At 48.0% G+C, this 72,089-nt stretch overlaps 2 protein-coding genes across 2 annotated transcripts; both read left to right on the plus strand.

Moving 5' to 3' along the window:
• The first annotated feature begins 28,350 nt into the window (after nucleotides 1–28,350).
• On the plus strand, nucleotides 28,351–28,959 carry LOC141027077 (uncharacterized). Its single transcript, XM_073503999.1, has one exon. It carries the CDS (start codon nucleotides 28,351–28,353, stop codon nucleotides 28,957–28,959), a length of 609 nt encoding a protein of 202 aa, XP_073360100.1.
• A 27-nt stretch (nucleotides 28,960–28,986) lies between these two features.
• On the plus strand, nucleotides 28,987–29,823 carry LOC141027078 (uncharacterized). The gene has a single exon (XM_073504000.1). It carries the CDS (start codon nucleotides 28,987–28,989, stop codon nucleotides 29,821–29,823), a length of 837 nt encoding a protein of 278 aa, XP_073360101.1.
• The last annotated feature ends 42,266 nt before the right edge of the window (nucleotides 29,824–72,089 follow it).

Consider the following 72,089-nt stretch of genomic DNA (forward strand, 5'->3'; position numbering starts at 1 on the left):
CCTCCTGGCTGCCCACTCTCTTCTCCACTAAGGCCCATAAGGCTCAATAGCTTCCCCCCCCCGGGGGGGGGGGGGTTCCGGTAACCCCCGGCACTCCAGTATATGTCCGAAACCTCTCGGAACCTTTCCGGTGTCTGAACATAGTCGTCCAATATATCGATCTTTACGTCTCGACCATTTTGAGACCCCTCGTCATGTCCGTGATCACATCCGGGACTCCGAACTACCTTTGGTACATCAAAACACAAAAACTAATAATACCGATCATCACAGAACTTTAAGCATGCGGACCCTACGGGTTCGAGAACTATGTAGACATGACCGAGACTCGTCTCCGGTCAATAACCAATAGCGGAACCTGGATGCTCATATTGGTTCCTACATATTCTACGAAGATCTTTGTCGGTCAAACCGCATAACAACATACGTTGTTCTCTTTGTCATCGGTACGTACTTGCCCGAGATTCGATCGTCGGTATCTCAATACCTAGCTCAATCTCGTTACCGGCAAGTCTCTTTACTTGTTCCGTAATGCATCATCCCACAACTAACTCATTAGTCACATTGCTTGCAAGGCTTATAGTGATGTGCATTACCGAGAGGGCCCAGAGATACCTCTCCGACAATCGGAGTGACAAATCCTAATCTCGATCTGTGCCAACTCAACAAGTACCATCGGAGACACATGTATTGCAACTTTATAATCACCCAGTTACGTTGTGACGTTTGGTAGCACACAAAGTGTTCCTCCGGTAATCGGGAGTTGCATAATATCATAGTCATAGGAACATGTATAAGTCATGAAGAAAGCAATAGCAGTAAACTAAACGATCAAGTGCTAAGCTAACGGAATGGGTCAAGTCAATCACATCATTCTCCTAATGATGTGATCCCATTAATCAAATGACAACTCATGTCTATGGCTAGGAAACTCAACCATCTTTGATCAACGAGCTAGTCAAGTAGAGGCATACTAGTGACACTATGTTTGTTTATGTATTCACACATGTATTATGTTTCCGGTTAATACAATTCTAGCATGAATAATAAACATTTATCATGATATGAGGAAATAAATAATAACTTTATTATTGCCTCTAGGGCATATTTCCTTCAGTCTCCCACTTGCACTAGAGTCAATAATCTAGATTACACAGTAATGATTCTAACACCCATGGAGTCTTGGTGCTGATCATGTTTTGTTTGTGGAAGAGGCTTAGTCAACGGGTCTGCAACATTCAGATCTGTATGTATCTTGCAAATCTCTATGTGTCCCACCTGGACTTGATCCCGGATGGAATTGAAGCGTATCTTGATGTGCTTGGTTCTCTTGTGAAATCTGGATTCCTTTGCCAAGGCAATTGCACCAGTATTGTCACAAAAGATTTTCATTGGACCCGATGCACTAGGTATTACACCTAGATCGGATATGAACTCCTTCATCCAGACTCCTTCATTTGCTGCTTCTGAAGCAGCTATGTACTCCGCTTCACACGTAGATCGCGCCACGACGCTTTGTTTAGAACTGCACCAACTGACAGCTCCACCGTTCAATGTAAACACATATCCGGTTTGCGATTTAGAATCGTCCGGATCAGTGTCAAAGTTTGCATCGACGTAACCATTTATGACGAGCTCTTTGTCAGCTCCATAAACGAGAAACATATCCTTAGTCCTTTTCAGGTATCTCAGGATGTTCTTGACCGCTGTCCAGTGATCCACTCATGGATTACTTTGGTACCTCCCTGCTAAGCTAATATCAAGGCACACATCAGGTCTGGTACACAGCATTGCATACATGATAGAGCCTATTGCTGAAGCATAGGGAACACTTTTCATTTTGTCTCTATCTTCTGCAGTGGTCGGGCATTGAGTCTGACTCAACTTCACACCTTGTAACTCAGGCAAGAACCCTTTCTTTGCTTGATCCATTTTGAACTTCTTCAAAACTTTGTCAAGGTATGTGCTTTGTGAAAGTCCAATTAAGCGTCTTGATCTATCTCTATAGATCTTGATGCCCAATATATAAGCAGCTTCACCGAGGTCTTTCATTGAAAAACACTTATGCAAGTATCCTTTTATGCTATCCAGAAATTCTATATCATTTCCAATTAGCAATATGTCATCCACATATAATATTAGAAATGCTACAGAGCTCCCACTCACTTTCTTGTAAATACAAGCTTCTCCAAAAGTCTGTATAAAACCATATGCTTTGATCACACTATCAAAACGTTTATTCCAACTCCGAGAGGCTTGCACCAGTCCATAAATGGATCGCTGGAGCTTGCACACTTTGTTAGCTCCCTTTGGATCGACAAAACCTTCTGGTTGCATCATATACAACTCTTCTTCCAGAAATCCATTCAGGAATGCAATTTTGACGTCCATTTGCCAAATTTCATAATCATAAAATGCGGCAATTGCTAACATGATTCGGACAGACTTAAGCATCGCTACGGGTGAGAAAGTCTCATCGTAGTCAACTCCTTGAACTTGTCGAAAACCTTTCGCAACAAGTCGAGCTTTGTAGACACTAACATTACCGTCAGCGTCAGTCTTCTTCTTAAAGATCCATTTATTCTCTGTGGCTTGCCGATAATCGGGCAAGTCAACCAAAGTCCACACTTTGTTCTCATACATGGATCCCATCTCAGATTTCATGGCCGCAAGCCATTTTGCGGAATCTGGGCTCACCATCGCTTCTTCATAGTTCGTAGGTTCGCCTTGGTCAAGTAACATGACCTCCAGAATAGGATTACCGTACCGCTCTGGTGCGGCTCTTACTCTGGTTGACCTACGAGGTTTGGTAGTAACTTGATCTGAAGCTTCATGATCAACATCATTAGCTTCCTCACTAATTGGTGTAGTTGTCACAGGAACCGGTTTCTGTGATGAACTACTTTCCAGTAAGGGAGCAGGTACAGTTACCTCATCAAGTTCTTCTTTCCTCCCACTCACTTCTTTCGAGAGAAACTCCTTCTCTAGAAAGGATCCATTCCTAGCAACGAATGTCTTGCCTTCAGATCTGTGATAGAAGGTGTACCCAATAGTTTCCTTTGGGTATCCTATGAAGACACATTTCTCCGATTTGGGTTTGAGCTTATCAGGTTGAAGCTTTTTCACATAAGGATCGCAGCCCCAAACTTTAAGAAACGACAACTTTGGTTTCTTGCCAAACCATAGTTCATAAGGCGTCGTCTCAACGGATTTCGATGGTGTCCTATTTAACATGAATGCAGCCGTCTCTAAAGCATAACCCCAAAACGATAGCGGTAAATCAGTAAGAGACATCATAGATCGCACCATATCTAGTAAAGTACGATTACGACGTTCAGACACACCATTACGCTGTGGTGTTCCGGGTGGCGTGAGTTGTGAAACTATTCCATATTGTTTCAAATGTAGACCAAACTCGTAACTCAAATATTCTCCTCCACGATCAGATTGTAGAAACTTTATTTTCTTGTTACGATGATTTTCCACTTCACTCTAAAATTCTTTTAACTTTTCAAATGTCTCAGACTTATGTTTCATTAAGTAGATATACCCATATCTGCTCAAATCATCTGTGAAGGTGAGAAAATAACGATATTCGCCGAGAGCCTCAATATTCATCGGACCACATACATGAGTATGTATGATCTCCAACAAATCTGTTGCTCGCTCCATTGTTCCGGAGAACGGCGTTTTAGTCATCTTGCCCATGAGGCATGGTTCGCAAGTACCAAGTGATTCATAATCAAGTGATTCCAAAAGTCCATCAGTATGGAGTTTCTTCATGCGCTTTACACCAATATGACCTAAACGGCAGTGCCACAAATAAGTTGCACTATCATTATCAACTCTACATCTTTTGGCTTCAATATTATGAATATGTGTATCACTACTATCGAGATTTAATAAAAATAGACCACTCTTCAAGGGTGCATGACCATAAAAGATATTACTCATATAAATAGAACAACCATTATTCTTTGATTTAAATGAATAACCGTCTCGCATCAAACTAGATCCAGATATAATGTTCATGCTTAACGCTGGCACCAAATAACAATTATTCAGGTCTAAAACTAATCCTGAAAGTAGATGTAGAGGTAGCGTGCCGACCGCGATCACATCGACTTTGGAACCATTTCCCACGCGCATCGTCACCTCATCCTTAGCCAATCTTCGCTTAATCCGTAGTCCCTATTTCGAGTTGCAAATATTAGGAACAGAACCAGTATCAAATACCCAGGTGCTACTGCGAGCATTAGTAAGGTACACATCAATAACATGTATATCACATATACCTTTGTTCACCTTGCCATCCTTCTTATCTTCCAAATACTTGGGGCAGTTCCGCTTCTAGTGACCAGTCTGTTTGCAGTAGAAGCACTCAGTCTCAGGCTTAGGTCCAGACTTGGGTTTCTTCTCCTGAGCAGCAACTTGTTTGCCGTTCTTCTTGAAGTTCCGCTTTTTCTTCCCTTTACCCTTTTTCTTGAAACTGGTGGTCTTGTTGACCATCAACACTTGATGCTCCTTCTTGATTTCTACCTCCGCATCCTTTAGCATTGCGAAGAGCTCGGGAATTGTCTTATCCATCCCTTGCATATTATAGTTCATCACGAAGCTCTTGTAGCTTGGTGGCAGTGATTGAAGAATTCTGTCAAGGACACTATCATCCGGAAGATTAACTCCCAGTTGAATCAAGTGATTGTTATACCCAGACATTTTGAGTATATGTTCACTGACAGAACTATTCTCCTCCATCTTGCAGCAGTAGAACTTATTGGAGACTTCATATCTCTCAATCCGGGCATTTGCTTGAAATATTAACTTCAACTCCTGGAACATCTCATATGCTCCATGACGTTCAAAACGTCGTTGAAGTCCCGGTTCTAAGCCGTAAAGCATGGCACACTGAACTATTGAGTAGTCATCAGCTTTGCTCTGCCAGACGTTCTTAACATCGTCAGTTGCATCTGCAGCAGGCCTGGCACCCAGCAGTGTTTCCAGGACGTAATTCTTCTGTGCAGCAATGAGGATAATCCTCAAGTTACGGACCCAGTCCGTGTAATTGCTACCATCATCTTTCAACTTTGCTTTCTCAAGGAACGCATTAAAATTCAACGGAACAACAGCACGGGCCATCTATCTACAACAACATAGACAAGCAAAATACTACCAGGTACTAAGTTCATGATAAATTAAAGTTCAATTAATCATATTACTTAAGAACTCCCACTTAGATAGACATCCCTCGAATCATCTAAGTGATCACGTGATCCATTTCGACTAAACCATGTCCGATCATCACGTGAGATGGAGTAGTTTTCAATGGTGAACATCACTATGTTGATCATATCTACTATATGATTCACGCTCGACCTTTCGGTCTCAGTGTTCCGAGGCCATATCTGCATATGCTAGGCTCGTCAAGTTTAACCTGAATATTCTGCGTGTGTAAAACTGGCTTACACCCGTTGTATTTGAACGTAGAGCTTATCACACCCGATCAACAGTGGTGTCTCGGCACGACAAACTTTCACAACGGTGCATACTCAGGGAGAACACTTATACCTTGAAATTTAGTGAGAGATCATCTTATAATGCTATCGTCAATCAAAGCAGAATAAGATGCATAAAGGATAAACATCACATGCAATCAATATAAGTGATATGATATGGCCATCATCATCTTGTGCCTTTGATCCCCATCTCCAAAGCACCGTCATGATCACCATCATCACCGGCGCGACACCTTGATCTCCATCGTAGCATCGTTGTCGTCTCGCCAACTATTGCTTCTATGACTATCGCTACCGCTTAGTGATAAAGTAAAGCAATTACAGGGCGATTGCATTGCATACAATAAAGCGACAACCATATGGCTCCTGCCAGTTGCCGATAACTCCATTACAAAACATGATCATCTCATACAATAAAATATAGCATCATGTCTTGACCATATCACATCACCACATGCCCTGCAAAAACAAGTTAGACGTCCTCTACTTTGTTGTTGCAAGTTTTACATGGCTGCTACGGGCTGAGCAAGAACCGTTCTTACCTACGCATCAAAACCACAACGATAGTTCATCAAGTTAGTGCTGATTTAACCTTCTCAAGGACCGGGCGTAGCCACACTCAGTTCAACTAAAGTTGGAGAAACTGACTCTCGCCAGCCACCTGTGTGCAAAGCACGTCGGTGGAACCAGTCTTGCGTAAGTGTACGCGTAATGTCGGTCCGGGCCGCTTCATCCAACAATACCGCCGAACCAAAGTGTGACATGTTGGTAAGCAGTATGACTTCTATCACCCACAACTCACTTGTGTTCTACTCGTGCATATAACATCTACGCATAAACCTGGCTCGGATGCCACTGTTGGGGAACGCAGTAATTTCAAAAAAATTTCCTACGCACACGCAAGATCATGGTGATGCATAGCAACGAGAGGGGAGAGTGTCGTCCACGTACCCTCGTAGACCATTAAGCGGAAGTGTTATGACAACGCGGTTGATGTAGTCGTACGTCTTCACGATCGACCGATCCTCAGTACCGAACGTACGGCACCTCCGTGTTCAGCACACGTTCAGCTCGCTAACGTCCCGCGAACTCACGATCCAGTAGAGCTCGAGGGAGAGTTTCGTCAGCACGACGGCATGGTGACGATGTTGATGAAACCACCGTCGCAGGGCTTTGCATAAGCACTGCTACGATATGACCGGGGTGGATTATGGCGGAGGGTGGCACCGCACACGGCTAAAAGATCAATGATCAATTGTTGTGTCCTTGGGGTGCCCCCTGCCCCCATATATAAAGGAGCTACGGGGAGGCGGCCGGCCAAGGAGGAGGGCGCGCCAAGGGGGGAGTCCTACTCCCACCGGGAGTAGGACTCCTCCTTTCCTAGTAGGAGTAGGAGAAGGGGGGAAGGAGGAGGTGGAGAGAAGGAAGGAGAGGGGGGCCGCCGCCCCTTCCCCTTGTCCAATTCGGATTGGGGCAAGGGGGGCCGCACGCCACCTCCTGGCTGCCCACTCTCTTCTCCACTAAGGCCCATAAGGACCAATAGCTTCCTGGGGGGTTCCGGTAACCCCCGGTACTCCGGTATATGTCCGAAACCTCCCGGAACCTTTCCGGTGTCCGAACATAGTCGTCCAATATATTGATCTTTACGTCTCGACCATTTTGAGACTCCTCGTCATGTCCGTGATCACATCCGGGACTCTGAACTGCCTTCGGTACATCAAAACACAAAAACTCATAATACCGATCGTCACAGAACTTGAAGCGTGCGGACCCTACGGGTTCGAGAACTATGTAGACATGACCGAGACTCGTCTCTGGTCAATAACCAATAGCGGAACCTGGATGCTCATATTGGTTCCTACATATTCTACGAAGATCTTTATCGGTCAAACCGCATAACAACATACGTTGTTCTCTTTGTCATCGGTACGTACTTGCCCGAGATTCGATCGTCGGTATCTCAATACCTAGCTCAATCTCGTTACCGGCAAGTCTCTTTACTTGTTCCGTAATGCATCATCCCACAACTAACTCATTAGTCACATTGCTTGCAAGGCTTATAGTGATGTGCATTACCGAGAGGGCCCAGAGATACCTCTCCGACAATCGGAGTGACAAATCCTAATCTCGATCTGTGCCAACTCAACAAGTACCATCAGAGACACATGTATTGCAACTTTATAATCACCCAGTTACGTTGTGACGTTTGGTAGCACACAAAGTGTTCCTCCGGTAATCGGGAGTTGCATAATATCATAGTCATAGGAACATGTATAAGTCATGAAGAAAGCAATAGCAGTAAACTAAACGATCAAGTGCTAAGCTAACGGAATGGGTCAAGTCAATCACATCATTCTCCTAATGATGTGATCCCGTTAATCAAATGACAACTCATGTCTATGGCTAGGAAACTCAACCATCTTTGATCAACGAGCTAGTCAAGTAGAGGCATACTAGTGACACTATGTTTGTCTATGTATTCACACATTTATTATGTTTCCGGTTAATACAATTCTAGCATGAATAATAAACATTTATCATGATATGAGGAAATAAATAATAACTTTATTATTGCCTCTAGGGCATATTTCCTTCACGGATATCCAAGGATGGCATTGTACGGCAGGCGGATGTGGGCGACGTCGAAGTCGATGAGCTCGGTGCGGTAGTTGTCGCGCTATCCGAAGGTGACAGGGAGGCGGACCTGCCCTATCGGGGTGGTGGAGCCGTCGGTCACTCCTGAGAAGGGCTTGGTAGGCTAAAGCTGATCGTATGGCACTTGAAGGTTGTCGAACGTCTCGATGGACAGGACGTTAAGCCCTGCGCCGCCGTCGATGAGGGTCTTGGTGACTTGTACGTTGCTGATGACGGGTGAGCAAAGCATCGAGAGGGCGCCAGCGGTGGCCGCACACTTGAGCTGATCTGCCGAGCTGAAGGTGATGGCGCACTTGGACCACCTAAGCGGGCGTGTGGCCTCGAGCCTGGGGAGGACTGCGTTCACCTCGCGAGCAAACTGCTTGAAGATACGCTGAGATGCTGGGGCCTGAGCTCCGCCCAAGATGCAGGCGATAGCACGCGGCTCCTGGAAGCCCCCAGCCCCCTCGTCCTGATGGTGTTCGTCGTTTTTCCTGGGTGGTGGAGGCAGCGGAGGAAGACCAGCGTTTCCCTGAGGGTGGTCCTCGCGAGGCTAGTTCCTCCAGGCGCCCTCATGAGGCTGGTCCTGCCAGCGGTCCTCCCGAGGCCGGTCGCGCCACTCCTGGCGGGGGCCACGGTCGTCCCAGCGTCCTCCGCCTCGTCCTCCTCCTTGGTCGTAGCCCCGGTCGTTATGCTCGGGGCGTCGACCGAAGCGTCATCTCGAATGGCCCTGAGCTCTTGATAGTCATTGGTGTTGTGGCTGTGTACGTTGTGGAAGGCGCAGAACGGTCGGCTGCTCTTAGACGACTCGGGGTGGTCCCGACCATGCTTCGTGTCAGGCTCCGCTGCGAGCACGGCTGCTCCCTTGTGCTTCACGTCCTTGGCCTTGTCTTTCTTCTCCTCCGGGTCTGTAGCAGGGAGCTCGAGGAGGGAAAGGCGCCCTTCCTCAGCTCTTGCGCACTTGGTTGCCAAGTTGAATAGCTCCAGAGCCGTGCATACTCCTTGTGGATGGCGAGCTCCTCCTTCATCATGACGCCGCAGACGCCATTAGAAAACGCTGAAATGATGGCCTTGTCCGTCACCTTGGTGATCTTGAGACGAATGTTGTTGAAGCGCTGGATGTACTTTTGCAAGGTCTCTCCTGGCTGTTGCTTGACGCGGCGCAGGTCACCCGCGGCCGGAGGGTGGTCATGAGTGCCCTGGAAGTTGGCGATGAAGCGGTCGCGCATCTCATCCCAGGAGGAGATCGAGCCCGGAGGCAGGTTCAGGAGCCACGAGCGGGCACCATCCTTGAGAGCCATGGGGAACCAGTCCGCCATGACTTTTTCGTCGCCGTTGGCCGCCTCGATGCTCTGCTCGTAGAGCTGCAAGAACTCCGCGGGGTCGGGGGTGCCGTCGTAGCGAGGAGGCAGGTCCGGCTTGAACTTGCCCGGCCAAGCGACGCTACGCAGCTCAGGGGTGAAGGCACGACAACCTGCTGTAGCCACCGGGGCCCTTTGCTGGTGCGGAGCCTGCCCTTGATGCCCGCGCACCGCCACTGCTGGCGGCACGTGGTCCTGTTGTGGTGGCGCTGGGAGCGCGGGGGCGTTCTCTTGCGGCCGGGGAACTTCTTGGCAGCTTCCTTCTTCTCACGCGGGCGCCCGACGCGGTGGGTCTCGCCGGGGGGCCGCACGCCTTGGCGCCAGGACGCCGTCTTGGTGCGTAGGTGGTGGAGGTGCTCTGTGAACTACGTCGCCCGCAGCTGGCGGAGGGCGAGGCAGCGAGAGGGGCGGTGCGGTGGAGCCCCCTGCGGCGCTGACGAGCTTGGCGATGCGGGCCAGCCAGTCCCTCTCACTGGGGACACTGTGCCGCAGGAGGACACTGTGCGCGCTGGCGCCCGCCTGGTCTTGGTCGTCATGGCTTACGTCACGGGAACCTTGCGAGGTTCCCCTTGCCTTGATCTCTCCGCCCCTCGCGAGCCAGCCTGGTGAGGCTGCCCCCGAGGAGGTCTTGTGTCGTCCGCCTCACGAGGGTCTTGAGTGTTTGCTGGTGAAGATGGGCCGTACAGGGCCGCTACTGGAGCCACGCCGTCGGCCGCACGCAGGCAAGTCTGGGGACCCCCGTTCCCAGAACACCGACAACTGATGCTTTGAGCCGGTTAGGGTCCCAGTGTAAGCCGGTGCCATCTAATGTTTTCCTTGATATCCTGCATAACCCTTCAGTCAAATTGCCTACAGAGGAAGACCTTGCTATTCCTGACTCGGAGGCACACTTGGTAGCAGCTCTTCATGCTGTTCCTGATTGGACAGTTCCATATTTGGCTTATATGACCTGGGGCGAGTTACCTGAAGATGAAACTTTGGCCAGACAGATAACCCGACGGTCTAAGTCAATGACTATTGTCAATGGAGAGCTGCAGCGTTGCAGTGTCACAGGGGTGTTTCGACGTTGTGTTTCTCCAGAGGAGGGGCGTGAGATTCTAGGAGAGATTGATGAAGGATATTGTGGTCATCATGCCGGCTCTAAGTCTCTCGTAGCTAAGGCTTTCGTCATGGATTTTATTGGCTGAGGGCTCATGCCGATCTGGAGGATTTGGTCAGTAAATGTGATGGTTGTCAGAAATTCTCAAGACGAGCTCACGTGCCGGCTCAAGAATTGAGGATTATCCCAATTGTTTGGCCGTTTGCGGTCTGGGGGCTTGATATGGTTGGACCTTTCAAAAGGTCCAAGGATAAAAAGACCCACCTTCTGGTGGCGGTTGACAAATTTACAAAATGGGTTGAGGCAAAGCCGGTCAGTAAGTGTGACGCGGCAACAACAGTTCAATTCATCAAAAAGGTGATTTTCCATTTTGGCTATCCCCACAGTGTTATAACTGATAATGGCACTAATCTGTCCAAGGGTGCTATGAAAGAGTTTTGTCAATGAGATCATATTCGTCTTGATGTATCATCAGTGGCTCACCCTTAGTCCAATGGCCAAGCTAAACGAGCCAATCAAGAAATTTGAGAGGTATCAAGCCCCGGCTTATGGTCCCTTTGCAGAGGACGCCGGGTTGTTGGGTGGAAGAGTTACCCTCGCTGTTATGGAGTATCAATACTACCCCCAACAGATCTACGGGTTACACGCCTTTCTTCATGGTTTGCGGAGCAGAGGCGGTTCTCCCTAGTGACATCCGTCACGACACGCCCCGCGGGGCGGCTTATGTTGAAGCTGATAATAAAAAGCATGTCAGGATGCACTTGAGCTGTTGGATGAGGAGCGTGACCTTGCGGCGGCTCGTTCGGCGATTTACCAGCAAGATCTGCACCGTTATCATATCCGCCGGGTTAAATCCAGAACCTTTCAAGAAGGGGATTTGGTGCTTCGGCTTATCCAGGATCAAACTGATATGCACAAGCTATCCTCACCTTGGGAAGGGCCTTTTGTGGTCAGCAAAAATCTAAACAACGGATCATACTACCTTATCGATGTTCGAGACCACAAGGACTCACGCACGTCGGAGGAGGAGACCCGCCGGCCATGGAATATTGCTCATCTTCGGCCTTATTACACTTGAGCCACCGGCTCTTGTGATGTACATACTTCAATCAATATATATATTATGATGAATATAATAAAGCCGACATCCCTGAATTCAGGGCCTCTGTCCTTCCATTTCTGAGAATATGAGTCTTTATTCTCACTTCATATGGTCACTTGGGGGCTTCATACTCATTGAGCATAGCTATGATTACCCTCTTGATCCGGCTTGTACGCCATGATTACAAGTTACTTGGGGGCTTCCTGCTCATTGAGCATAGCTATGACTACCCTGCGGATCCGGCTTGTATGCCTGGAATGATATATTACTTGGGTTTTTTTTGTTAATGAACAGAGCTTTGTTGACCCTTGTAATAGGCTTGGACGCCAGGTGTATTCACCAAAAAATCCGGGTTATCCTGCCTTTGTAAGTCCGCCACTCCGCCCAGGTAATCCTGGAATGACTCGTCGTACTCTTGACATTCAATCTTATAAAGACCCTGAACTTGTCAATGTTAAAAGAGCGATTGGTCATGTGAGGCCCGACTTACAAGGTTTGAATGAAGGTTTAACTCAGCGGGTGCGGCTCTTGAACAACACTTGATTTTGAGGCTTGGCAGCCTAGGGAAGCCTTGTTTTCTAATTTATATTTGATTTGAACATTTTTTGAGGTTCGTCTCTTGTGACATGTTAATACAAGGTTGAAAACCGATGAGGGCCATGTTGCCTTATGGTTAATGTATGAATTTAGCCGGAGTTTTGTTAACCTGGCCTGGTTATGGACTTTAAGTCACCAGGGTATGATGATTTTGTACTTAGAGTGTTGTGCTCTAAGTTTTGGGATGCTACCCTTTGCTGCATATGGCGTTGTAAGCCGGCGGTATGAATAAATTGAATGGAGCGTTGTGCTTCTATCTTTGGACTGTTACCTTTATTACATGATGTATGATAAGTCGGCAATATGCATAAGTATCACATGTATGATATTTAATCTGTCATGACTATATGAGGTTTTGATAAACCGGCCCTGATTATGGACTATTTAGTCATCAGTGGTTTTTATAAAAGGGGTATTATGACCCGCCCTGGGGTAAACCGCCAGGGCACTTCTTATCTGTTTATGTGCAGGAATAAATGATAAAACTGCCGTGCATAATTGATGATGCTATGAAGCATAAGTGGTGGATCTTTAAATGATGGATCAACAGTGTTATGCAAATAAAACACGCACGATGGCGTGACAGAGCAGAATTGTTTAAACTAGCCTATTACAAGGCATCTGACGGCCCAAAAGGACAAGTGTTTTTGATATATAGCGTCAAAACGCTATGACCGACACCGGCTCATGAATTCAAACTTCTACTCTTGGCGGGTTGAAGCCTCCAGGTCATCCTGCACTTCGTCTTCCTCTGCTACTTGATTATCCATTGGCTGGAAGTCACGTGTAGACTAGTTGATACCGGTCAAAGCTCTAAACACAGCCTAATCATCAATAAGGTTGGATGGATCAATGTCAGGAGCGAAGGTATGCTGACGCGTCGGTGGGATCAGGTCCACCTCTGGATGAACCGGCGCCTTCATGTTCTTATTACGACATCATAAGCCGCCTGGTATTGGGACAGATTGGTCTCTTCAGCCAACCTGCCTGCTAATGGACGCATTGATCTGGCCATTTCTGCAAAGTCATCAGCGCTGAAGGGTAACCCGTCTTCTTTCACACTTGGGCAACCATTGGCCAAGTCTTCTGGATCCAGATCTACTTGCCACGCCTTCGCTCGGCTTAAAGCAGTCAAGGTGCCGGCTCTGGCAGAGACTCGCTTTAGCTCGTCGATCCTTTGGGGCAACACTGACAACTTCTCTAACATTTCCTTGATGAGGGTGGGTGGCTGTTTTTTATGAATAGCGACAGCAATGGTCCGTTGAGCGCCAGTGTATAGCTGTTCTACAAGAGTGTAGACAGCCTTGAGTTTGATGCGCATGTCTGAGCCCAATTTGTTGCTCCGGGAGCCTGCGTTAGTAAAGTTATTGGTAAACTGGCAGATGATTATGATATGCTTGCTAAGGTAAAGGAGTCATGTTTACTACTTAGCGACGATGGCTGATGTCATGCTATTAATCTGATGTTTTAAACCGGACAACTCATCAGTCACCGTTTAAGTGCGGCCTCGGCATCTTCTGCTCTCTTTAATAGAGCCGCCTTCTCGGTCTCCCAGCCGGTTTTGTGAGTGCTAAAGCTTTGTTTCAACTGCTCAATATTTTCCAAAGCAGTCTTCAGTTCTGACTTGGCCTTGGATGTCTCAGATTGCTAAGTTTTAATATTGGCCCTCAGATCATTGAGCTGCGAATCTTTCTCAGTCATTTCAGCCTGTGACATGAACAAACATGGAAGGTATTCTGGTCATGATTATTGTTGAAGTCCCAAGAACAATACAAGTATTGTCCTTGGCACTTGGGGGCTAATGCATATTGCTCTTTCCAAGACAAATTTGCTGACCCGGGCAAAATGATATGATCCGGTTTATAAAGGCTGCATATTGGAATATTGTTAACAACAATGGTGATAAGTCCCAGTTTATTCATACTGATTAAACATGCCCTTGGGGGCTACAGATGCAAAGTTGATTACTACAAATTAAAGTCCCGGCTTAACTTGACAGTTTAAGTCGGCCCTTGGGGGCTACTGGCGATGATGTTAATTTATTTATGACTATTTGAAAGTCTACAACATATTCAATTCTATCATATTCTATAGACTTAGCGGCTGGTAGATATATATTTATGAGGATTTTGTTGGATTACCTCACAACGTTCCTTCATCAAGTTGACCAAACCGGCTTCAAAGTCATGGCTGGTATACAGACAGTTTAAATAGCCGGAGTGGATCTCTTGGGCGCCAAACTGAGCATAGCTGTCCAAATCTACCTTCCACTTGCCTTTATCAACAACAGAAAATTATTGTTTGGCGCTATTCTTGGATAAGGCAGTAGGATTACCCGGCGCTGTGTAACCAAGCCCGGTGCTGACGACATCGTCAGCATTCTCTATAGTAGGCTTGATGGGGCTTGATGGCTTAGTGATGACCGGCTCAACGTCTAGATGATCCATGGTAACGTTGGGCTCTTCTGGTGGCGGGTCCTCAATGATAGCTTCAACGGTTGGATGAGAAGTTTCTGGCAATTGTTTTTCCAGCTCAGAAGGATTGGAGTCTTCAGCCGGTTTGTTATATTTCGCCTTCTTGCTGGGCTTGGCCATGCCACTGGAAATAAAAGTACAAAGATGTCAGCATATCAATTAAGCATGGAGGTTCGAATGATTGAATACACCCTTACCCAGGTACAGTCTTAAATGTTGGGATTTGAGTCCCCGTTGAGTCGCCGGAGGAAGAATGAGATGTTCCCTGATAGTTTGAATCGGATGGGTTAAGAGGTTGTCGGAAAAGACCCGCCTTTGGATAAGATAAATCAGAAATATTTGAAACCTCCGGTCGACGTTTATGAGGTGCTGGGGTGTTCAGTAAGCCGGAGGATAAAATTCCACCGCCACTATTCCGGGTGTGCAGCGAGCTTCATGTTGCTGCTTCTTCAAAAGAAAGTTGGGATCCAAGTAAGCTAAAGGGTGAGAAAATCTTACTTTCCGGCTTGCTTGTCGAATTTTTTGTGTTGGCAGAGGTTCTGAGCCGGAGGAAAGGATAATTACCTCGTCATCATCTGCACTGCTGGCCTCCGCATCATCCTGATAATAGTCATTGTCAATAAGATGTACAAAAAACAAGCCAAGGGAATCAAGTTCTACCTCCGACTCGTCATCATCATCTTAATCATCCAAGTTGAATAATTCAGCAGTATTGGACTTCTTCTTAGCAAGCCTTTTGGTAGCCTTGTTCTTTGTCCGGGTTTTCTTTGTCTTCTCCTGCAACTTCTTGGTCCAGAAGGGCGAATCGGCCTATAAACATTGAATGAGTATGAACAGGCACTACAAATGAAGATATGATCCAAGTATGAGTTTGATTCAAAGATTACAGCTGGCGGCTGGTTCAGAACGCAGAAAGGATTCAACCCGACTTTACTGCAATCTTCCAAGTTCTCATTCAGCAGAGTTTTTGTCATATTATTGATGTCTTCCTCAATCATTTTGATCTGATAGTGGCGCTGAGTATCTGTTAGCTCGCCGGTATACTCACACATTAAACTGGGCCGGCGGCATAGAGGCAAGACTCCAGGCAACCTTGCAGCGAACTAGATCAATTCCGGTTAAGCCGTTGGCCATCAAGGCCCAGATCTTTGCAAAAACCGGCACATATTTCTTTCGCTCTGCTGTGCTGATACGGTCCGGGAGATGATGTCTGCTACTAAGCCGGCTGGCGCGATAACCCGGCAAGGGATTTTCTCCTTCTCGCGAAGTATCTTGGCGATAAAACCAAGTCTGGTTCCAGTCTTTGGGGTGACTAGGAAGAGTGGCGGCTGAGAAAGTGGCTTCTTTCTGGCGCTGTATAGATATGCCGCCTAGTTCCAAGCTAGGTCCATCTGTGAATTTGTTCTACCGGTTCAAGTAGTAGAACTCTCTGAATAATTCTACGGTAGGCTCCTGTTGAACGTACACCTCGCAGAATACTTGGAAGTTGCAGATGTTTGAGATGGAGTTTGGTCCGATATCTTGTGGATGGAGCTTGAAGAAATGCAGCACGTCACGGAAGAATTTTGAGACGGGAGGATTGAACCTCCAGTCCATATGATCCATAAAAACCACTACTTCACCATCTTTGGGCTCAGGCGAGTCTCAGTGCCTGGGACCCTCCAATGGATGACGTCCTTTTTGGCTAGGACACCTGTCTGAACATATTCATTCAAATCTTCCTCGGTGACCTGGGAAACGACCCTTTTGCAGGAGGTGATAGTTTTTTCCTTTGACATTTTTGGACTACAAAGGAAGATATTGCTGGTTTAAGTGTCATGCTATTAAACTGGGCCATTGATTCAAAGGCAAGATGCTAAAAACGACTAATAGGTTAAGCCGGAGGACGAACATTGAAGTATGCAGATATTCACATTGGTGGCTTAAAAGGGGACTAATGGTACCCACCGTATTAAGCTGATAAGCCGGACCGAGTTTTAAAGTCGCAAAGCCAAATTATAAGGATGAAAGCATGGTTAAACCAGAGAAGCATTGCTGGGTCATGCAATTTAGGAAGTATATGGTGGCGGTTTAAACAAGGCTTAGTATCTTATGGTGGATCACGGTTTACAATATAAGCCGCCATGGCAAGTATGATACTTCAAGTGTTGGACAAACAGATTTTGCAAAATGGAGCAATGATTTTAGATCTACCATAGTTCAGAAAAAGCAGTAAAAATCTAAACCTAAGGTGGCGGCAATGGAAAAGTGTGGATGTTCCAATGAGATCTTCTGTGGAGAGATGCTACTCTGATGATAAAAATGAATGCTAAAACTACTTCCGCGCAGCGTTAATGACCTATCCAGAGCAAAAGCTACTGGAGTTGAGGGAAACAACGAAGAATGGCAAGAACGCCGATGAACTGCCCAAACCCTAACGCAAATCTGAGATGAAAAGAGGGGTGCGCTTACAGAAGATGAGGAGCAGCGGTGGCGCGCCGGAGTTTCTGGTCCGATCAGGTTGATGCAGCGGCCTGGGTTGGTGCAGCGATCGGAGGTCGCGGCGGCGGAGCTTGAGCGACAGAGAAGATGCGAGAGGAAGACGAAAGCAAGGGGTGAAATTGATAAAACCCCTGTCCCTATTTATAAGGGGGTGGATACAAGGCATGCGCGGGAATTGAGGCGGCTGAAACCATCATGTGGCTATATGGATGCCTCGATTTTTGGGATGATTATTAAGATAAGGATCAATTTAGATGTTCTGGACTGCGTGCGAAATTAATGTGAAGTGACATCATGGAGGTTTAGGAAGATTCTGTGAGTTGACGTCATGGCGGGTTACAGCAAGATTTATCAAACAAGTGGTGCAAGATTTTGGCAGGACAGGTATTGAAGATTGACATGAACAAGTTCAAATCAACCTGGGGCCTAATGTTGGGGATATGACTACTGGGTATGAACCGCCTAGGAGGGGCCAGGTCATGCCACCGGCGACTTATCAATGAAGATGGCGGGTCATAGCAAGCCCATTGGCGGCCCAAGACCTAGAGGTGACTTGAGGCCCGAAGGGATGAACCGCCACATGAATAACTTGTATTGTAAGGCAAGCTTAGTTAGTCACCGAGCTGGACACAATGTGTATGAGCTGTCCGGGAGTTTGTAAGCCGCCGGGCATCAACCTGTGTATATAAAGGGGTGACCCGACAGCGAGTTAAGGGCAAGAAAACAAGAGACCGAGAACTAGGTCAAGCGTATTCGCTCCCTGGTGATCGAACCCTAGCAATACAACCCCAAAACTGGATTAGGCCTTTACCTTCGCCGCAAGGGGCCGAACCAGTATAAACTCTCCGTGTCCTTTGTCCCGATTAACCACTTTAAGATAACCTAGTTGCGATGGCTCCACGACTAAGTCCTTATGCTAGGACATCTGCCGTGTCAACTCCAGGACACACCCCATGTACTTTACCGATGAGGTAATGCAGCACCAGTTTCCGGAAGGCTTTAAACCCTTAAACATCGAGGCATATGAAGGAATGACAGATCCCGCTGTATGGATTGAAGATTTTCTTCTCCACATTCACATGGCTCGCGGTGATGACCTCCACGCCATTAAATACCTTCCCCTAAAGCTAAAATGACTAGCACGACACTGGTTGAATAGCCTCCCAGAGAACTCCATTGGCAGTTGGGAGTTCTTGGAGGATGCTTTTCGAGACAAGTTCTGATACGTCTTCGTCGTATCTATAATTTTTGATTGTTCCATGCCAATATTATACAACTTTCATATACTTTTGGCAACTTTTTATACTATTTTTAGGACTAACATATTGATCCAGTGCCAGTGCCAGTTCCTGTCTGTTGCATGTTTTTTCTTTCGCAGAAAACCCATATCAAACGGAGTCCAAATGGGATAAAAACGGACGGAGAATATTTTTGGAATATTTGTGATATATGGGAAGAAGAATCAATGCGAGACGGTGCCCGAGGGGGCCACGAGGAAGGGGGGCGCGCCCCTGACCCTCGTGGGCACCCCGTAAGGCGGTTGCTGCTCTTATTTTGCCGCAAGAAAGCTAATTTTTGGAGAGAAAAAAATCGTGGCAAAGGTTTCAATCCAATCAGAGTTACGGATCTCCGGTTATAAAAGAAACGGTGAAAGGGCAGAATCCAAAACGCAAAAACAGAGAGAGACGAAGAGACAGATCCAATCTCGGAGGGGCTCTCGCCCCTCCCACGCCATGGAGACCATGGACCAGAGGGGAAACCCTTCTCCCATCTAGGGAGAAGGTCAAGGAAGAAGAAGAAGGAGGGGGCTCTCCCCCCTCGCTTCCGGTGGCACCGGAGTGCCGCCGGGGCCATCATCGTCACCGCAATCTACACCAACAACTTCACCGCCGTCATCACCAACTCTTCACCCCTCTGTGCAGCGGTGTAACCCCTCTTCTACCCGCTATAATCTCTACTTAAAAATTGTGCTCAATGCTATATATTATTTCCCAATGATGTATGGCTATCCTATGATGTTTGAGTAGATCCGTTTTGTCCTATGGGTTAATTGATGATCATGATTGGTTTGAGTTGCATGTTTTATTATTGGTGCTGTCCTATGGTGCTCTCCGTGTCGCGCAAGCGTGAGGTATCCCGCTGTAGGGTTTGCAATATGTTCATGATTTGCTTATGGTGGGTGGTGTGAGTGACAGAAGCACAGACCCGAGTAAGTAGGTTGTTTGCGTATGGGAATTGTAACGCCCACGATGCGGCTATATCTCCCACGTGTCGAGGCACGACTTAGAGGCATAACCGCATAGTGGTTTTGTCACAAGAAGGGTCATCTTCACACAATCCCATGTAATGAACAAGAATGGGATAAAGAGTTGGCTTACAATCGCCACTTAACACAATACATAAATATTATTCATACATCATCCAAAATACAAGCATATAGACCGACTATGGTCAAGATCCAGATGAAAATAAGACAACCCCAAATGCTAGATCCCCGATCGTCCCAACTGGGCTCCACTACTGATCATCAGGAAAAGACACATAGTAACGACCACGTTCCTCGTCGAACTCCCACTTGAGATCGACCCCATCATCTGCACTGGCATCGTCGGCACCTGCAACTATTTTGGTAGAATCTGTGAGTCACGGGGACTCAGCAATCTCACACCCACGAGATCAAGACTATTTAAGCTTATAGGGGAGAATGGTGTAATGAGGTGGAGCTGCAGCGGCAATAAGCATATATGGTGGCTAACATACGCAAATGAGAGCGAGGAGAGAAGCAAAGGAACGGACGTCATCTAGCAATGACCAAGAAGTGATCCCGAACTCCTACTTACGTCATACATAACTTAGACCGTGTTCACTTCCCGGACTCCGCCGAGAAGAGACCATCACGGCTACACACGCAGTTGATGTATTTTACTTGGGTCAAGTGACAAGTTCTCTACAACCGGACATTAACAAATTCCCATCTGCCTCATAACCGCGGGCACGGCTTTCGAAAGATAATACCCTGCAGGGGTGTCCCAACTTAGCCCATCATAAGCTCTCACGGTCAACGAAGGATAAACCTTCTCCCGGAAAAACCCGATCAGTCTCGGAATCCCGGTTTACAAGACATTTCGACAATGGTAAAACAAGACCAGCAAAGCCGCCCGAATGTGCCGACAAATCCCGATAGGAGCAACACATATCTCGTTCTCAGGGCACACCGGATAAGTCAAGCTACGAGTAAAACCAGACCTCGAGTTTCCCCGAGGTGGCCCCGCAGGCTGCTCGGTTCGGACCAACACTCGAAGGAGCACTGGCCCGGGGGGGTTAAAATAAGATGACCCTCGGGCTCGCGAAAACCCGGGGGAAAAGGCTTAGGTGGCAAATGGTAAAACCAAAGTTGGGCCTTGCTGGAGGAGTTTTATTCAAGGCGAACTGTCAAGGGGGTCCCATAAATCACCCGACCGCGTAAGGAACGCAAACTCAAGGAACATAATCCCTGTATATCAGTAACTAGGGCGGCAAGAGTGGAACAAAACACTAGGCATAAGGCCGAGCCTTCCACCCTTTACCAAAATATATAGATGCATTAATTAAATAAGAGATATTGTGATATCCCAACATATCCATGTTCCGACATGGAACAAACTTCAACTTCACCTGCAACTAGCAACGCTATAAGAAGGGCTGAGCAAAAGCAGTAACTTAGCCAAACAACGGTTTGCTAGGAAAGGATGGTTAGAGGCTGACATGGCAATATGGGAGACATGATATAGCAAGTGATAGGTAGCGCAGCATGGCAATAGAGCGAGCAACTAGCAAAGCAAAGATAGAAGTGATTTCGAGGGGTGGTCATCTTGCCTGCAAGGTTCTCAGAGTTGTCGAAAGCTTGATCCTCGTAAGCGTACTCGACAGGTTCCTCGTTCTCGAACTCGTCTCCCGGCTCTACCCAAGACAAGAACACAAGCAAAAGGAACCACAATCAACCACGAGAAATGCACAAGCAACATGATGCAAAACATATATGATATGCAAGATATGATATGCGATGCATATGCGTGCTCCGGAAGGAAAATGATGAACAAGGAAGTAACTTGGCAAACCAAGCATGCCACTGGAAAGATGAGATGATTTCGGTCAAAATCGATATAAAGATCACCGGAATCGGATGCACGGTTTGCAAATGGCAAGCAAAACAAGAATGACACGAATCTGCGATTAACAGCATGATAGCACTTAAAATGCAACAAGTAACAATGCGACAGCACCCCAACATAGCAACGAAGCACATGGCAGTAATCTACAGGAGATGATTGACAAAAGATGAACACTGAGCTACGGCTAGTTCTCAACATATCAAGCTCAAACAAGCATGGCAAAAGTGCAAAAGATTACAGGTTCACAGACTTTGTGAAAAACTGGGCATGGCAGAAATCAGCATCAGGTAGCAATGTTCAGAGCACGAAATCAACATGCTACAGGAACTTAACATAGAAAAACAAGGCATGGCAGTGTTCTACTAAATACACATGACAAAAGTTCCTTGCTGACCATAAGCCAAAAAGGAACAGAAGATATGATGGCAAGCATGTAAACATAGCAAGTTTCGTTATCAGGTTTCAGACTTAGCAGAAAACAGAGCATGGCAGAAATATTAATATGTAGGCCTCTTTGTGAGCTTGATGCACTCACTACGGAGCAATGCATGACAAACCAAGCATACCTACAGCAATATGGAATGTTTATGAAGCTAACCATGGCAAGAACAATTGCATAGCATGTACGGATCAACTACAATAAGCTTGGCAAAAATGCATCTCATGTTAAGAATCTGCCAGAAATATTTTATAGCAACAGTAGAGCAAGATTGAGTCATGCTATGGTACCCTAAAATTGCAAACAATTGCAGGAATGGATCAATTACAACTATAGCTACAAAACATACTTACTGAACATCTCGAAAATATGCATGGATCTCTCTGTAGCATCAAGTTTACATGGCAACAAAATAACAGCAGACTAGAAATCACTAAGTCCCTGAAATCAGAAATATTATGGGGCCAACTTTGCATGCTTGTTCTAGTCACCACAGAGATCACAAAAATACATGGACTACATCACTGGAAAGATGGCATGGCATACTTCAAAACACATGTAGAGCTCATGCTCATAAGATGCACAGAATTAAAGATACAAAAATGACAAATCTCCAAGTTCTGATAAGAATCAGAGAATAACAGCAACTAGCCCTCTTTCAACAGAGATTTGGGCAACAAGATGACGTCTAATGAATATGGTGCAATTTAACAAAATGTAGAGCATCACGAGACGAACAATTTAAGATATCACACACGCGCATCGGAGCTACATCCAAGGAGTTATGCAACTAGGAACAAGAGCACTTGCTGTAAAATATCAGGGACTTAGGAAATTTGAGGGGGGTTTTTGCTGGACACACAAATGGACATTGCGGATGCCCGGTTAACCGTTGGAGTACCAAACGACCTCCAAATGGAACGAAACTTGACCGGTAGTCTCCGGGTGGTATATTAAGGCCACTTGACAAGCCTCGGTCCATTCCGAGAAAGTTTGACACCCGCACACGAAAGAAAACGAAAGGGGTGCACCGGGGAAGATAGGAGCGCCGGATTGCAAAACGGACAACGGGGAAAATGCTCGGATGCACGAGACGAACACGTATGCAAATGCAACGCACATGATGACATGATATGAAAATGCATGACATGACAAAATGCAAAACGAAAGACAAAACCCGACCACAGAGGGAATATCATATCACATGGCCGAAAATGGCAAGAGTCGGAGTTACAAATATGGCAAGTTACATGCGGGGTGTTACAGGAATAAAGAGGACTTGATACTTTAATGCCATGGTTGGGTTTTGCCTTAATGATCTTTAGTAGTTGCGGATGCTTGCTAGAGTTCCAATCATAAGTGCATATGATCCAAGAAGAGAAAGTATGTTAGCTTATGCCTCTCCCTCAAATAAAATTGCAATAATGATTACCGGTCTGGTTATCGATTGCCTAGGGACAAATAACTTTCTCGTGACAAAAAGCTCTTTACTAAAACTAATTTAGTTGTGTCTTTATCTAAACAGCCCCTACTTTTTATTTACGCGCTCTTTATTATCTTGCAAACTTATCCAACAACACCTACAAAGTACTTCTAGTTTCATACTTGTTCTAGGTAAAGCGAACGTTAAGCGTGCGTAGAGTTGTATCGGTGGTCGATAGAACTTGAGGGAATATTTGTTCTACCTTTAGCTCCTCGTTGGGTTCGACACTCTTACTTATCGAAAGAGGCTACAATTGATTCCCTATACTTGTAGGTTATCAAGACCTTTTTCTAGCGCCGTTGCCGGGGAGTTATAGCGTGGGGTGAATATTCTCGTGTGTGCTTGTTTGCTTTATTACTAAGTAATTTTTATTTGCTGTTCTAAGTTGTTCTCTATCATTTGTTATGGGTAGGAAACGCAAAATACCAAAAAATTAGTTGTACCCACTAAACCAATGGTTGAAGAACCATTCAAAATCTATCACACTCCTAAAGCTTTTTACTTGGATCATCTTCGATCCCTTTGTGCTCGTGCTAAAACCCCAACTAGCTTAGTTGAGGGCAAATCTTTAGATGAGCATGCTTGTTATGTGCGACACCGCTTATCTAAAAAAGGGGAACTTTTACTGGATCAAATTCATCGTTTGCAGTGCTATGCTTGGAATTTATGTGAAATATATGATGTTACTTGTTGTTCTGAAAACCCTAAGAAACACCTTCCCTACCAATGTGAGTTTAGCGATAATGGAATCATATCTTCGTATGCTAAGGGTGTTTATAATTACTATGATGTTCAACAAATTGAAGAATTTGTTGCTTTTAAGGCTGCTTATGAAATTGCTTCTTTGATTGAAAAGTACGATGCAACTCTTTACAAATCTGAAAATTTTCCCATACTTAAATATTGTTATGATAATTATGCTTCTAATGCCTATGTTAAACCACATATTGAGGACTCCTCCGCTGTCCAAGAAGAGACTAATATTTTGCAGGAGCCTATGGAAGAAGAAATTGATGAAACTGTGAGCTCATTGGATGAAAAAGATGATGAGGAGAGCGAAGAACAAAATGAGGAAGAACAGATTAGCTACCCGTGCCCACCTTCTAATGAGAGTAACTCTTCAACTCATACATTGTTTAATTTCCCTTCGTGATTACCGAAGGATGAATGCTATGATGATTGTTATGATCCCGTTGATTCTTTTGAAATATCCCTTTTTGATGATGCTTGCTATGCTTGTGGCCAAGATGCCAATATGAATGATGCTTATGGAGATGAACTTGCTATAGTTCCTTATGTTAAACATGAAACTGTTTCTATTGCACCCACACATGATAGTCCTCTTATCTTTTTGAATTCTCCCGACTACACTATATCGGAGAAGGTTGAACTTATTAAGGACTATATTGATGGGTTGCCTTTTACCGCTACACATGATGATTTTGATAGATATAATATGCATGTGCTTGCTGCTCCTACTTGCAATTATTATGAGAGAGGAACTATATCTCCACCTCCCTATGTTTCCAATATGATAAAATTGCAAGAAACTGTTTATACTATGCATTGGCCTTTACTATGTGTGCATGAATTGTTCTTTTATGACATGCCGATGCATAGGAAGAGAGTTAGAGTTCGTTGTTGCATGATATATGTTACTTTGTGCTCACTACTAAATCACAAATCATTGTTAATTAAAATTGGCTTTGATATACCTTGGGATCCGGGTGGATCCATTACTTGAGCACTATTTGCCTAGCTTAATGGCTTTAAAGAAAGCGCTGCCAGGGAGACAACCCGGAAGTTTTAGAGAGTCATTTATTTCTGTTGAGTGCTTTTATAAAGTTTAAAAATAGAAAATAAAGAGGGGAACCCTAAAATTTTCAAAAAGGAAAGTGAAAGTGAGAGAGACAAGCATTGTTGAAGTGGGGGAGCTCCTTGAACTTTGTTCATGCTCACGGAAACTTTGTGAATCTTGATTACAGAAACTTTTCAACAAAAATAATTATCCCCTTGTACAATTCCATTGTATTATAAAAATAATGTGCCAAGGTTTGCCTTTAGAATGTTTACAATGCTTGTTGGTTTGTGCGGTGCAGGACAGAAACTTTGGCTGTAGTGCGCGATTTTACATTTTTTACTGGAACGTCAAATGGTTCTGAAACTTTTTGCACTGTCTTTCTATACAAATTTTAATTTCTCCTAATTTTGGCAGAAATGTTAAATCTTGTGTGCAAAGCTGCATCGCGAATTTCGCCGAGCTAGCTCTCCCCCTCACCCCCGCGCCGACGGCGACTCCGGCCGCGGCGGCCACCACCCTCCGTCCCTGACCGCCCGGTCAGGGGCGCCACCCCTCCGGCTCCAATGGGCCCGCTCCAGCTCACAGGGGAGCGAGGGATGGGGCAGGCGCGCATCCATCCCCGGCCCGCCTATGTCCCGCGGTCCGTCCGCGGATCCGGTCCCTCCGCCGCCTCCCGGCCCGCCTCCGGGTTCTCCGCCGCGTCTCCTGCTCCGGGGGGAGTGCTCCAGGCCTTGCGCCACCCTTTCCCCCGGATCTTGCCAGGGATCGACAGATCGAGCAGCCGTGCCTCATGTCCATTGTAGTTTGCCCTTCCCCCGCGCCGACCATTCCTCTTCGAGCCATGGTAATGAATGGACCGGGTCCAATCCCGCAGCGCTCGCCGGGCAGCCAAGCGCGCCCATGCCTCCCCCGGCCGCTCGCGGCGGCGTCATGGCCAACGCCCCCCATTCAATGCTGCGGGGCGGGAGGCCTTCTTAGAGCGCTTCAAGGGCCTCTGCTTCCGCTATCTCAGCTCCGAGCATCGTCGTGTAGATTGTAGAGATCCAATCCACTGTATACGGTGCAAGCTGCCCGGCCACATCGCCAAGGACTGCTAGCTCGGGCGGCATGCAAGGGTTGTTCCGGCGCGCGGCTCGGTGCACACTCGCCTCCGCTTCCCATCGCCTCCAACCGCACCGGCCATGGAGCGCAGCCACCACACCAACCCATCCAGGCGGCCTAGGAGCAGCCACCAGATCGTCATCGAGACGCCGGAGATGGAGCAGCAGATCTTCCACCTGCGCCGCCACGCCGTCCTCCTCACCTCCACGGTCAAGCGACATGCCGCGAGCCCCATGTCGGTGGGCCGCGCCCTCGACGCCACGCTGCGCACGCCGGCTCACCTGCTGCGGGTGACAAGCCACGACCTGGAGGTCTTCATGGTGCTGTTTGAGCTGCCGGCGCACCGCGACAACGCTGTCCGCCTCGGCTCCATCAACGTCGACGGCGGCGTCTTCAACATCAAGCAGTGGCACGAGGATGAGCACGCCGTGCACCAGGACTTCCTCCTTGACGTGCACGTTGTCATCAAGAAGATGCCCATGTAGATGTGGTCCGTCGGGGGGGGGGCGGAGAAGGTGCTCGGCTCCAAGTGCATCGTCGACCGCCTTGACAGCCGCACGCACGAGCGTGGCCACACGCGCACGTTCACTTGCTGGGTGTGGGTGTGGGGCGTCGCCTTCATCCCCACCAAGCACTCCATCTGGCTGGCGGCGCGCGGCACCGGCCGCGTAAAGGCCATGTTGGGCTACTCCCCCCCGTGCCGTGAGGTCGCTCCCCCTCCCCGCGTCAAGCTGCACGAGATGCTCATCCACATCGACCGCGTCGACGACCGGTCGCCGCCCTCGCCGCGCTCCTCCCACTCCGCCCACTCTTCCCGATGGTCTGGCCCGGGACGTGGGCCATGCACGTCAAGGACGGGTAGGGGCAGAGCAGACGCCATCCAGCAGTGGTCTCCTCCGCCGGCTGCGGTGGCCTGCAGCTCGGTCCGCGCCGCGACCGCTACGACCAGGACGGTGACCAGGGGCGCAGATCGTGGAAGAGCACCCTCCTCGACAGCGGGCAGGGCGGAAAGGAGCTGGCTCCGATGAAGTCTAGGGCCCCCCCTCCCCCCCGCCACCGTAGCCGCACGCCGGTCAGCCGGCGCCAGGGCAAGGACGACCGCCGCAGCTCCCGCGGCAGCGGCAGCACCCTCAAGGCCACGCCTCCTCTACCCCTTCTCATCGACCAGGCCCCCCTCGTGGCGCCTGCTGGCGGTGGCAGGTCGGTGGGGCCCGTGGACCCCGTCGCGGCCTTCTTCGACTTGTCTGACCACGTTCCTCCTTCGCCCATCCATGCCGGCAGCAGCAACGACAATCTTCAGGAAATCGATCAAGCCATCGCCGACACGCTCGCTGCACCCCTCGAGTTTCCGTCCAGCTCCATCACCGCGACCTACCAGGCCCCCCAACGGCCGTCTCCACCAGGCTCCAGGTCGGCGCGGTGACCCAGCAAGTGTTCCAGCTCCAGCTGGACAGCAACGCTGACGCGGCAGCACCAGACCATCCCCTCTTCACCGATGCCCCGGCTCCGATCCTCCCCATCGCCCCTGCCAGACACTCCTCCGCCCCCTCCCCCCAAGCTCGAGTTGGCGCCACCCCAACCAGGCAGAGCGCACGGCAGACTGCGACCAACTCAAGGTGCCGGTGACTCAGCACGCCTCGCTCCTGCTCGTGAAGAAATTGGGCCTGCTAGGGCCAAAGGAGGCCATGACGGCTCAGGTTGCCGAGGCGCTGATCAAGCGCTTTGACGAGCCCCTCACCGACGATGACATCTCGATCATCGCCAAGCTTACCTGCCTCGACCCGGAGGCGCTGCGCATCGCCGGCGGCATGGCCGGACCGGACTGAGAGGCTGCAACTGCAGCTACCTAGTTATGTTAGATCGTCATAGATTTACATCTAGCCAGTAGCGATCGACCTTAAGCCATTCCAAGTTAGGATTAATGCTAGATCTCTGTAGTCTTCGTGTCTGATTCTGTTGGCCCGCTTCGTGCTAGAATTTCTTGGGGCCTGTTGGTGGTCTCTGGCGCGCTTGGGATAGGATGGATGTGTACCTGTATTTGCTTTGCATCAATGAAATTCAAATGCTGCTGGAGAGTTTGCTTGTGCCAAATGATTAGCACGCCCATTTCCATCATGAGTTGGAACGTCAGAGGACTAAACTCACCGGCGAGAAGATATGCTGTTAAAGAGCTCGCTGAGTCTCATAGGACCTGCATCCTATGCCTGCAAGAGACAAAGCTTGCAGCCTGGTCTGCTGAAATTGTCCGCGAGCTGGGTGGAAGTACGTTGGATGGCTGTGCGGTCCTGCCGGCCATGGGCACCTGCGGTGGCGCAGCGATCTTGTGGAATAAGCAGCTGCTCGACCTAGCCACGCATGCTATTGGCGCTTTCTCAATCACGGCCAAGGTCACTGTCATTCAGAGCAACTGCTCGTTCTGGTTGACGACGGTGTACGGCCCGGTCAACGACGCCCTCAAAGACTCCTTCCTAGCTGAACTAGTTCAGGTGGCTCCACCGGCAAGGCGGCCATGGCTGATCAACGGTGATTTCAACATCATTTACGAGGCTAGGGACAAGAGCAACCAAAATCTGAACAGAAGAATCATGGGGCAGTTCAGGAGAGCGATCGATACAGCAGGTCTGAAGGAAATAAAGTGCAAGAACAGGCGGTTCACCTGGACAAATGAGAGGACAAATCCAACAATGGTTAGCATCGACAAGGTGTTTTGCAACATAGAATAGGACGATCTCTTCCCCTCGCACAAGCTCATGGCCGCGTCGACTGCCTGCTCCGACCATTGCCCGCTCCTCTTGGCGGACGTGGCTGCGCCCAACCGGAAGGCTACATTTAGATTCGAGTCTTTCTGGCCGCGGTTTCCGCACTTCAGGGAAACGGTCGAGCGGGCCTGGCTGCGGCCAGTTGACTACACCTGCCCCATGGCTAGACTGAAGATCAAGATGCAGCGAACATCCCATGACCTGAAGATCTGGTCCAAATCATTATTCAGCGATGCAAAAATTCAGTTTCACCTGGCTGCAGAGATCATCCTCAGGCTCGACATTGCACAAGAAAAGCACCAGCTGACCACGGCGGAATTCAACCTGCGCAAGCAACTTAAGCAGAGGATTGTGGGATTGGCTGCGATCGAGCGCGCGCGTAAAAGACAGGCTGCTAGAATCACCTGGCTCCGGGCTAGAGATGCCAGAACAGCATTTTTTCAGGCCAAGATCAACGCCAGGCGAAGGAAGAACTTCATCCACTCTCTGCAAATCGACTCGCACACAGCAATCTCACACACTGACAAAGCAGCAGCAGCAGCTCATGATCACTTTGTCAACCTGTTGGGCACCAAGCGGGACCGTGGCTGCGCCATAAACTGGGATGGGATCGACCTGCCTTCTGTCAGCAACGCTGGCCTGGATAACCCCTTCACAGAACAGGAGGTTTGGGCTGCTGTCATCGCCTCGCCTGCAGACAAGGCACCAGGACCGGACGGTTTCTCGGGCAACTTCTTTCGCACTTGCTGGAGCACCATCAAGCTCGATATCATGGCGATGTTTGACCACTTCTACAGCCCGGGGGGGGGGGCAACTTCTCCGCCCTAAACTCTGCCATGATCGCGCTACTGCCGAAGAAAGACGGGGCTACCTGCATGCGCGACTTCAGACCAATCAGCCTCATTCACTCAATCGCCAAGTTGATCTCCAAAGTTCTATCAATGAGACTGGCGACGATCATCGGGACAATCATCTCCCCGGCGCAGTCAGCTTTCCAGAAGACAAAGTGCATCCATGACAATTTCTTGTTCGTCCAGAACAACGTGCGCTCTCTACACCGTCGAAAATCTCTGGCTCTGTTACTGAAACTTGACATTGCAAAGGTGTTCGACAGCATCTCATGGGAGTTTCTTCCCAAACTTCTCGAAAAGATGGGCTTTCCAGCGCGCTGGCGTGCTTGGGTGACCCTGCTCCTAGCCACGCCCTCGTCATCATGTCTCCTCAACGGCGTCCCGGGCACCGCGTTCATTCACCTGCGTGGGCTGAGGCAAGGTGACACCCTCTCTCCGCTGCTGTTCATTATCTGCATTGACCCTCTACACCGGCTTCTTCAGGCTGCAACTAGTGCGGGGCTCCTATCCACGGTGCCCGGGATGGGCGCGCGCATGCGCACCAGCCTCTACACCGACGACACCGTCATCTTCATCAACCCAGTCAGGCAAGAGTTAGACAAGCTGATGCTCATCCTGCACCACTTCGGCGAAGCCACAGGCCTGCAAGTAAACTTAGAAAAATCTTCGATCATCCCCATAGTTTGTGAAGGAATTGACCTCACCATGGTTCTGCTAAACTTCAGCGGGGCCGTCGCAACATTTCCCACTAGATACCTAGGGCTACCGATCACGCTTGGAAAAATTAGGCTAGTTCACCTGCAGTTCATATTAGACAGGATCCGGGCGCGCCTGGCTGGATGGAAAGGTCGGCTCATGCACATCGCGGGTAGAAGGGCGCTTGTGCAGTGCGTCCTCTCGGCCATGCCCACCTTCGCCATCACGGCCCTTTGTGCACCGAAGCGATTCTTCAAGGACATCAACAAGGCAAGATAGTGTTTTCTATGGGCGCATGACGAGGAGGTCTCTGGTGGAAAATGCAAGGTGCGCTAGTCGGCGATCACCTCGCCAGAGCGCAACGGTGGGCTGGGCATCCATGACCTCAACAAATTCGCACGGGCGCAGCGCTTGCGCTGGCTCTGGTACTCGTGGACGCGGCCGGACCGCCCCTAGGTCCGCTCGGGCACCCCTTGCGACGCTGCTGACCAGGCTCTGTTCGCGGCCTGCACCGCAGTCACCATCGAAAATGGCGCCACGGCCTCCTTTTGGCTTTCCCCCTGGCTAGGAGGTAGGCCGCTTTGCCAGGCCTTTCCACCTGTCTTCGCACGCTCCATCAGGAAGAACCGATCGGTTCGAGAGGCATTGCACGACGACAGGTGGGTCCTGGACTTGCGCCATGGCGAGCATGCGAGCATCATGCCCATGGTGTTGCAGCTTGCCAGAGAGATCCGCGCAGCCAACATCACAATGGAAGACGGAGTGGAAGACACGATCAGATGGATGATCAGCAGCTCTGGTCAGTACTCGGCGCGCTCAGCATATGACATCCAATTCCCACCTACGACTAAAGCGGAGCCAACCAACTTCAGAGGATCAATCTGGAAAATCTGGGCACCAGGCAAGATCAAGATCTTCCTCTAGCTCCTGCACTTGGACAGGCTATGGTGCTGCGATAGGTTGCAATGCCGTGGATGGCCCGACAGCTATTTTTGCCAGTTTTGGTTCAGAAGTCTCGAGACCTCCTCACACCTCTTCTGGGAGTGCTCGATGGCTATCCAAGTCTGGGACAAAGTGGCATCTTGGTGCGGTTGCAGCGCCCTTGCACACTCATGCTGGAGCACGGGAACGACCACTGCCGATCAGGTTAAAAGGATCGTCGACCAAGCCTCATCAAGAAACCGCCGAGGAACAAAATCCCTGCAGGCTCTCGTTTGCTGGCAAATTTGGATCGAGCGCAATGCATGCACATTCAGAGGAAAGACTGCATGCGTGAGAAGTATCATTGAGGCCTGCAGGCGAGACATGGAGCAATGGAGGATTGCTGGAGCGAAATGCATGGAGCACCCATTCAGGGACGTGCCGTGGGAGATAGCGCTAGCAGGCACAAATGCCTATGCGCAGGCCTGTAATCTCTTTTTCACTCCATGATCACTTGATCAACACTTGTTTTCCACCTTCTCTCTACTTAATGAATGAATGCCAGCTGAGCTGGATCTTTCAAAAAAACTTTGGCAGAATTTTTGAAGTACCAGAGGTATGGTGAATGTTCAGATTACTACAGACTGTCCTGTTTAAGAAAGATTCTGTTTTTGATGCATAGTTTGCTTGTTTTGATGAAACTATCGATTCCTATCAGTGGATTAAGCCATGGAAAAGTTATATTACAGTAACTATAATGAAAAAACAAAATATGAATTGGTTTGCAACAGTACTTAGAATAGTGATTTGCTTTATTATACTAACGGATCTCACCGAGCTTTCTGTTGAGTTTTTTGTGTGGATGAAGTGTTCGAAGATCGAGGATGTCTCGATGTGAGGAGAAGAAGGAGAGGCAAGAGCTCAAGATTGGGGATGCCCAAGGCACCCCAAGTAAATATTCAAGGAGACTCAAGCGTCTAAGCTTGGGGATGCCCCGGAAGGCATCCCATCTTTCTTCAACAAATATCGGTATGTTTTCGGATTTGTTTCGTTCATGCGATATGTGCAAATCTTGGAGCGTCTATTGCATTTAGTTTTCACTTTTCTTTTATGCACCATGCTGGTATGAGATATTCCTTGGTTGATTTATAGAATGCTCTTTGCACTTCACTTATATCTTTTGCGTATGGCTTTATAGAATGCTTCATGTGCTTCACTTATATCATTCGAAGTTTGGATTGCCTGTTTCTCTTCACATAGAAAACCGCCATTTGTAGAATGCTCTTTTGCTTCACTTATATTTGTTAGAGCGTGGGCATATCTTTTGTAGAAATAATTAAACTATCTTGCTTCACTTATATCTATTTACAGAGATGACAGGAATTGGTCATTCACATGGTTAGTCATAAAATCCTAAATAAACTTGTAGATCACTGAATATGATATGTTTGATTCCTTGCAATAGTTTTGCGATATAAAGGTGGTGATATTAGAGTCATGCTAGTTGAATAATTGTGAAATTGAGAAATACTTGTGTTGAGGTTTGCAAGTCCCGTAGCATGCACGTATGGTAAACGTTGTGTGACAAATTTGAAGCATGGGGTGTTCTTTGAGTGCTTTCCTTATAAGTGGCGGTCGGGGACGAGCGATGGTCTTTTACTACCAATCTATCCCCCTAGTGGCATGCGTAGTAGTACTTTGCTTCGATGGCTAAAAACTTTTGCAATAAGTATATGAGTTCTTTATGACTAATGTGAGTCCATGGATTATACGCACTCTCACCCTTCCATCATTGCTAGCCTCTTCGGTACCATGCATTGCCCTTTCTCACCTCGAGAGTTGGTGCAAACTTCGCCGGTGCATCCAAACCCCGTGATACGATACGCTCTATCACACATAAGCCTCCTTATATCTTCCTCAAAACAACCACCATACCTACCTATCATGGCATTTCCATAGCCATTCCGAGATATATTGCCATGCAACTTCCATAATCATCATATACATGACTTGATCATTTATTGTCATATTGCTTTGCATGATCGTAAGGTAGCTAGCATGATGTTTTCATGGCTTGTCCGTTTTTTGATCTCATTGCTACGCTAGATCATTGCACATCCTGGTACACCGCCGGAGGCATTCATATAGAGTCATATCTTTGTTCTAGTATTGAGTTGTAAGTAAATAAAAGTGTGATGATCATCATTATTAGAACATTGTCCCATGTGAGGTTATCAAAATAAAAGAGGCCAAAGAAGCCCAAATAAAAAAAGAGGCCAAAGAAGCCCACAAAAAAACAAAAAAAACAAAAAAAAAGAGAAAAAAATAAAAAAAAATGAGAGAAAAGAGAGGGGGGACAATGTTACTATCCTTTTACCACACTTGTGATTCAGAGTAGCACCATGTTCTTCATATAGAGAGTCTCTTGAGTTATCACTTTCATATACTAGTGGGAATTTTCATTATAGAACTTGGCTTGTATATTCCAACGATGGGCTTCCTCAAATGCCCTAGGTCTTCATGAGCAAGCAAGTTGGATGCACACCCACTTAGTTTTAGTTTGAGCTTTCATATACTTATAGCTCTAGTGCATCCGTTGCATGGCAATCCCTACTCCTCACATTGACATCAATTGATGGGCATCTCCATAGCCCGTTGATTAGCCGCGTCGATGTGAGACTTTCTCCTTTTTTGTCTTCTCACACAAACCTCCATCATCATATTCTGTTTCACCCATAGTGCTATATCCATGGCTTGCGCTCATGTATTGCGTGAGGGTTGAGAAGGCTGAAGCGCGTTAAAAAGTATGAACCAATTGCTCGGCTTGTCATCTGGGTTGTGCATGATGGGAGCATTTTGTGTGATAGAAATGAAGCATGGCCAAACTATATGATTTTGTAGGGATGAGCTTTCTTTGGCTATGTTATTTTGAGAGGACATAATTGCTTGGTTAGTATGCTTGAAGTATTATTGTCTTAATGTCAAATGATATACTATTGCTTTGAATCACTCGTGTCTTAATATTCATGCCATGATTAGATTACCTGATCAAGATTATACTAGGTAGCATTCCACGTCAATTTTTTTTATCATTTACCTACTCGAGGACGAGCAGGAATTAAGCTTGGGGATGCTGATACGTCTCCGTCATATCTATAATTTTTGATTGTTCCATGCCAATATTATACAACTTTCATATACTTTTGGCAACATTTTATACTATTTTTGGGACTAACATATTGATCCTGTACCCAGTGCCAGTTCCTGTCTGTTGCATGTTTTTTGTTTCGCAGAAAACCCATACCAAACGGAGTCCAAACGGGATAAAAACGGACGGAGAATATTTTTAGAATATTTGTGATATCTGGGAAGAAGAATCAACGTGAGACGGTGCTCGAGGGGGCCACGCGGCAGGGGGCGCGCCCCTGACCCTCGTGGGCACCCCATAAGGCGGTTTGCTGCTCTTCTTTTGCCGCAAGAAAGCTAATTTTTGGAAAAAAATCATGGTGAAGGTTTCAATCCAATCGGAGTTACGGATCTCTGGTTATAAAAGAAACGGTGAAAGGGCAGAATCCAAAACGCAGAAACAGAGAGAGACAGAGAGACAGATAAAATCTAGGAGGGGCTCTCGCCCCTCCCACGTCATGGAGACCATGGACCAGAGGGGAAACTCTTCTCCCATCTCGGGAGAAGGTCAAGGAAGAATAAGAAGGAGGGGGCTCTCTCCCCCTCGCTTCCGGTGGCACCGGAGTGCCGCTGGGGCCATCATTATCACCGCAATCTACACCAACAACTTCACCGCCGTCATCACCAACTCTTCCCCCCTCTGTGCGGCGGTGTAACCCCTCTTCTACACACTATAATCTCTACTTAAACATGGTGCTCAACGCTATATATTATTTCCCAATGATGTATGGCTATCCTATGATGTTTGAGTAGATCTGTTTTGTCCTATGGGTTAATTGATGATCGTGATTGGTTTGAGTTGCATGTTTTATTATTGGTGCTGTCCTATGGTGCTCTCCGTGTCGCGCAAGCGTGAGGGATCCCCGCTGTAGGGTTTGCAATATATTCATGATTTGCTTATGGTGGGTGGCGTGAGTGACAGAAGCACAAACCCGAGTAAGTAGGTTGTTTGCGTATGGGAATAAAGAGGACTTGATACTTTAATGCTATGGTTGGGTTTTACCTTAACGATCTTTAGTAGTTGCGGATGCTTGCTAGAGTTCCAATCATAAGTGCATATGATCCAAGAAGAGAAAGTATGTTAGCTTATGCCTCTCCCTCAAATAAAATTGCAATAATGATTACCGGTCTAGTTATCGGTTGCCTAGGGACAAATAACTTTCTCGTGACAAAAAGCTCTTTACTGAAACTAATTTAGTTGTGACTTTATCTAAAAAGCCCCTACTTTTTATTTACGCGCTCTTTATTATCTTGCAAACTTACCCAACAACACCTACAAAGTACTTCTAGTTTCATACTTGTTCTAGGTAAAGCGAACGTTAAGCGTGCGTAGAGTTGTATCGGTGGTCGATAGGACTTGAGGGAATATTTCTTCTACCTTTAGCTCCTCGTGGGGTTCGACACTCTTACTTATCGAAAGAGGCTACAATTGATCCCCTATACTTGTGGGTTATCTAGTTCCAAGGCACGTATGTCTGGCCACTGGACGTTGATGACCTTAGTCACATAGTCTAGCAACCCTGAGAGTCAGCCCGCAAACTCTGGACTCGGTTCTAAATCAAAAAGAACCAAATCATTGACTATCTGGATGCCGAAGCCTTAGCGGCCTTTAAGCACAGCGTCCGTGAGGAATGGCTCACCAGACACCTCGGTCAGGAAAAGCCAAAGACTATGGCAGCCCTTACTGCACTTATGACCCGCTTCTGCGCGGGCGAAGATAGCTGGCTGGCTCGTAGGAGCAATAGTACCAGCGACCCAGGCACCTCTAAGGCCAGGGATGGCAATGGAAGGCCACGACGTAGCAAAAATAAGCGCCAGAACAATAATGAAGAAACCGAGGATACAGCGGTCAACGCCGGATTCAGCGGCTCCAAATCCGGTCAGCGGAAGAAGTCGTTCAAAGGAAATAGATACAATCCATCCAATTTGGACAAAATACTAGATAGGCCTTGCCAGATTCATGGCACCCCTGACAAGCCTACCAACCACACCAACAGAAACTGCTGGGTTTTTAAACAGGCTGGTAAATTAAATACCGAACATAAGGGGAAGGGACCTCCAAGCGAGGACGATGACGAACCCCGTCCTCCGAACACCGGGGGACAGAAGAAGTGCCCCCCCAAGGTGAAAGCAGTGAACATGATATATGTCACTGATACGTCTCCAACGTATCTACTTTTCCAAACACTTTTGCCCTTGTTTTGGACTCTAACTTGCATGATTTGAATGGAACTAACCCGGACTGACGCTGTTTTCCGCAGAATTGCCATGGTGTTATTTCTGTGCAGAAATAAAAGTTCTCAAAATGACTTGAAAATCCATGGAGACACGTTCTAGAAATAATAAAAAATACCGGTGAAAGAATCAGCATCAGGGGCCCCACACCCTGTCCACGAGGGTGCAGGGCGCGCCCACCCCCCTAGGGCGCGCCCCCTGCCTCGTGGGCCCCTTGAAACTCTACCGACCTCAACTCCAACTCCATATATTCATGTTCGGGGAGAAAAAAATAGAGAGAAGGATTCATCACGTTTTACGATACAGAGCCGCCGCCAAGCCCTAATCTCTCTCGGGAGGGCTGGTCTGGAGTCCGTTTGGGGCTCCGGAGAGGGGAATCCGTCGCCGTCGTCATCATCAACCATCCTCCATCACCAATTTCATGATGCTCACCACCGTGCATGAGTAATCCCATCGTAGGCTTGCTGGACGGTGATGGGTTGGATGAGATTTATCATGTAATCGAGTTAGTTTTGTTAGGGTTTGATCCCTAGTATCCATTATGTTCTGAGATTGATGTTGCTATGACTTTGCTATGCTTAATGCTTGTCACTTGGGCCCGAGTGCCATGAATTCAGATTTGACCTATTATGTTTTCATGAATATATGTGAGTTCTTGATCCTATCTTGCAAGTCAATAGTCACCTACTATGTGTTATGATCCGGCAACCCCGAAATGACAATAATCGGGACCACTCCTGGTGATGATCGTAGTTTGAGGAGTTCATGTATCACTAAGTGTTAATGCTTTGGTCCGGTACTCTATCAAAAGGAGGCCTTAATATCCCTTAGTTTCCAATAGGACCCCGCTGCCACGGGAGGGTAGGACAAAAGATGTCATGCAAGTTCTTTTCCATAAGCATGTATGACTATATTCGGAATACATGCCTACATTACATTGATGAACTGGAGCTAGTTCTGTGTCACCCTATGTTATAACTGTTGCATGAGAAATCACATCCGACATAATTATCCATCACTGATCCATTGCCTACGAGCTTTTCACATATTGATCTTTGCTTAGTTACTTTTCCGTTTCCACTGTTACGATTACTACAAAACTGCTACTATTACTTTTGCCACCATTACCTTTACTTCCATACTACTTTGCTACTAAATACTTTGCTACAGATATTAAGTCTTTCAGGTGTGGTTGAATTAACAACTCAGCTGCTAATACTTGAAAATATTCTTTGGCTCCCCTTGTGTCGAATCAATAAATTTGGGTTGAATACTCTACCCTCGACAATTGTTGCGATCCCCTGTACTTGTGGGTTAACAAGACTATTTTCTCGCGCCGTTGCCGGGGAGCATAGCTCTATTCTTTGAGTCACTTGGGATTTATATCTGTTGATCACTATGAGGAGCTTGAAAGACGAAAAAACCAATATTTATCCCTCAACTACGAGGGGAGGTAAAAATCTGCCATCTAGCTCTGCACTTGATTCACCTTCTGTTATGAGTAAACCTGCGACACCTACTCCTGCTATTGATTCTGATATGTCGCATGTTATTGATGATGCCACTTCTACTTTGCATGATACTTATGATGAAAATACTTCTATTCTTGATAATACTCTGCCATTAGGTGAATTTCTTGATGAACAACTTGCTAGGGTTAGAGAGAATCAAATTATTGAAACTGATAATATTGACGAAAGTGATAATGAATATTCTCCCCCTAGTTATGAATTGCCTGATGTGCCTGAGGGTTATGTTATGGATGAAGAAACTGCTAGAGACTTTTTTGCTTGCAAAGATAGATATGATCTTAAGAAACTATTAGCTAAGCTGAAAGAAAAATCTTTGAATGCTAGAATGAAATATGACCCTGCTTTTGCTACTTCACCTATCTGTATTTCTGATAAGGATTATGATTTCTCTGTCGATCCTGAGTTAATTACTTTGGTTGAATCTGATCCTTTTTATGGCTATGAATCTGAAACTGTTGTGGCACATCTTACTAAATTAAATGATATAGCCACCCTATTCACTCATGAGGCAAAAAATCATTACTACTATATCCTTAAGTTATCTCCGTTCTCATTAAAGGGTGATGCTAAAACATTGTTTAATTCCCTTACTCCTGGTTGTGTGCGTAGTACCCAGGATATGATTTATTACTTCTCTGCTAAATATTTCCCCGCTCATAAGAAACAAGCTGCCTTAAGGGAAATATATAATTTTGTGCAAATTGAAGAAGAGAGTCTCCCACAAGCTTGGGGAGGCTTCTCCAATTACTTAATGCTTTGCCTGATCATCCTCTCAAGAAAAATGTAATACTTGATATCTTTTATAATGGACTAACCGATGCTTCCAGAGACCACCTGGATAGTTGTGCTGGTTGTGTTTTCAGGGAATGAACTGTTGAGCAAGCTGAATTTCTATTGAATAATATATTGAGTAATGATAATGATTGGACACTTCCTGAACCAACTCCTAAGCCAACTCCGAAGAAAAGGGGTATTCTATTTCTCAGTCCTGAAGATATCCAAGAGGCAAAGAAATCTATGAAAGAAAAGGGTATTAAAGCTAAATATGTTAAGAATTTACCACCTATTGAAGAGATACATTGTCTTGATAACCCGACACAGGTAGTAAAGGTAAATTCTCTCTATAGATTTGATGAAGGTCATATTCCTCGTAATAAGTCTGCTAGCCAATGCTTAGATGAGTTTGATAATTTTATTGTTAAACAAGAAAACTTCAATGCTTATATTGGTAGACAATTGAAACGTAATGCTTATATGATTGAACACTTGAGTGATTATATGTATAGAGTTAAAGGTGACCTTAAACTTATTAGTAAACATGTTTCTATGGTTACCACTCAGGTAGAACAAGTGCTTAAAGCACAAAATGATTTGCTCAATGAATTAAGTAATAAGAAAAATGATAATGATGTTAGAGTTATGACTAGAGGGGGTAAAATGACTTAGGAACCCTTGTATCCTGAGGGCCACCCTAAGAGAGTTGAGCAAGATTCTTAGAGAACTAATGTTGATACACCTAGTCCTTCTAAGAGGAAGAAAAAGAAAAATGATAGGACTTTACATGCTTCTAGTGAACCTGTTGTTGACACACCTGAGAATCCCAATGATATTTCTATTTCTGATACTGAAACACAATCTGGTGATGAACATGAACCTAGTGATAATGTGAATGATGATGTTCATATTGATGCTCAACCTAGCAATAACAATGATGTAGAGATTGAACCTGCTGTTGATCTTGATAACCCACAATCAAAGAATCAACATTATGATAAGAGAGACTTCGTTGCTAGGAAGCACGGTAAAGAAAGAGAAGCATGGGTTTAGAAACCCATGCCTTTTCCTCCTAAACCATCAAAGAAAAAGGACGATGAGGATTTTGAGCACTTTGCTGAAATGATTAGACCTATCTTTTTGCGTATGCGTTTGACTGATATGCTTAAAATGAATCTTATCCTAAGTACATGAAAGATATTGTTACAAATAAAAGAAAGATACCGGAAGCTGAAATTTCCACCATGCTTGCCAATTATACTTTTAAAGGAGGAATACCTAAGAAACTAGGAGATCCAAGAGTACCAGCTATAGCATGATCCATTAAAAAAACTATGTTAAAACTGCTCTATGTGATCTTGGAGCCGGTGTTAGTGTTATGCCTCTCTCTTTATATCGTAGACTTGATTTGAATAAGTTGACACCTACTGAAATATCTTTGCAAATGGCTGATAAATCAACTGCTATACCTGTCGGTATTTGTGAGGATGTGCCTGTTGTGGTTGCAAACGTTACTATTCTAATGGACTTTGTTATTCTTGATATTCCCGAGGACGATAGTATGTCGATTATCCTTGGTAGAGCCTTTTTGAATACTACAGGGGCTGTTATTGATTGCAACAAAGGCAACGTCACTTTTCATGTTAATGGTAATGAGCATATGGTACATTTTCCAAGGAAACAACCTCAAGACCACAGTATCAATTCTATTGGAAAAAATTCAACGATTATTATTGGAGGTTTTGAATTTCCTCTTCCTGCTGTCAAGAAGAAATATGATATTCTAATTGTTGGGGACGTGCATATTCCCGTTGAGGTAACTGTCGGATATCGGGTTCCGGCAAAACCCTTGAGGTTCGAACACTGGGGTGCGCACGAAGATCTCTCCTCCCTCTAGCTCGCACGCATCAAGATCTCACAGCCTAGCTCGACGAACCCAAAGAACACAGGGACACAAGATTTATACTGGTTCGGGCCACCGTTGTGGTGTAATACCCTACTCCAGTGTGGTGTGGTGGATTGCCTCTTGGGCTGAGGATGAACAGTACAAGGGGAGAACAGCCTCCTGGGGAGAGGTGTTCTTGTGCTCGATGAGCTTGTGTGGTGGTTGATGAACTGAATCCCCCCTCTATGGTGGCTAGTCCTATTTATAGAGGCCCTGGTCCTCTTCCCAAATATTGAGCGGGAAGGGATGCCACAACGTCCAGTTTGAAGGGGAACAACTTGTACAAGCTATCCTGACTAAAGGCGGTCTTCGCCTGCCAAAGGCTCTAGTGGTGACGCCGTCTTGGGCTCCACGGTGACCTCCGCCTTGCCGTCCTTCTGGTCTTGGTCTTGTTGCACCGATATGGAAACCTTTGCCTAACGCCTCGGGACTCCTCGCCTGCGCTTACCCCTTTAGCACCAAAGAGGAAACGAGGACATTGTGCACGCCGGCGCCCGCCTGGCCTTGGTTGTCACGGCTTATGTCACGGGAACGTCGCGAGGTTCCCCCTGCCTTGATCTCTCCGCCCCTCACGAACCGGCCAGGCGAGGCCGCCCCCGAGGAGGTCTTGTGTCGTCCACCTCGCGAGGCTTGGCCCCTCGCGAGGGTCTTGGGTGTTTGTTGGTGAAGATGGGCCATACAGGGCCGCTGGGGGAGCCACGCCGCAGGCCGCAAGTAGGCAAGTCTGGGGACCCCTGTTCCCAGAACGCTGACAGTAGCCCCCGGGCCCAAGGCGTGCTTGAACTTGGCTTCGAAGCGAAGCCAAAGGGCAAGTGCGGAGTGCCGCAGGCCCCAACAGCCTGCGGCCTTGGTCAACGCATGGAGATTGATTGGACGTGGGCGTCTCCACTTTCCCATGCTGCCTTGGCAATTGCCCGACTTGACGAGTTCCTGCTACATGCAAGGAAAAACCTTCATTACCTGTTATCGTGGGGATCGCTGGTTGGCCTTCTCCTGCTATAAATGTGGAGGGGGGCGGAGCCCCCGTCGCCCATCTCTTCCTGCCCTGCTCGCTTGTTCTCCCTTGCTCCATTGCCAGTAGCGTCACCCATGGCGCCTGCGAAGAGATTCTCGGCCGCGGAGAAGGGGAAGGCCCGCTAGGAGGGGCCCGGCTCTCCGCCGCCCAAGCGTGGGCGCGGCCGTCCCCGCAAGCACACCGCGACCCCTGCCATGGCCCCCGGCGACCGCGGCGGCGCCCCTTCGCGTGGTAGGAGTCACCCAAGTCGTGGCAGCCCCGTTGATGAAGGGAGGCGCGCCATGGTCGCACGGCCTCCCCGGCCGTGCTTCCACTCGGCGGAGGTGCTGCCGGAGTTCATCGTGTGGTCGGAGAACCCGGCCGGTGCCTGGCTTCAGCTCCCGCGCTTCTTCGTCGACGAGCTGCCGGCCACAGGTCTAGGCGGGCTCTGGCTACAGGCGGACGGCTGCAGCAGCAAAGCTTCCTGGGTCACGGTTGAGGTCTCCGTCGCGGGCAACGCAGCCCTGGCCCGCGGCTGGCAGATGTTTGCCCGCACGCGTGGCCTGGGTAGGCGGTGCACCCTCCACTTCAAGTACAACGCAACTCTTGTGTCGTGCTGCAGCATCAACGTTTTATGTAGGGGCGTAGGAATAACTTAGATCGACTCGCTCGAAGTGGTAGCTTCCTCCTCGTGAAGCATGCATTAGTACCTGACGAGGCCTCCATGGCACGGGAGGCGTCTGGGGACTGCAAAAATTCATTAGGAAACTCTTGTTCTCCTGAGCCTCGGTCGTAGGCGCGGTCGGTCGTGACCCAACGCTTCGCATCGCGGTACCCGAGGGGCATGGATTGAGAGAGGTGCGCCAGCTTGCGAGCTCGAACGAGGGTGCCTCGCGAAAAACGAAAAACAGAAAAGACGCTCACGAGGGCACCTGTCCAGCCCCCTCGCGAGGTATGCGAGAGAGAGTGCAGGTCAAAGCAGAGAACCGAAGGCAGAAACAGGGGCAGAAGGCGATGGAACAAAACCGGCAAGGAACACTAGAAAGCAAACTTGACTAAAGAGGGGCAAGCCAACTACGGAAAGCAAATGAAAAGCCGCGTCCGGCACCTAGTCTAGTCTTCTTGTCTTCTCACCAGCGCGGAGCTAAGTGTTGCCACTAGGACATGGGAGGGAGCCCCAGAGGCCCGAGGGCGGCACTCCTGAGACTCCGGGGCGTGTACAGCCCCACTCATTATTACGTGAGAGTGTCACGAGCGGAGACCTTCACAGACACTGGGCCTTTCTTCATGGGTAGAACTTCCGCAGGTGCTGGATGTTCCAGGCGTTCTGGTGGGGGATCCCGTCCTGTGTCTCCAGGCGCGCGGCGCCAATCCTGGAGACATGGGCGATCCGAAACGGGCCCTCCCACATGGGTGAGAGCTTGTGCAACCCTTCCCTGGAGACCACCCGCCTCAGGACGAGATCACCCACCTCGAGCATCCTGGATCAAACGTTGTGGTAGTGGTACCGCCGCAGCGCCTGCTGGTACCTTGCTGCTCGGAGTGAGGCTTCGCGGCAGCGTTCCTCCCCCAGCACGAGGTCCATCCCCCGCATGGCGTCCTGCTGCGTTTCATCAAACGCCAGGACCCGTGCGGAGCGATGCCTGACCTCGTGTGGGAGAACCGCTTCTGCTCCGTAGAGGAGGAGTAACGGGGTCTCGCCTGTCGGCTTGGTGGTGGTGGTGCGGATGGACCACAGCACGGACGGAGCTCGTCGTGCCAGCCCTTGCCGTAGGCCTCGAGCTTCTTCTTGAAGGTCCTGGTCTTGAGACCCCTTAGGACTTCTGCATTGGCGCGTTCGGCATGGCCGTTGCTCCTGGGGTGCGCCACGAAGGTGTAGCAGATCTGCGTTCCAAAGTTAGCACAATATGGCTTGAAGAGATTGCTAGTGAACTGTGAGTCGTTGTCGGTGATGATGCGGTTAGGGACCCCAAATCGGCTTATGAGGCCCTTGATGAACTTGACTGCTGACCCGGCTGGGATGGTGCGGACGGTTTCCACTTCCGCCCACTTGATGAATTTGTCGATGGCGATGTAGAGGTAGCGGTAACCTCCAGGCGCTCGGGGGAATGGGCCTAGGATATCCAGCCCCCAGACCGCGAACGACCATGAGAGTGGGATGGTCTGGAGGCCCCGAGCTGGCTGGTGGATCTGCTTGGCGTGGAATTGGCAGGCCTCGCAGGATTTCACCAGCTCGGCCGCGTCATTGAGTGCGATGGGCCAGTAGAACCCGCTGCGGAAGGCCTTGCCGACTAGGGTGCGCGACGATGAGTGGTGCCCGCAGTCTCCGCCGTGTATGTCAGTCAGCAGCTGATTCCCCTGTTCCCTGGAGATGCATTGTAGAGAAACATCATTCGGCCGCTTTCTGTATAGCTCACCGTCCTGGATGTAGTACGCCGTAGCCTGCCGGGCCACATGCTCCGAGTCTTCTTCCTTCTCCGGCAACGTGCCTTGCGTCAGGTATGCCTTGAACTCCTCGATCCAGCACCCCTCCTGAGGCTCGAGCGCTAAGAGCAGGCGCGCTCCTGAGGTCGGGCCGTAGGCGGGGGCTCCCGAGGCTGGTGGCTGGGGGAGTTCCTCCTGAGGTGGCGCCAGCTCCGTAGGTGGGGGTGCTGCTGAAGGCTTGAAGAGCCGCTCCTCGAAGACGCCAGGCTCTTGGGGTAGCCGCTTGGATGCTCTCTTGGCGATGTCGTCGGCCTCCTTGTTGGTGCCACGGGGCACATGCTGTAGCTCCAGGCCCAGGAACTGCTTCTCCATTTTGCGTACCTCCACGAGGTACGCCTCCATGTGCTCATCCCCCGGCTCGTACACCTTGTTGGAGTAGTTGACGAGGAGCTGCAAGTCTCCCTTGATGGTAAGGCATTTCACCCCCAGGGCCACCGCAGCCCTGAGGCCGGCGAAGAAGCCTTCGTACTCTGCGATGTTGTTGGAGACCTTCTCGCCCTGCTGGAAGCAGAGCTGCATGGTGTAGCAAAGCTTGTTCTGAGTCGGCTCCAGCCCCCGCACCCTGGCACGCGAACGCGCCAACGAAGTACATGACCCAGCCATCCGGCGCTTCACTCCCTGGCAAGAGGGATCGGTCCTCACCAGCCTCGAGTTCTGGGGTGTCGGTCCATTCGGCCACGAAGTCGGCGAGTGCAGCCCCCTTGATGACCCGGGTTGTGCTGAACTCCAAGTCAAATGCTTGCAACTCGATGTTCCATTCGGCAACCCTTCCCGCAGCATCGGGGCTCCTGAGTACTCTCTCCAACGAGTAAGCTGAGACGACCTTGATGGGGTGACCCTGGAAGTAGTTGCGCAGCTTACGTGAAGCTACTAGGAGCGCGAGCAAGAGCTTCTGAGGCATGGGGTATCGTGCTCTCGCATCCCGTAGCACTGTGCTGACAAAGTACACCGGGTGCTCGACAAGGGCGGGAGAGCTAGTGGAGTCTTCGATTCTCAGGGGCTGAGGTGTTTACTGTGGATCTCCAGCTTCAGGGGCTTGATGACTTGTCGGGGCAACCGCTGTGTCAGGAGCATTGCCTTGGTGTTGTGCCTCCTTGTCCGGCTTGGCGGCTCCATTCGGCGGGCCCTTGACCTGGCGCTCTTCTCTGAGGGCCACCAGCACCGCGCTGGCGGAGTGGGGTGTAGCAGACAGGTAGAGTACTAAGGGCTTGAGAGAACGAGGTGCCACCATCACCGGCGGGCTGGTCAAGTATCTCTTGAGGTCTTGAAACGCTTGGTCAGCCTCCGGGGTCCACTCATATGGGCCCTTCTTCTTCATCATCTTGAAGAATGGTAGGGCACGCTCTCCCAACTTGGAGATGAAGCGCCCCAGCGAAGTCACGCAGCCTGCAAGCTTCTGCATCTCCTTGAGGGTTTGTGGTGGGCTCATGTCTTCGATTGCCTTGACCTTCTCCGGGTTGGCCTCGATCCCCCTGTGGGACACGAGGAAGCCCAGTAGCTTGCCGAAAGGGACACCAAACACGCATTTCTCCGGGTTGAGCCGCAAGTGCACCTGGCACAGGCTCACGAAGGTTTCCTCCAGGTCCTGAATCAAAGTTCTCGCCTCCCGAGACTTCACCACAATGTCGTCGACGTAGGCCTCCGCATTTCTCCCGAGCTGCCATCCCAAGGCGATGTGCATCAGCCGCTGAAAGGTTGCCCCTGCGTTGCATAGTCCGAATGGCATGCATGTGTAGTAGTATACCCCGCACGGGGTCAAGAAAGCTATTTTCTCCACATCTTCCACCGCCATCTTGATCTGGTGGTAGCCTGAGAACGCATCCAGGAAGCATAGCAGGTCACACTCGGCGGTGGAGTCGACTATCTGGTCGATGCGCGGCAGCGGGAATGGGTCTTGAGGGGAGGCCTTGTTGAGGTTGGTGAAGTCGACATACATGCGCTCCTTCCCACCTTTCTTCGGCACGACAACTGGGTTAGCCAGCCACTCTGGGTACCGGACCTCGCGAATGACGCCTGCCGCCTCCAGCTTGCGGGTTTCCTGAACGATGAAAGACTGCTTCTCCACGGACTGTCGCCTCGCCCTCTGCTTCACAGGGCGGACATTAGGGCACACCTTCAGATGATGCTCAATCACTTCTCTCGGGACCCCAACTAGCTGCTTGGGCTCCCAGGCAAACACTTCCTTGTTCGCCCGCAGGAAGTCCACCAACTCCCTTTCTTGGTCTGGGGCGTGGTCGGCACCTATAGTAAAGGTGGCGCCTGAGGCACCATCCTCGCCAAATGGTACTTGCTTCGTCTTGGCCTGGCCTTGAGTGAATTGCTACTTCTTCTTGGTCGGTGCAGCCCCCTTGGCCCGGGGCGCGGCCTTGCCGGCCGGGCAAGCTACCGCCGTGGCCCTGAAAGCGAGTTTGAGGGCAGCCAAGGCTTCCTTGGTGTCCCCGACCACAGTGAGGACACCCTTGCTCCCCGGCATCTTCATGAGGTTGTAGGTGGGATGAGTAGCTGCCATAAACTAGGCCAGCACCGGGTACCCGAGGATGGCGTTGTACGGTAAGTCGATGCGGGCGATGTCGAAGTCGATTAACTCGGTGCGGTAGTTCTCGCATGTATCGAAGATCACGGGGAGACGGATCTGCCCCAGGGGGTTGGAGGAGCCGCCGCCGACCCCGGAGAAGGGCTTGCTGGGGCGGAGCCGCTCGAGTGGTACGTGAAGGAGGCTAAAAGCCTCCTCAGAGAGCATGTTGAGGCCGGTGCCGCCGTTGATGAGGGTCTTGGTAACGGCTACGCTGCAGATGGAGGAGCCAGGCGTGCGGCACGCCAACGAGGGCCATGGAGAGCCAGTAGGCCATGACCTTCGCGTCGCTCCCGGCCCCCAGGACGCCCTCCTCATACGCCAGCAGGAAAGCCGACGGGACTGCCGCGCCGTCGTAGCATGGTGGCGTCTTCGGTTTGAACTTGGGTGGCCACTACACCTGTCGTAAGGCGGGGGCCCAGGCTCGGAGCCCCTGGCCCCGCCACGGGCATCAGTCATCGCAGCTGGAAGAACAACGCCGGCCATGGGGGCGAGGCGTGGTAGTTGTGCAGCGTGGATCGACGGAGAGAAGACAAATTTCGGATTTCAGGTTCCGGCAAAACCCTTGAGGTTCGAACACTGAGGTGCGCACGAAGATCTCTCCTCCCTCTAGCTCGCACGCATCAAGATCTCACGGCCTAGCTCGACGAACCCAAAGAACACAGGGACACAAGATTTATACTGGTTCGGGCCACCGTTGTGGTGTAATACCCTACTCCAGTGTGGTGTGGTGGATTGCCTCTTGGGCTGAGGATGAACAATACAAGGGGAGAACAGCCTCCTGAGGAGAGGTGTTCTTGTGCTCGGTGAGCTTGTGTGGTGGTTGATGAACTAAGTCCCCCCTCTATGGTGGCTAGTCCTATTTATAGAGGCCCTGGTCCTCTTCCCAAATATTGAGCGGGAAGGGATGCCACAACGTCCAGTTTGAAGGGGAACAACTAGTACAAGCTATCCTGACTAAAGGCGGTCTTCGCCTGCCAAAGGCTCTGGTGGTGACGCCGTCTTGGGCTCCACGGTGACCTCTGTCTTGCCATCCTTCTGGTCTTGGTCTCGTTGCACCGATATGGAAACCTTTGCCTGACGCCTCGGGACTCCTTGCCTGCACTTGCCCCTTTAGCACCAAAGAGGAAACGAGGACACTGTGCGCGCTGGCGCCCGCCTGGCCTTGGTCGTCACGGCTTACATCACGGGAACCTCACGACGTTGCCCTTGCCTTGTTTTCTCCGCCCCTCGCGAGCCGGCCAGGCGAGGCCGCTCCCGAGGAGGTCTTGTGTCGTCCGCCTCACGAGGCTTGGCCCCTCGCGAGGGTCTTGGGTGTTTGTTGGTGAAGATGGGCCGTACAGGGCCGCTGGTGGAGCCACGCCACGGGCCGCAGGCAGGCAAGTCTGGGGACCCCCGTTCCTAGAACGCCGACAGTAACCTAGTGTTATTCGAAAATTCTCCAGTTTCATGCGATTCAGAAAGAGTTTGTTAACAAGACTTGATCAACCTTGCTAGTGGATTCCTTTTGATGAGCATGAGATGGATGAAGTTAGAAAGCACAACTCTCTGTACCCTTCTTTTACTTCCTGTTATTTAGATTAAATAAAGCAAAAGTAGTATTTTCTGTCTGTTTTCTGAATTATCCTTGTAATAAAAAATACTCCAAAAATAAAAGTTCTTCAAACATCCCGAAAATGAAATATGATTTTTTATAGAATATTTGAGAATATCTGGCACTGAGAACACACCAGGGGGCCCCACCATTTGGCCACGAGGGTACAGGGGGTGCCCACCCCCCTGGGGCGCGCCCCCTGCCTCGTGGGCCCCAAGTGGATTCCCTCCAGTTATTCCTGCACCCACTCACTTCGTCTTCCTCCAAAAAAAATCCTCCCATAGCTCAAACCCGTGTTCTAGCTCATCTTGCTGCCATTTTCGATCTCCTTGCTCAAAGCTCCATTCACTAAACTGTTTGGGGAGATTGTTCTTCGGCATGTGACTCCTCCAATGGACCAATTAGTTTTTGTTCTAGTGCTTTCTTTATTGCAAATTTTTGCTGCTAAGGTTACCCTGTTCTTGAGCTTGCATGTCAAATTTATATGGTCCAAAGTAGTTTTAATGCATGATATAGCCTCTAGGCACTTGTGGGAGTAGTTGCTATCAATCTTGTTGAGTTTGGTTCACTTTTATTTTGAGTCACTAAAAATTTCAGAAATTTTCAGAGGGAGAAAATGTTGAAGAGGTTGTTGAGAGGTTCTTCGAGCCGAAGCTCAAATGATAAGCAAAATGAAGAGAAAAAAAGCCTAGATATAATCTTCCTCGCACTGCGGAGGTTCAGCCGTGCGAATGGCCTTGTGATGAGTACTTGAGAGCCGCCGAAATTTATGATGACTTTTATTACTTGGCTGAGAATGCAGGCCTCACCGACTTCCTCCACGACCAGCGCGAACAGTATCTCCTACTCACTAATATTTCCGTGCAAAATTTTTATTTCCATGCTAAGAAATCACCACCTTCAGTGGAGTTTCACTTATATGATGAGGTTAAGGAGATGTCACTCCATGATTTTTGTCGGGTCTGCAAGATACCCTTTGTAGGCAGCATCGAGGAACCACACCGTAGTGATGTGGATGGATTTATTGATAGAATTACTGTAGGGGAAACAAGAAAAGTTACCGATGCGAGAATTACTAGTATACATTTTCCTGTTCTACGTTACTTTGCAATATTTGCTAGTAGATGCTTAATTGATCGCGGGAACAGTGGAAATCTTAGTGCTCCTGATCTAGTCATTTTGCGCCATGCTTTGTTTTGTGATACAAGTTTCACCTTAGGCGCTATCATTGCTAAACGATTAAGTTTGAACCGTACAAAGGGCCCCATCTTCGGAGGCATCTTTGCTTCGCGCCTTGCTGCACACTTTGAGATACCTATTAGGCATTATGAGAAAGAGGAAAAGTTGCTGCCCCCTGTTTTTCTAGATTATAAGAGTATGGTAGCACATCATTTTATTGTTAAAATAAGAAGATGCTTAAGTACAATCTGATATTTGATAAAACTCACTATGAGATTATTACCTTGACTGCGCCCTCTTTGTTTAATATACTTTCAGGCACGTACCTCATCTTGCCAGAGGCCATTTATGCATACTGGAGCCTGACACAAGTTCCAGAGCCTGAGATGGAGCCACCACTTGACCCTTATCGATAGTCTGTTTATCAGTGGGATCCGGAGGAGATAGCCAACTAGTGGAACCCTGAGGACCCTCCACAGTACACCGGAGAGAGTAGCTTCGATCCATGGCCATAGACCAACTTAGGCCAAAAGCCTAAGCTTGGGGGAGTACGCATTTCTCACCGACATTACATTCATGTTCAGACACTCATGCCAGTTGTCGGTGCTCATACTTTTTCATTGTACTATCCATGCTAGTTTATTTTCTTTTCTAAGTCTTTTTATTGTGTGTTTGAAAAACATTAAGAAAAACCAAAAAAAATAGTTGTAGCTTTTAGCTAGTTTACTTTCCATGCCTGTAGTAGTAGTAATTATAAGAAAACCCAAAAATATTTCTCATTCTTCTTTTGTTTGTTGGGAGCTTCCCCGTGTAAATAGTTTTATTTTATTTCTTTTCTTTGGGGGTCGAGAGGAGAAGACCATGATGAAAATGTTGAGTGGCTCTCATATACATTATTGTTGATTGAACCAAGAGCCCATATTACCTTGTCTTCTCCCTTGTATTAAATGCTTGCAGATTCCATCTTAGTCCAAGCAAGTGCACTATTATTATTATCCACACCGTTCGGTCGTGCGACTGAAAGGCAATAATGACGATATATGATAGACTGATTGAGATGAGAGAAGCTGGTATGAACTCGACCTATCTTGTTTTTGTAAATATGATTAGTTCATTGTTCCTGATTCAGCCTATTATGAATGAAACATGTTTTCAATGACAATTAGAGATTATAGTTGCTCATGCCATGCTTAATTAGCTAGGAGTTTATAATGGTTTACCTTGCGTGCCAACATGCTATTAAAATGGTTGTAATGTGGTATGATAGGGTGGTATCCTCCTTTGAACGATTCGAGTGGCTTGACTTGGCACATGTTCATGCATGTAGTTGAAACAAAATCAACATAGCCTCCATGATATTTATGTTCATGGTGATTTATATACTACTCATCCTTGCACTCATTGTTTATTAATTTTAATGCATGTTCATGACTGTTGTCGCTCTCTAGTTGGTCGCTTCCCAGTCTTTTTTCTAGCCTTCACTTGTACTAAGCAGGAATACTGCTTGTGCATCCACTTCCATAAACCCAAAAGGTATCCCATATGAGTCCACCATACCTTCCTATATACGGTATCTACCTGCCGTTCCAAGTAAATTTGTATGTGCCAAACTCTAAACCTTCAAATGAAATTCTGTTTTGTATGCTTTAATAGCTCATGTGTCGACTAGCTGTCTATATCTTCCATGCTAGGTGGGTTATTCTCACGATGAGTGAACTCCGCTCATCACTCACGAGAAAATGGTCGGTAACCGGGATGCCCAGTCCCATGCTCAAATCAAAATAATTGCAAACAAAACTCCCCCAGGACTGTTGTTAGTTGGAGGCACCCGTTGTTTCGGGCAAGCCATGGATTGATGCTTGTTGGTGGTGGGGGAGTATAAACTTTACCATTCTGTTTGGGAACCGCCTATAATGTGTGTAGCATGGAAGATATCGAGATCTCTTGGTTGTTATGTTGACAATGAAAGTATGCCACTCAATATATTATTTATCTATGTTTCAAAACTCGAGCTCTGGCACCTCTCACTACAAAAAAAATACACTTTCGTGATGATACGTGTTTGTCACAGTAGGTCGCGTTTTTTGTCATGCATGTACATCCATGACGATTTTATGATAGAATCAAGATAGTCCTACCTGTGTTGTCGTAGAAGTGTTCCATGACATTACCAAAATTATCATCCCAGAAGTGTCCACTTCCATGACGATAAATCATGCGTCACAAAAGTGCTTTCGTCAAGGGTGACCGACATGTGGCATCCACCGTAACGGAAGGCCGTTAAGCTAAGCTATCGGGTCCGGTTTTGGATCCGATAACCCGTTAACAGCCCCGACCAATGGGGATTTTCCACGTGTAAAATCATCATTGGATGGAGGAAACACGTGTCGGCTCACCGTTGGGACAGATGTCATCCACTCATTGGACCCAAGGCGCCTATGATACATCGACACATGGCAAGGCCCAACTGAGGCCCATTCCTATGAAAAGGCCGGCCCGTTTGACTTGGTCAAAAGGTGGCGGGCCGGACCATGGAAAGCCTGTTAACGGCATGTTCGCATATAGCCCATTTACAGCCCGCTAACTCACGGCCCATTACGGCCTACCAGAATTAGGCCCAGTAGCGTCATCTGGGCCGTCCAATATGATTCCAGCCCACTGTAACTTCTGGCCCATGTATGGCCCATGACGTATTTCAGCCCATATGAGTCCCTTTGTAACTCTTGGCCCATTAACGGCCCGTGGTGAAACCGGTCCGTAATGAACAGTGTATAGCTTTATACCCATTAGCGGCCCATTATTCCATTGGGTCGTTTCCAGCCCGTGTTACCTTTCGGCCTTCTCAGGGCCCATTTATTCTTGGGCTCATTTCCAGCATTCGGTTACTTACGGCCCGTTACTGGCCTTTTCTGCTTGTGGGCCAAATTCAGCCCGTGGATACAGTCGGCCCGTTTGTGGCCTGTTAATCTGTTGGGCCATTTTCATAGCATCATCAAATACGGCCTATTAACGGCCCGTTATGGTCAGCCATAAAACGTACGATTTCCACTCTAGCCCGTTTACGGCCCCTTATACGGCCCATACAAGGCCCATAGATGAGACGGCCCGTAGAAGGCCCATGGATCCTACGAGACGTAGAAGGCCCATTGATCCGACGGTCCATAGAAGGCCCATTGATCCGACGACCCATAGAAGGCCCATGGATCCGACAGCCCATAGAAGGCCCATGGATCCGACGGCCCATAGAAGGCCCATGGATCCGATAGCCCATAGAAGGCCCATGGATCCGACAGCCCATAGAAGGCCCATGGATCCGACGGCCATAGAAGGCCATGGATCGTCCGTTCCGTAGATGGCCCATGGATCGTACGGCCTGTGGAGGGCCATGGTCACTACAACGTTTGGGCGAGTTGGCCCCCGTTTGAACGATATAGCATATTCAAAGAATTATCCTACTCTATACTATCACCTCTAAAAAACATACACTATACAATAAAGAGACTAAGGCATAGAAACGTAGAATAATCCTACACTATACAATAAAGAAATTACAGCCGATTATACCCACTGGGTATTATGGTTCGTCACCAGTGATAATAAAGCATACACAAACAGCAAATTACATACACTGGGCAAATACAGCTCATACATCATGGACGCGCATCAACATAACTTACCATTTGAACTATAATCTCTTCAGAAAATAGGATTGGCCAGATTTATATAGCACAAATTTCAGTCTGCAAAATCTCCAATTCCTTCGTTGTTACCTCAGTGTCTTGTTTCATTTTTTTGACTCCTGCATCTAATACCTGCATGTCCAGTCTCAACTTGTTGATTGTATGCTGAGAATCATGTACACGTTGTCTTGCCACCTCTAGTTGATGCTCAAGAACATCAGCACATTCCAATTCCAATCCATAATCATTCGGTAACGGCCATGCCGCACTGCTCACAGATCTTTGTGTAGATGTCACTTCATCCTGAAATGTTTCTGTAAGTACACATGACTAGGGCAAAAATATAGTTACAACAGTGAAGCGAGCAAGACAGACTATTTTGTACATGGCAAAACAGGACTAACAATAATGTTACACGTCATGAAGCATAAGCAGGTGATATTTTAAAAATTATAAAAAAGGTAGTATGTGTAGCCTGCATACAGAAATCTCTCTTAGCTCACTAGAGGAGCATGATGTTGGGGCCCAATCCAAAACACAGACAAGTTACAAATTTAGATAGCATGTTGCGTAGAAGTAAGCAAGCAGTTGGCCATTCTGTAGCTCAATTAAAGTCTTAGGGAGCATAATGAACAACAGAGGGTTTCATACAAACATACTACAGCAAGCAAAACTATGCAATCATTAGCCTAGTATAAACTAGATTGTGAGCTTCATGCAATAATAGTTGGTTAATAGACTTCAAAGCTTCAGGCACACTTCGGCAGAGTAATTAAATGGTAAGGCCTTTAATTATGTCAACTAATAGTTCTACAAGTACCCAACATCAGGCATCATTCTTTGGGCATCTCATTAACTGAGGACAAATAAAGCAATTGAAAAGAGCAAATTAACTATGCCTGAAACAAACAAGGAATTGAACTGTTGAGTTGGCTAGAGTGACTTACCTTAACAGGTTGAAGAGGCTCAACGCAGCTCCTACTTCTCTTACAAGGCTCCTTCCTAACATCTTGTACATGGAAATCCTCAATCTTATCTTCATTGCACCCCCTCTACAAGGTGACACAAACTAGTTACTCGTCTCCTTGGAAGATAAATATGCATACTTTCTAGTCTGTGAACACAAAAGGATGAGATTATAACAAAACAACACAACATAATGAAACATGCCGCATCTCTTGCACTTGCACACAATGAAATGAGCATTTACTATGTCTGCACTATGTAAAAACTAGGCATACCTTCGAACTGGATCTCCAGGTACTCTTGGAGAGCCTACTTTAGTGTACAGCCAAACCTTTATGTCACCTATGAGTTAGAAAAGGCCCCACTACAGCAGCCCTTAGTGTTTAAATTGTTGACAAGCTCTGTTAGAGTGTTAGGTCAAGAACAACAAGTAATCAAAGCAAACAGTCCTAGTATGGATGGCTGATGCAAACAAGCAATTGAACAGATGTGTGAGCAAATCTTACATATCAAGAAAAGAAGCAAATAAGGAGGCTTAAAGACCATCACTTGACTGACCAGATTTAAGGGGCATTTAAACATCATGTGCAATGTATGAACTAACATAAACATTGCATATTCCAGATTCTCGATGGAATGCACATGTATTAGGTTATGCCATGTATGATGATGCCTAAATGTACACTATAGCAGGGAGGAGTGATTCATCATTGCACGCACAATTGAATTGCAGGTTAAGGGCTAGTTCTATTCTGCCTTTTCAGGGCTTATTGTCAAAATAAGCCATAAAAGATGTAAAGAAGTCATTTTTGAGTTATGAGCTTGGGCTTAACTAATTTCGCTTTGGAGGGGGGTGTTTCGGGTAGAACCTCACTAAAAATTGAAGGGAAGGGGAATAGTGAAATGACTCTGTTGTCTACCTATATTACACTCAAAATGCAACTGCTGATGCCCGCGTCACACCTCACCCTCAAGTAAAAAAAAACACACAAGTGTTCATTGCCCTGCCCGCTTGCATCTCCTCTCCCATTTCCCTCTACCTCGATCCCCTGCCTGCAGCACTAGGGTTCCTCTAGCGAGCCGTCGCCACTGGTCCCATCTGGCCTGGTCCTCGACGATACTCTGTCCAACTAGGCTACATGGCCGGCGGGTAGGGGCAAATCTCCCTGGCTGCTCCTCCCTCTGGCGCCGCCCCTCATTCTCATGGTCTCCAACAGCTGCTCCACTGTGGTTCGTCCAACGCACTACTCCAGCAGGCGCTGCACAACTACTGCTGATGCCACACTACGGCAGAAGGCACCTTATTCCCCCTCCCCACCTCTCAGGCCGTGGCCTTGAGGTGCTGTTGAAGGATGAGCTCATCCAACAAGGTGAGGATCTCCTCTGATTTTTTGCCAAAATTTCATTCTGATCCACTATACGATGAATTTCTATGAGCTGCTTCTGCTGCTGCTATATGATGCATTGCTATGAGCTGCTCCTGCTCCTGCTATATGATGAATTGCTATGAGCTGCTGCTGCTCCTATACGATGAATTGCTATGAGCTACTGCTGCTATATGATGAGTTGCTATAAGCTGCTCCTGTTGCTGTATGATGAATTGCTATGAGCTGCTCCTGCTGATGCTATATGATGAATTGCTATGAGCTGCTCCTGCTGCTGTTGTATGATGAATTGCTATGAGCTGCTCCTGCTGCTGCTATATGATGAATTGTTATGAGCTGCTCCTGCTGCTGCTATATGATGAATTGCTATGAGCTGCTCCTGCTGCTGCTATATGATGAATTGCTATGAGCTGTTGCTGGTATATGATTAATTGCACACTGCTGCTGCTACTGTATGATGAGTTGCTATGAGTTGTTGCTGCTGCTACATGATGCTTTCAGGTGGTGCTGCTATATGATAATAACCAGCCACTTGGACCATTGAATTTCACCAAATAATTGTTCTTCATTTAAATGTGGGTCATGCGTTCTTTGTTTAAATTAGGCAATGGGATCTCTATGGAAAACATTGACTAAAGTAGATTGTGCCAAGTAGATGGTATCTTTGTATTTGCATTTTGAGCAAATAGTGATGGTCTGTTTTCCTATTATATAATTACTGCACTGGGTTCAATTCATGATGCTTGCAAGTCAAATTAATTTTCATATGGGCAGCAAAATGAAAAAATATAATGCAATCTAGACTTTTCACTGATCATACCAAAGATAAGCTGAAAACGCAATGAAAAGAACTGGTTGGCTTATTACATGGAGCTTATATTCACAGGTGCTTATTTTCTTAGGATAACTCGTAATAACTGTCCCTAAACTTGGCCAATAGAACTGACATACAAATAGCATGTCACGATGATTGCAATGGAGGAGTGACGTACCATAGCACACTGTATAGGCTCACCGCTGCCTCTCCTTTTTTTGCGATGTTCCATGAAATTGCCACATACATCTTGTACTTTTTCATTGTGTAACCCTATCTGCAAGTTGACACGGCTAATTTCAGACATCTCTGCATGATAATACATTGCATATCCCTTGCGCATATTTAAACCAGCAATTAATGATTGTGTGCGTAGCATAAACTAGATATCACTCTGTGTGCTAGACTAGCAGGCACTCTAAGGGAGCCTAATGTAGTGCACTGGAATTCCTACATGCCACCTACGATTTTGTGTAATGTACTGCCTCTGTTCCTAAATATTTCTTTGTAGAGATTCCAGTATGGACCACATACAGATGTATATAGATGCATTTTCGAGTGTAGATTCACTCATTTTGCTTCGTATGTAGCCTATAGTGGAATCTCTAGAAAGACTTATATTTAGGAACGGAGGTACGAGGTAGTATCATGTATGACATCTACATATCTAATTTAGCCGCTAGTGGTAGAAATCATTGTCTGCACAAAGGGATTACTGGTCAAAAATCCTAGCAAAGCACGCTGGCAAGCATAGAACAATACAAGAGACAGACGCGCTTACAAGAACATAGCAATGCCTCGGTCCGGGATCTTGGTTGGCCAAGCTGTTAGATCCAGAAGAAACATCGTCCTTGTAGTTTTTGCCAGCGGCATAACAGGTAACATCGACCTGTTAGTATATTTGAAGTACATCGGGCAGGTGATGCTCGACGGGTTTAAAGGTGACAAGTACCTAGGCTGTGGCGGGTGCTTGGCATCTTGCCAGACGGTGGGAATCAGGTTAGAAACGTCAAGGGTGATGACACTGCGCTGGCTGTCGGGGTACGGTAAGGAGATCTAGAACCGTCGAGTAGGGTGTTTGTGGAGCGGCTCCGGTAGGGTGGACTACGGAGTGGGCAAAGCGGATCTGTGGCCGTGGACGAGGGCGTAGGTGAAGCTGCTCCGGTGGTTGGGTTAAGGATGGTGTCGACGATGCGGATCTGCGGCCGTGGACGGGGCGTCAGAAGCTTCTCCGGTAGGTTGGATGAGGGTGCGAGGAAGCGGATCTGAGGCCGTGGACTTGTGAGTTGGCAAAGCGGCCCCGGTAGGGTTGAGAATGGTATAGGCGAAGCTACTCTGGTGGGGTTGACGATGGTCTCGGCGAAGCGGCTCCGGTAGGGTTGAGGAAGGTGTCGGCGAAGAGGATCAGAGGCCGTCGACGGGGGCGTCGGTGGGGCGGCTCCGGGGGAGTGTGGACGAAGCGTCTTCGGTGGGGAGTACGAATGAGCCGCTGCAGATGCGCTGCGGTTGACGAGAGTACCGCCGAAGCAGATCAGGCGCCGTGGACAAGGCCGACACTGAATGGGCTGTGGTACAGTGGTGGATGAGCAGTCTACATGTTTCTAGGGGAGGTGGGAGGGCTAGATGCGGCCGCAGAAGCAGATCTGGCGAGGTGGACGCCGCTGGCAGTGAGTGGGCTCTGGTACGCCGGTGGATGAGCAGTCTAAGGTTTCGAGAGGGGAGGGGAGAAAGGCCGATGAAGTACGGACGGCGTGATGTAAGATGCTCTGGTGCTGTGGAGTTAGTCGTTTTTGCGGGAGGGGGAGAGGAAATGGGGGTGCCGTGTAGTGGGGGGAACCGGAAGTTACCAAAGCAGCCCCGACCTATTATCTAGATGAGGGCGGTATTTTAACTATTGGTCTCCGTGCACCAAGAACAAAAGGGGAATTTCGCATCCTAAAGACTAAGGTGGCGGAAATTTTAGAAGGAGATGGGAGATTTTGCCGCCTGCAAGATCGTTCGTATTCAGTTTCAACTAATTTTGGATCGTGCTAGCGGGAAGGTCATGCGAGACTGTGTACACGGGGCACACGTCAGCAGTTAATAACTAGTGTGAAGTCCACCCCACAAAAAACACAGTAACTCAGGATGATGCGCCGATAACTTGGACGTTCACACAGGCGCGGCCAATCGTACGGGTGTAGTGGCACGTTCACAAAAAGGAATCAAACGCTCAGCCTATGTATTTCTCGTGTAAATAGATAATTTAGTGCAATTGGTTATTTACTTTAAACATAATGCATTGACGTGTTAGTGTAGAGGCGCACAAAAAGAAATGGATATTGTAGTCCGCTACTTAAAAGTGTTACCTCATATGATTACATAGCCTCCATTTCATAAATTGCGTACCCGTTGAATTCATATATGAATATTACATATATTACTTCATAATCGAACCTTAAATCATCCAAGACTAATGATTTTGAATGCAAGAGTAACAATGGTGCATGTACATGATAGCTACATTGGTTGTTTGAAGAAACATCACTATAACTTTGGCATGCACAACTGAAAAGGTTTATTTAAATAGAAAAAAATGTGATATGTGAGTGTCCAATCTTTATAGCGTTGAATCGATATTGTACCTTTGGCCACGATACGAAGTAGATATTGATTTATGTTCAAGCGATGCACGTCCACGATCGCTAGATAGTGATACGTGAATGAATTGTGCAATCTCTCTCACACGCATACATATCTCATTTCCCTGTGGGCATCGGAATCACACATACGCACTTTGTGTATTTCTCTCCCTCCGTCAAGGTTAGAATTCGTATTTCTACCCCATCCTAAAAGTCTCTCACATAGAAACACACACGCTCTCTCTGTCGAACACGCCCACCCCTTTAATTCCGCCCACCCACAGCCACTAATGTCTCAAAGTATAATAATGTCTCTCACACATATGCCTATGGTTAACTCGAGTTCCGGAACCATATGAATACATACAATGGGATTCCAGCAGAGCACCTTTTGTTTTGAGATTTCGCTCTCTCTCTCTCTCTCTCTCACACACACACACACACACCCGCGCGCGCGCGCACACACACATTGTTTCTCGCTTCATCTTTTCCGGCACTTGCATGCACACCGTTTTGTTTATCTTCGTGATGATTTAAGTATGACTCGCACAAATGCTATCTACCTATCCCTTAATATAGCTAGATATGTGTCACACAAACTCCTTCTCCCTACTAGCAAGATGCCCATGCGTTGCACGGAACATCAAGATGCATTTGTATGAGTAGTTTATCTTGTGGGAGAAAAGGATGAACGAGGGAATGCCTTATTTGCAAATGCGGAGAGGGGTGTGGGTATATTTTTGCAAAATTGCCACAATTTCCTTCCTATCCGTCGGATATAAATCGGATGGCCTATATTGCAGGATGGCAGGAACACCATCATCACCAATTCTGTTTTGTATAAGAGTAGAGATATGTAAGTGTCACTGCCCCCCCCCCCGACACACACACCCACACCCACACACCCACACACACACACTTCCCAACACCGAAGGAGTAGGGTGACACCTCAATCTTGATACTAATCTATCGACTGGATTCTCTCTCAAACACACACACACACACACACACACTACCCGACACCGAAGGAGTAGGGTGGCACCTCGATCTTTATAGTAATCTATCTACTCCTCTTTCAAACACACACACTCGCTAGTTGTGCCTCTGTGCCTACCGCGCACACTCTCGATATGTCTTTCTCTCCCTCCCCCTCCCCCCACCCCAACAATGACAGCAGAAGGGTGACAACTCGATCTGATCGTAATCTGTCAATTGGTTTCTCTCCCGAACATTGTGTCTCTGTGCCTCGCTCAGTAGCCCCCTCGATATGTAGACTTCTCGCACGTGCACAGCTGTAGTGACGATGACGCTGAACCCAGTGTGCCTCGTTTTTACCAGCCTCATGTGATAGTTTTCACCCTGTTTTCTGTTAATTAACAAGGCAACCTTTTCTTTGTTACTACTAGTGAATATGAAATCATTCGGGGCAGACATAAAATATATCATTCAACCCAATTATCGCAGTAACTATTTTAAAAGAAACTAGCTAGATGCCCGTGCGTTGCACGAAACATCAAGATGCATTTGAATGAGTAGTTTATCTTGTGAGAGAAAAGGATGAACGAGGGAAGGCCGCATTTGCGAACGTGGAGAGGGGTGTGGGTATATTTTTGCAAAATTGCCATAGTTTCCTTCCTATCCGTTAGATATAAATCCGACGGCCTATATTGCTGGATGGCACGCACACCATCAACACCAACTCTGTTTTCTACTCCCTCCGTTCCTATATATTTGTCTTTTTAGAGATTTCAACAAGTGACTACATATGGAGCAAAATGAGTGAATCTACACTCTAAAATATGTCTACATACACATCCGTATGTGGTAGTCCATTTGAAATCTGAAAAAGACAAATATTTAGGAACGGATGGAGTATAAGAGTAGACATGGTGATATATCTCCAGCATGGTTTACAACAAAAATGTGCTAGACTGGTTAGCGCCGGATGCTCGCAACGCGATGACATGAGTTCGAATTCTGTCTTTAACTTCAGATTTTTATATTATATATTACTTATTTAATATATACTTCTTTCGCTACTGTACTGACAGTGGAACCCACAGAGTACTTAGAATTCAAGATTAAGGATGGACTTGTTTCTTTTTAACTTTCTGTACGAAGCTGTAGCCACCCTGCAAGTCACGTGTACACTGTACATGCAATTAACTTTTTATAGAGGGACAATCATACCTGCAATTAACTCAAATGGATTGGATGTCACTCTATTATTTCTAGCATAAGAGCATCTCCAACGGCAGCCGGCAAATTTCCTCCCGCTTCCTTCCGCGGAGGACGACATCAAACGCCAGCGGCATACATTTTCACAACTCTAACCAACCAGATGAAATTCATGCAAACACGGACTGATTTCAAATAAGCATGAAGGATTTCATATAAAAAAGCCGGATCTTCATATAAACATGATGGATTTCATTACATTTACATGAACTAAGCGGTGCCAATCCGGCTCTCTTGGTATAATTAATACTCCCTCCGTCCGGAAATACTTGTCCTAGAAATGGATGTATCTAGACTTATTTTAGTTATAGATACATACAATTTATCCATTCTTAGAAAAAATATTTCCCGCCAGCTGGAGAGGGAGTACATAATCTAAATGGCCGCCCGTGGATCCCTTTGTCTTCCTCATGTCCGGCAGACACTTGCGGGGTCGACGAAGGTCCTCGGTAGAGACGAAGCAGCAAAGAAACCACCTGAATGCGCAGTCGTCGCCTGGGCAGTGGCCTTCGTGGGACCCAAGTGGCGGAGGCCTCCCGTGTTCTACTTCTCCTCGATGATGGCGGCGGACACAGAGAAGCTGGCCACCGACTCGTCGCTCTCCACGCACCCGGCTTCTGTCTCTGCCTACATGGCGCTGCCCCAGACACGGGAGGCGCGCCCACAGACACGGGAGGCGCGGCACCGCAGACACTGGTGGCGCGGTACGACACGGCAGCGACGACGCCCGTACCGGTGTGCTCGCCTCCATGCCAGCGTGGAGCAACTCGCCACTCCTCATCGAGCTGAACTGGAGCGGCAAGTTGCTGAACCACGCGCCTGCTTGGGGCAACAACTAGCTCCGTCGGGCCAAGCGAGGTTGGTGAAGCACCGAGCAGCCTCGTCCGTATCCGGAGGGCTCGGCGGGCCACCCAGCTTGGTAATATGCCGGAGAACAGCTCCTCGGCAGCCATCGAAAGAGTGGAGAAAATGGTGAAGGAGGAGATGTGGGAGCGGCGGAGGGGTGCGATTCTTGCCCGCTGTCTGTCTGACCTCGTGTAAATAGAGGGCGGACGGTAGGAGCTTGGCCGGCATCCGGCCTCGTTTAAACTGAGGGCGGACTAGAGGAGCTCGGCCGGTGTTGCGTTTAATTCTGGCCTGCTCATGAACGGACGTGTGGCCGGAGTAGGTTTCTCAGTTTGCATGCGGGTTTAACGGAGGGGTTTGATGGAGGCGAGGAGGCGTGTTCAGCCAGGCGTGCAGCGGGCGGCACAGTACTATTTGATTTGACAGCGGGCGGCGCAGTTCCCGATACGGCTTTAATGCAGACGAGGGAGGGAGTAGCGATTCCCAAAATGTTGAACGGCTAATGCATCCTCCTTCAATTAATGCATGAGGGAAGTAATGGGAGGAGGACCGGGAAAAGAGGCTGCAAGATGTGAATGCAACGCAGTTTGCCCTCATATAAAGGCGCCCCTCCATTCCAATGCATCTACCACATCGTACGCACCTAAGCATTTGCCTAAGCACCTACACTAAGCGCAAAAGAGCTCACTCCAGACCCATGGCGGCGATGCGCGCGAGCGGCCAGCGGCTGTGCCGGATGGTCCACGACGTCGGCCTGCGGCATGGCGCCGAGGATCGTCTCCAGACGGTGTTGGAGACTGGCTGGTGGATGGCCGCCGTTGACGCCAACTACGACTCTCAGTTGGACCAGATGATGGTTGCCACCACCAAGTTCACCGTCCTCAAGAAGCTCACGGACGACATCGCCGTACTCCTCCAGCCCACACGTCCGGGCTCCTCATTGCCTACCACCCTAATCGGCCTCCATGGCCGGAACCTCTTTCAAGCACTGGTGGCCCTGCAACTGCCCGCCGACACCACGAAGAATGTCCACCTAGAGGTCGAGCTCGCCGCGAGGCGCCTCGCCCTGCAAGAATTCGTCGACCTACATATCCACGTGTACGAGCAAATCGTGTACATAGGTATCTACAAGGCCAGTGAGGATGCTACGACGTTGGCCTTCCTCAACCGGCTGGAAGCCTTGGATGCCTTTGCTGAGAAGCACCTCGACCTCGCCACAAAAGCCGCCGCTCCTTAGCCGCCGGTCGGTGGCCCGACGCACTAAGTTGAGGAGGAGGAGGTCGTACGTTGATGGATGCATCTTTCTTCTTGCCTTCTGTAACCACCACTGCGATCGCATCATCATCGTGGCCTTAATTCTTATTGTGCTGTTGTATTCTCGTTCCAGTCAATACCGACATGTGCGATCCCTTTGCTTAATTATATGCATCACTGTAACTAGTACTCCATCCGTCAATTTATAAGTTGTGCTTACCTTTTCCATCAACTTCGCGCGCGGGCATCTTGCTAGAAACACTAGAACATGTCGGACCGCCTGTGACCAAACCAACGATGCGCCAACCTAGCTACTACGTACCCTACTTATCTGGCGGAAATAGCCCCGCCCTAGCGTTTCCAATCGTTATTTCTATCAATCGATCATGCCAAGGAGCAGAACCAAAATGTTACAATTTATACATGTTTCTCTACTATAAAAGACTCAGTTGGTGATGGTGGTGTGTCTGCCATCCGTCATTTCTGACCATTAGATCTGCATCTAACGGCTGTGAGGTAAGTTGTGGCATTTTTGCAACAATAGCCCACTTCTCTGCTCCAATTTGCAGAAAATCCCTTATTATCTTGAAAGCAACCACATCCCTCCCTCACCTCATCAAAACAGCCTGAGAAATATATTTTGAGTGAAAAGTACTCCCTCCGTTCCTAAATATTTGTCTTTCAAGAGATTTCAATAAGTGACTACATACGGAGCAAAATGAGTGAATCTACACTTCAAAATATGTCTATATAATCCGTATGTGATAGTCCATTTGAAATCTCAAAAAAGATAAATATTTAGGAACGGAGGGAGTAATATATTAGGAGTATATCAAAACAAGAGTGATTTCTTTCAAGTTTTTGAACAAGTACTACTATTCTACTACTTTGGATCTGTCGCAACGCACGGGCACATTGCTAGTAAAAGGAAAAGGCCTGCCGCGTTCGTGTCGCACTCCACCCACACATGCCCGGGAATCGGGAGTACTCCATGGCCCGTCCGGCACGACACATAGCTTAGGGAAGGCGTGTTGCCTAGCATTTTCACTTTCATGTGGGACCGTCATTGAGCAAACCAACTATTGGCAAACCGCACCCCGCCCGCCACCGGGTTGGAAAACAGAAACGAGGGGAAGATCTAGCTGTAGCACGGAAGCCAAGAAATTTGGTGTCAGATGGGGCTCGTTGATAGAGTAGGAGCATTCCATACTACTCTACTCCTACTAGTACCAAGTTTGTACTATACAACTAGTACTACCACTATACATTTAGTAGGTACGTGCACGGCACAGCATCGTAGGAACAAAAAATGGGAAGATCTTGTTTTGGGTGATTTATCTTTTTTCAGTCAACGTAGTATGAATAACATGATGTGGGGGGGCACCCATGAAGCTTATGTGGCTTGGTTGCATGGCTACGAAAGGTTAGAGAAAAATAAATAGATAATGTACCAGATTCTGCCACATGTAGAATCTAGAAGACTCCATGGTTGAACTTCATTCATGACTAACTTTGCCACAACTAAGCTTAGGCAAAGTGTGTCTACCACAAAAAATTTGGCTAACAAAATGGCCACCACAAGTGTGGCAAGATTTGCCAAGAAGTTGAGTCTATGACATGTGGACCATGTAGCTAGAAAAGTGTGGCAAGCCACAAGTGTAGCAATGAACCAAACACATGCCTGGTGTGTTTGGTAGGGTGTATGAAGGGTGCATGATCCCAAGCGTTCCCTTCGCGACCCACTTTTGGGTGTTTGGTAGAGTGTATGGAGGGTGCATGAGTCCACACTAGCTTAGCACAAATACACTAGAAGCATGCATGAGGAGAGCATACATGAAGAGGGGTGTTGAGTTGAGCATGCATGAAGAGGGAACAACTATGCTGAGAGAACGCAACCAAACACACTTGTGGCACGCCTAAGCTTAGGTGTGGCAACCTTAGGCTGCAAACCAAACATCTATACCCCTATATAATGTGTGAATAACTTTGAAAGTTGGTCGTTGGATGAAGCCAATCCGACGGTACAAAGATGGCAAATCCGAGCACTACTAGCCGTTAGATATCATCTACATTCCACCAGATTTTGCCACATGTAGAATCTAGAAGACTCCACATGTAGAAGCATAATGCACAAACCACCAAAATCTCATGCGTGCAATGCACGTGTACCTTACTAGTAGTTGGTAGTAGTAAGAAACAAATTCCGGGTTTGGCACGAGCTCGTACTGCGGGAGCACCACAAGGCCTGCCGCAGGAGTTACATTTCCCTCTCGGGGCCCACGGGACCGAACTTCAGTGGCTTAGTGCCCGGCCTATGAGTCAATGACATGCGGACCTTAAATGCGGCTCGCCCACATGTCATTCTCATGGTGGTGGTGTGGTTCGCGACTCACTCGTTCGAGATGAACCGGCCAGTGGTGGCATGGCCATGGCAAGGGTGCCACAGCTGGGCGTCGGGGCGTTACGAGGCGTAGATGGCCACACCAGCGGGTACTACCTGTAGTACATAAGTACTCCAGCTGAGGATTGATGCCCGGGACGAAACTTGTCATAGCCGCTGGATGAAAATTCGATGGTGCGGGAGTACGGACCGGAGCACAGCAGCGGAGCAGGCAAACCGCGTTTAATCGGGTGTGGCTGTGGTAGAAAGTTGATGGTCATCGTAGTTCAGCTGGCCCGCATGTCATGCACACAAAGGCAGAGGAGCGGTGGGGCCGAGAGGGATGAGGTGCATGTCGGGGGGATGAGGATCCCCTGACGTGAACAATCCTACCATCCTGTCACTGACATGTCAGACCCCCAAGTGTGGGTCCCACCTTTCAGCGAAGGAAAGGCAGGGTAAGGCAGTGATAGCCATGTCAGAGGATCCATGTCCACGTCGGGGGACGTCGTGCTTACAGGTAGGGTTGGAGCGGCGTCGTGGGAATCGCGTGTGGGTGTGGCAGTGGTAGAAACAAGAAATATGATGGTCGCCGTGGTTCAACGTCCATGGACAAGTTGTCATGTCTGCTGACACATGTATATCAAAACTAGAGTGTTTATATTTCAATCACGTGAGCAAGTATTATTCTACTACTTTGGATCCATTGCAACGCACGGGCCAGCACATTGGTAGTAGTAGTGTCTATCTCTATCTCTAGAGGCCTTCCCTCGTTCATCCTTTTCTCTCACAAGATAAAATAGTCATACAAATGCATCTTGATGTTCCGTGGAACGCATGAGGATGTTTCCTTGGGGGTCTCTCCAGCGCGGCGTGGCCGTAGTTGCAAGTTGACGCCCCTTGAGATGCCGACGTTGAGGGGCACTAGGATTTCCTCCGATGAGCAGGTAAGATGAGTTTGATCACGTAGTAAATGCATTCTAAAGACTACTTCCGTATCCATTTTCTAATTCTCCCCCTGCCCACTATTTCACAGGTTAGGCTTGTGCGAGTGGAGATTGGCTTGCATATGTACGGGAGGGTACCAACATCAATTTGCACAACATTTACAACGGTGACACCGTTCCCGTAGAACCTTTATCCAACATTTGGATCAGCCATGTAACGGGCCACCGCATGAATTGGTACGATGGAATCACGGTGAGATTGAATAAGATAGCATGGACCTTGCACATGGCGGTCAAAGGTGGACCACGCTATCTGCGGCCGATTTGTTGCCGTACGAGTACGAAGACGCTGTGCTCCATTCTAACCGCATCTTCGCGGTGACAAACCAGGGGACTTGTTTCGTATGGGACACATCCTACGATATACTCCCTCTCTCCCATGTTATTTGTTTTGAATCTTTTCGTTTTATAAGTTTCAAATTCAAATATAGAGCTCCCCATCACATGTTGAGATTACAATGTCCATTAAATCGTTGCGTGCATGTATAGTAAAGAAACAAATCTCGAGTTTGGCACGAGTTCGTCCAGCAGTAGCACCAGCCTGGCGCAGGAGTTACATTTCCCTCTCAGGGCCCTCGGGACTGAGCTTCAGCGCCTTACTACACCTGCCTTTGAGTCAATAACATGTGGACCCGATAGGTGGCTGGTCCACATGTAATGCTCCCGAAGGCAGAGGGTCAGTGGGGCCGAGAGGGGTGAGCCGCAGGTCGGGGGACATGTGGTGTCATGGGTTCGTGCGGCATCGTGGGAATCGCATGTGGCTGTGGTAGAAACTTGATGTTCGCCGTATTTAAGGTGGCCCACATGTCATGCACACAAAGGCAGAGGGGCGGTGCGGCCGAGAGGGGTGAGGCGCACGTCGGGGGACGTGGTGCCGTGGGTTGGAGCGGCGTCATGGGAATCGCGAGTGGCAGTGGATGAAACGTGATGGTCGCCGTAGTTGAACTTCGATGGACAAGCTGTCATGTCTACGGACACATGCATTGCATACCGATCACTAGAAGGAGTAGTAGAGAAAGCTAGGTGGATAAATAGTTCCTTATAGTCAAGCGGACCCATGCTACTACTTGTTCCAAAGACATGCACACTATCGAAATAGTCCATCTATATCAATATACACCGAGAGGGAATAATTTTTTTTACAAGAGAGGAAATAGTTCATCCATCCATAATGCCCTGCTGCTGGTGCAGCCTTATCTTCTTCTTCTTCTTCTTCTTCTTCTTCTTCTTCTTCTTCTTCTTCTTGTTCTCATTTTCTGTGGGAGACGGCTTCGCAACAAGCTCTTTGGACCTTGCAGCTATCTCGAAACTCACACGGGCATCGAGGGCAGCATATTTTATCCGCTCGTACGTCAAGGGATAATTCTCCCATCCAGACGACCTTAATGCCACCGTCTCGTCACCCTTCTAAAGATTTGTACCGAGCACAAAATTTGCTACGTCGAATAGGGATGGTGTCTGTTTATCACAATCTTCTATAGGAATTTTGATTCTGGTTTGTAGGTGAGTGATGCTTTTCAAATCAAGGTTGTACGGCTCCAGCTTCTGTTTGTCCCCTTCGATGGCTGCCCCACAGAAGTATACGTCCTCCCGAGACAAGAAATCATGAAGCTCACCTAGTATGGAGGGCGCATGTATGATGTGGCACACCAAAACATCATCTTCGAGGCACAGCTGAAGGACGGCGGCGCGTTGGATCTTCCCAGTGGCACGCTCCGTGTACTCTGCGTCGAGACCGATGACCCTCGTCTCTACCTTTTCGAGGGAGTTGGATACATTGGTGATCCACTTCCGAACAACCCTTGGGTGGACGGTGACGGTGGCAACTATGCTCAACGATCCTTCAATGAGGACATGTTGGACGCTAAAAACCTGCATCTCGATCTCTTTCGCCATTTGGAACCGCTGGAACAGAGGGCTATGGTTTGGAGAATTAGGATTAGATGTCTAGTCTAACTGAAGTAGTAGATGATTATTTAAAGAGGTTTAAACAATGTGGCGCAGTGGGGTTTGGATGCAAATGAAGACGAAGGGGAGGTGAAGAAGCCGAGGAAAATCGGTTCCCGATGGAGAAGTAAATGGGAGAAGTGGCATGCAGGCAGTTGATTAGATGGCTAGGTAGACTAAACGAAAAGGCTATGCGGGTAGACTGAGGAGTCGTACCTGTTCGTGTACGTGCCCATCCTTCCTGATAGGTGGGACCTATGCAAACAGATAAAAAAATGTGTCATAGCTGGTTCAGATGGATATTGGCGCGTGCGTGGGAGACACAACAATCTCTGGTTAAGGAATACACGGTTATCCTCATCAAAAAAGCAAAGGCCCATCTTCGCACTTCCGCATGCACGAGAATTTGGTTGTGCTCGCAATATGGATGATACGGAGGATGAAGTGAACAGGCATGCTAGCACGGGAGATATATTTCCGCTATACAGTACTGGAGTACTCATGTTCCTACTACTACTAGTAGTAGTACAACTATGGTACACTTGATGGTCAAAATACAATTCATCCAGTCCTCATAGTGAAGTGACAACACCCTGCGCCTGACACTAGTCCAGGCGGCGTGTTCGGGTAACCAAAGTCAGCCTCACCCTATGCACTGTGCAGTCTGTCACCGCCGCTGTACAGCACATTAGCATGCCTCGCCTCGTCTCCCTCTCCCCTCCCATAGCACCACTCCATCTCCATCTCCATCCACGTCTCCATCTCACTATGCCCCCGTGTACCGTCGCCTCGCTCGCCTCCCCCAGTACCACTATTCCCTCGCTAGCCGCTCCAGCACCGACAGCCTTCTCCCCCGTAAATCAAGCCCCCAAAAACCCCCACCTTCCAAACTCCACCATGGCCGAACGCGAACCACGTAGCATCCATATGAGCCGCGATTGGAGCAATCTCCCCAGTGACATACTCGACCTCTGTTGTTCGTGTATGGATATGTTGAGCACCCTGCGGCTGGCTGCATGCTCGAGGGACATGCACACGACCATCATCGAAGCGAGGCCTAAGCTTTTCAAGACACCCTGCTTGCTGCTATCTGGTCTTGCAAGATTGGCTCACCATGATACGGAGGCGTACATGATGCCCCTCGACTTCAATCCGATCTCCATTAGCCGAAACTTCTTTGCAGGTATGTAGTGGGTCGCCGTACATCATTTCCCTCGACTTCGATCCGATCACCATCTCTCGAAACTTCTTGGCAGGTATGTACTGGGTCGGCATGAACTCCCACTGGATGGCTGCGTTCAGAGAAGATGGTAAAAAGTTGGTGCTCGTGAACTTCCAGACCTCCCATGAGGTTATCCTTCCTCCGTTGGATTATATAGAGTTTTACCATCGCGTTCCATGTCATCTAGATTACCACGTCAGTTGGACGGACCTTGTTTTGCAGAAGATTGTAATCTGCCAAGTGCCCACACGACATGCGAATTACGCAGACTTCAAGCTAATTGCCTTGTTCGACGCGAAGTCGCCTATCTTTACGCCGGTGCCTTCTTTAGTTGGAGACAACTCAGCTCGCAGTGGATCATCGTCAAAGCTGATACACACTTCTGTGATGCTATTGAACACAATGGCATCATCTACGCGATTGACAAAGCAGATGGCACCATGTATTGCTGGGACGGCGCGTGCAAGTTGTTTCCGTCTCATGTTAATGATGACGCCATGACACTGTTTGAAATTTTTGTGATGATTGGCATATCCCTGTTTGACCAGAATTCGAGTAGAACTATGGCAATGTATTAGAGACACCGTAAATCAGCTATATTTGGAATGAGTTACTTCATGCGATTCTGACCATGTCATTACAACCAATTTGTACCCCTGAATAATCAAACGGTTAGGAATGTATGTATATTCTCCTTAGTTTACAGTAATCTATATAATACTACTAAATATGAGTGTGTATCAATGGCCATGTTAGTTTCCTCATTTTCATGATGTAGAAACATGCACCACACTGTTGGTTTCATCTAGGGAAGTAAATGTGCATATGGAGAACTCTATATTTGGAAATAGTGAAATCCTGTAATGCTTACCATGTGTACATACCCATATTCGCCCTTCAGCAATCAATGGCTAGAATAATATCCTCACAAAAATTTTGCCCATAGAACACAAGTATGTAACAATGCATGGTCTGTTAGTTACCTTGAAGAATTTGTTTGTGAGGACAGAACATGATTACATAACATGCATGACATGCTAGTTTCCTGTGAAGAATCGATTGCGAGATAACATGAGAATAACCATGCATGGCACTTCTATATTTTCGAACCCAGTATACATTTCCCTGTATTTTCCTCCCAGTTCCAACAGGGACATATCAATGTTGTTTCTTGCATTATCCTACTCATACTTTGAACAATGCTGATCTTACATTAACAATGCCTGTCCTTTTTGATATGATGCAGTGTCCCTACAGTTACTGCCCTTTGTAATCACACCACCTTTGCCAAAAATAGGGAAGCACAACTGGTTCCTCGCTCGATCAGATGACGGCAAAAGACTGATGATCATTCGGACACATGAGCAGGAAAAGTTATATTGCAAAAACCCCACTGTATACAAGCACCGTGAAATACATGAGTATCCGGACAGTGGCTGTCACGTCTATGAGCAGGATACCAGCTTGTTGGGGCCTTCAGGATTTTTTAGTTGGAGGCGGGTAAACAGCCTTGGTTCACACTCTCTATTTCTCGGACTCAATTATCCGATTAACCAGGAGATCACCGTTGGCAAGGACCTTGATGGTAGAGAGGCTTTGTTTGCTATGGAAAACTGTGTCTACACGGCGGCCCTAGGAGTTCGGGAGCAAACTCCCCTGATTGTCAATGATACAGCCTGCAGTCAAAAGAAGGTGAGAATGACAAAGGCATCCGGATTAACTTTGATCCTTGGATGTCTCAATTACGACAGGCAGTGATGTGGTTCAAGCC

The sequence above is a fragment of the Aegilops tauschii genome, chromosome 7, assembly GCF_002575655.3.
Source record: "Aegilops tauschii subsp. strangulata cultivar AL8/78 chromosome 7, Aet v6.0, whole genome shotgun sequence".
NCBI classification, from domain to species: domain Eukaryota; kingdom Viridiplantae; phylum Streptophyta; class Magnoliopsida; order Poales; family Poaceae; genus Aegilops; species Aegilops tauschii.

Excerpts from the sequence above, each read along its gene's own strand:
- LOC141027078 (XM_073504000.1), top strand. The coding sequence starts at position 28,987 with ATGGCCGCGTCGACTGCCTGCTCCGACCATTGCCCGCTCCTCTTGGCG.
- LOC141027077 (XM_073503999.1), top strand. The coding sequence starts at position 28,351 with ATGAGTTGGAACGTCAGAGGACTAAACTCACCGGCGAGAAGATATGCT.